Genomic DNA, 72,089 nt, shown 5'->3' on the forward strand with positions numbered 1-72,089 from the left:
TTAAACAGCGGAAAATCACTATATATACAAGTATTAGGGCTCAAGTAACTTAACTCAACGAAACCCCCTTGATTCCCTCTTCAAATCTCTCCCAGAAGCTCCAAAAACCGAATAGAAATGGTGAAGAATGCACCAAAATCGCGAAGGGTTCTATTTATGGTTTCTGCCCAGGTTTTTCGCACCTGCGGCCATTTTCTCGCACCCGCGCAACCGCACCTGTGGTCCAAGGAGCCGCACCTGCACAACTCACTTAATCCCCCAGCTTCCGCACCTGCGGACACCTTTCTTGCACCTGCGGTCCCTGGTGCGCATCTGTGAAACCAACCCAAAATTATCATCTCCGCATCTGCGCTCAAGGCCTCGCACTTGCGGGCTCACAGATGCGGCCAATTCTTTGCACCTGCGTTCCCAGCATTGGCCCAGCGTCGCCCGCACCTGTGAGGCTTTCTTCCAAAGGTTCGAAAATAGCATTAGCAGCAGCTCCAGCTGCAATTCTAACTTCGACAAATCCGTTAACCACCCGGAATCACCCCGAGGCCCTCGGGACCTCAACCAAAAATGCTAACAAGTCATATATCAACATACAAACTTAGTCGAACCTTCTAATCACTCAAAACAACATCCAAACACCAAATTACCCTCGGATTCAAGCCTAAGAACTTCTAAATTTCCAAATTCGGCAACCGATGCCGAAACCAACCAAACCACGTCCGAATGACCTCAAATTTTGCACACACATCACAAATGGCACTACGAACCTACTCCAACTTCCGGAATTCCATTCCGACCCCGATATCAAATTTTCCACTGCCAACGTAAATAACCAAATTTCCAATTTCGCCAATTCAAGCCTAATTCCAAATCACATTCCGGACGCACTCCTAAGTCCAGAATCACCTAACGGAGCTAACAGAACCATCAGAATTCCAATCCGAGATCAAATGCTAAAGAGTCAAATTTTGGTGAACTCTCCCAATTTAAAGCTTCAACAATGAAATTCTTTCTTCCAATTCAATTCCGAAATACCTGCGACCCAAAACCGACGATTCACACAAGTCAAAGTACATCATACGGAGCTACTCATGCCCTCAAACAACTGAGCGAAGTGCAAATGTTCAAAATGGCCGGTCGGGTCGTTACATCCTCCCTCACTTAAACATACATTCGTCCACAAACGTACCCGGAGTTGTTCCAAAAGCCATCAAATCGCTGTGTAGCTTTCACATGCACATACACGGGGATGATCCCACATCACCCTATCCAATACAGGTTCAATAGCACAGTATAACTGAAATTTCTCAATTCAACCTAGCCCACAAGAATTCGAATCAAATTTCCAACATCCGAAATTTCCTATAAGATGAGAAGTTTGCATCTACATACCGTATAAGTCTGAACAATCCATACCAAAAGCCGTAACCATAACTCAAATACTCAAATTCAAATACCGCATAGCTCGAATGCTCGAAGCAATGATTTCAAATCACAGTATCGACTCAAATCAACCCGGTGCTTGTAATAAACCTCATATCAGACAAAACCTCGTTCTAAAACCTTCGTACACTGCCGATGATGAAAGAAACATACCGAATTCATAACCATTCATTAGACCAACAGGTCATGGAGCTCCCGTTCCTTCTACAAGAACTAAAGCCAATTTTAAAGCCGACTTCCGATATTATCCTCCCAATTATACCACAATCAAATCTGATAGCATCCATTCTAGGACCAATGACCTCGTCTCATCCAACACGACCACTCTAGTAACATGACACATCAATACAATCTAAAGCCTCAACCCGTGCAATCCGTGTACCAGATAGCAATATTCTAAATGTACCCAATCGTAACAATGACCCAAACAGGAGAACCGTTCCGCAAGCTCGAGGAGTACCACCCCTACGCAATGCTAAGAATCCATCACACACCGCAGAACCATAACACACGAATCTTACACGAGGGATCATATTTCCACATAACTCTGCTGCAATACGCGACCGTATCCAAATATTGGTCCATATGAAACACATCAAGCCACCTTGCTAAAATCAATAACCATGCGCAATTTGACATCAAGTACCCAAAGTGCATTACCATAACCACGGAGAAGCAAACGAAACCATGCCACATAAAACCCAAAAGAACATAACCAAAACGTCATCAACCAAGCAATATCCAATACTATTCTCGCTCAAATTCCGTTATAAGGCCACAATAGAACCGCACCATATGTGCATATAACCAACGAATCACAACTCCTTATAGCATAGAAGAGTAACTCACAAATCATTTCAGAACACGAATAAGCTTCACATCAAGCGAATGGCACATCCTTCAACAATAGCAGTATGCAGCCAATCAATCCAGCTCGGTGTAGAATACGTATCCTAATTGGGCCTACCAATAGGCCCCAAATCAACTATGGTCAGCCACCAATAGATAAACAACCTCCGAAAGTCCACAATGATGGAATCATAATACCTTCTATCATCTGGCTAGCTCCGGCCACAACTTCACAGTCCACAGCCATGAAACAATCTGCTCCTGAGAACTCCCAATCTCCAATTCCATAGAACACATGAATCACTATATTTGATTCCACCTCCACCGCCCGAATGCCTAACACCTCTCTCATACATAATCATCCCACGAGAAATACTAAAAAAAAAAAATCTTCAGTGCCACATCGCAAAAAATTGAATATCCACAGTCGATCAACCAGGAGAGTGTTGTAATACCAGCGAAGTACCCATAAATCAAAACACACTGCCCCTTCTGAAATGTACACTCTCATCAAGCTATACCAGATAGTAATATCATTTACCTAGTCATCGGAAACCGTTCATGCTGCCCAAGAATTTATATCCTTCCCTTCAAAACTGAACTGTGACCTTGTACATGTAAATCCTATTCCCGCACAACACACCACATCTATTGTGCCATCGTATGACAAGCATAAGAATTCCATTATCAACTCTGAGTCACTAGCAAATTACATACCTTATTAGTGAAAAACCTCTTTCTTGCTTCTTTTTAGGAGGAAATCATAACACACAACACGCTCCGTACATCGGTAGAAAATATCCGGTTCACACCATGGTAGAACCCATCATGAACACTTTGAAATCCATTTGCACATAACCAAGCTATCTGAATTGAATTCCTCTAACTCCACCAAGCCACAAAGGTTGCCAAATTCAAGAGCATTGCCACGAAACACCTGTAGATACTAGCCACATCATAAGTACTTAAAGAACCGATCATACCCATTACTGTTCTAACCCAACCTACTACCAAGCCATCCTATTTCTCCAAGTTCTTTCTAAATTGCCTTCAAATTGTTACTTTTTCATTGTTAGAACACTACTATCCTTAACTAAAACTTACCCCACGAACTCTAGCATAGAATCACGCCGCCCTAGGGCTTATAAGCCGCTGAATTCCCTTTTTTATGTATCCCAAAGGTTCCACAACCAAAAATGCTTACTCCGAAGAGACTTTATGTGAACCTAAAATTGTTTCCTTCACCTTCTTGATACTGAAATGCATAATTCTCAATGATATAAAATGCCACGAGTCTCGACACCGCTCAATGCAACTCCCAGTTTTCTAGCCATATTTATAAATCTTGAATCCATTAGAACCATTCTCGAGAGTCATCCACTCTACTCAATTTTTGAATTAACCGACCAAACGGACTAAAACGACATGTGCCCCGTTAATACACCAACACCGAAGGGAATAAAGAGTAACCCACACTCCTACGCAACCGAGAAAAATCCCGCTCCATGTACACTACATTCTCTGTGAATAACCACTCAATTATTTTATGGTCCTCCTATAACCATAGAGTGTAATACAACTTGTGTCCAGAAATTCCTTTACCCGAGTCATCCTCGATCTCGACCTCTGCAAGTCATAACTGATTCACCGGTATACCCAGAACTGAAACTAATATGACCCATAACCGTGCAATCAACTCGTCGATAACAGACTCCCCCACTTAGCCTTAAGCTGCAATTATATAAAATTAGAACCCATAAGGATTTCTCCTTCTCAATTACCAAGGTCTCGCACCATTAACCTGCCAGACTTCTCGAAGTGTTTTATTAAGCCTTTCATGAACATTCTGAATCTCCAGCCAAAATCACATACGCAACCTCCTACCGGGTAGAAAGTAATATTCCTCGCAAAAGCTTCACCAACATCATGCCACCAGTAGCTGCACACAGGAGATAACCCACATGTGGAATTCCTTACCGACATCTTCCAATGACACTGCACTGAGTTCAACGACCACTAAATCCGTAAATTCTCCTGAGTTCATGCTCACCCACCATTTGTATAAGTCTGCACTTTCCTTATTGACATCAACTGTACGTCAACAATACCTTACGAACTCAAGTCATATTGCACCTGGCACGATAATCAGATCTTCACGCCTCTATTCATTTCAAACACACTCCTTTCTGCCATATTCAATTTTTCCTTTGTACACTAACAATCACTCCAAATAGAGTCTGCAGGCCCGATTCACATACTAACATGATTCCAAACCATTCTACACTTTCTCAAGGCACACGACTACCCTTCTAGTGAATTTATATGCTAATCTGTCAGTCTTACTTCGGTTAAATCATCTCCTTTAAGAAACTTCTCAACATCTACTTCTCCTACTTGACCTGCTAGTACTTCAACCACCGCGAAACACTTCCCGTCATGTCTTACCTCATGCTTTGCTACCCAAACTGCTGCGTCAAATCGAAATGTATCTCTGTCGCACCTGAACCAATAAAATGTTACTGACTCTAAGTCTCTTCGAAGATTATCTTTCTCAAGCCATCAACATCAAAAATACCCATTCGCAACCACAATCACTTACTCTTCTTGAGTCCAAACTCATTGAGAAGACATGAGAATTTAATTTGCCCCAAAATTTTAACAACGTGAAAGATCCTTCAAAACATTCACACTCGAGACCGTACGTCACATCAAAACGAAAATCAAGCGCCCAATGGCCTTCCTTTATATTTCAAGGAAATACTTCTCGTCACATTCAAATCGTCTTAACACATCCCGCAATTACATCATACTCGTCACAAAGCCATTCCACCGCTCATCGAGCCACGAATTCCACTCGTAGGGGCATTACCGGACATATGAGTCCAAATGTACAAGTTACAACTGAAGCTACTGAACCAAAACTACGGTTTAAACCTAGCCTCAAGTCCTCCAAACTAGCCCATCACCAAAACACATAATACACATCTTGAACCTCGTTCCTAGAATCACAAGACGGCGATGCACAAGCGCATACGAGATGCGTGGAAGGAATTCAAAAAGTTATGTCTCAAGCTGAATCAATTTCGCACGATAGAATACAAGAAAGTGATATTTTCCTAAGGGTACTGCAGCCTCTCGAAGATAAGTACAGACGTCTTCGTACAAATCCGCAAGACTCTACTAAACCCGCTCATGACTCGTGAGACCTATGTAACCTAGGCTATGATACCAATCTATCACGACACAAAAACCTAATATGTCGTGATGGCACCTATCGTGTAACTAGGCAAGCCGACTCATTTCCAAAACAATCCGATATTTTTATTTCAAAGATAATTTCAATGTTATTTAACATAAAACCTTCATTTAACAAATCAGGGTGTCACTAGTCATGAGCATCTACTACAATCTGGCTAATATCAAGGCTAACTGAGCCTGGAAATAGCTAAATACAGCTAGAGGAAGATAAGAGGAAGAAGAGCAGGTGCTATGATTGCCAAACAGCTACTTTGCTATCTCCAAGAAAATCTACAACCAGAACAATCAATAACTGCTACCGTGTCCAGCTACACCTGAATCTGCACACAAGGTGTATGGAGTAACGTGAGTACGCCACCTCAGTAAGTAACAACAATAAATAAAGACTAAGCAGTAGTGACGAGCAATAAAGCATATAACGTTCATATCATGAAATCTCAGTAAAGTACAACATGCTTTAAAAATCAGTGTTTGAATCAAATCATCTCGTTTAAACCCGGTTCCAGTAAAAATCATTTAAAGATATTTTTCCAACAGTTTTTCAAGGCTCAATGAAAAGGTGAGAAAAAATGATGAAATCATAAACAGCCCCTCGGGCAAAACATCACTCATATATAGCCTCTCGGGCAAACCTCACGGTCACTCGTGCTAATCGGGCATACCTCACAATTACTCTTGCCACTCGGGCATACCTCATAATCACTCATGCCTCCCAGTCACTCAGTACTCGCACTCAGTAGGTACCTGCACTCATTGGGAGTGTGTACAGACTCCGGAGGGGCTCCTTCAGTGCAAGCGCTAGTAATCTGCACGGACAACTCATGTGATGCACGGACAACTCACGTGCTATAATAATAAAGTATGCTGCAGTCGCGCAGCCTCGATCCACACTCATCCTCACAATCAAGCCCTCGGCCGGTATCAAATATGTTGCGGTGTGCAGCCCGGTCCCATAAATATCCTCACAAATCAGGCCCTCGGCCTCACTAAGTCATAAACCTCTCAAGCCACTCGTGCATTTCAGTAAAACAGAGCATTCGACCCAAAATATTTATATGCATCAAAATAGAGTCATAAAACTGAGTTATATAGTAAACAAGTATAAACATGACTGAGTATAGATTTTCAATCGAAAACAATAAGAGGATAGTAAGAAAAAGCCGCTAAGGGTCCAAACAGCATTGGCGCAAGGCCCAACCATGGCATTCAGCCCAATTTACAAAAATTCGTTCAAAAACATATAAGTATCATATAATTTCAATAAAATATGCAACTTTACAATTGCTACGGGATGGACCAAGTCACAATCCCCAACAGTGCACGCCCATACGCCTGTCACCTAGCATGTCCGTCACTTCAAAATAGTAGGATGATACGAAATTCGGGGTTTCATACCCTCAGGACTAGATTTACAATCGTTACTTACCTCAAACCGATCAAATCTCTACCCCGCAATGCTCTTGCTTCTCGACTCGGCCTCCAAATGCTCCAAATCTATTCACAATCAATACAATACCATCGATATATGCTAATGGAATGAATTCCACAAGAAAAGCTTCAAAAATTAGACCAAAACCCGAAATTGGCTCAAACCCGGCCCCCGAGCCCACGTCTCGAAATCCAACAAAATTCACAAATATAGAAAGCTCATTCACTCACGAGTCCAACCATACCAAATTAATCACAATCCGACATAGTTTGGTCCTTCAAATCCTTAAATTACTCTCCAAAAATTCCAAACCCTAACCCCTCATTTTTACTAATTACAATGATTAAACAACGAAAAATCACCATATATACAAGTATTAGGGCACAAATAACTTACCTCAACGAAACCCCCTTGATTCCCTCTTCAAATCTCTCCTAAAAGCTCCAAAAACCGAATAGAAATGGTGAAGAATGCACCAAAATCGCGAAGGGTTCTATTTATGGTTTCTGCCCATGTTTTTTGCACTTGCGGCCATTTTCTCGCACCCGCGCGACTGCACTTGCGCAACTCACTTAATCCCCCAGCTTCCGCACCTGCGGACACCTTTCTCGCACCTGCGGACTTGCATCTGCGGTCCCTGGTGCGCATCTACGAAACCAGCCTAAAATTATCATCTCTGCATCTGCGCTCAAGGCCTCGCACTTGCGGGCTCGCAGATGCGGCCAATTCTTCGCATCTGCGCTCCCACCCTTGGCCCACCGTCGCCCGCACTTGCGCACTACCCACTCGCACATGTGAGGCTTTCTTCCGCAGGTGCGAAAATAGCCGTAGCAGCAGCTCCAGCTGCAAATTTCAACTTCGACAAATCCGTTAACCACCCGGAATCACCCTGAGACCCTCGAGACCTCAACCAAAAATGCCAACAAGTCATATATCAACATACAAACTTAATCGAATCTTCGAATCACTCAAAACAGCATCTAAACACCAAATTACCCTCGGATTCAAGCCTAAGAACTTCTAAATTTTCAAATTCGGCAACCGATGCCGAAACCAACCAAACCACGTCCGAATGACTTCAAATTTTGCACACACATCACAAATGGTACTACGAACCTACTCCAACTTCCGGAATTCCATTCCGACCCCGATATCAAATTTTTCACTGCCGACCGAAATCGCCAAATTTTCAATTTCGCCAATTCAAGCCTAATTCTACCACGGACTTTCAAATCACATTTCGGACGCACTCCTAAGTCCAAAATCACCTAACGGAGCTTACAGAACCATCGGAATTTCAATCCGAGGTGAAATTCTAAAGAGTCAAATTTTGGTCAACTCTTCCAATTTAAAACTTCAACAATGAAATTCTTTCTTCCAATTCGATTCCGAAATACCTGCGACCCAAAACCGATGATTCACACAAGTCAAAGTACATTATACGGAGCTACTTGTACCCTCAAACAACCGAGCGAAGTGCAAATGTTCAAAACGACCGATCGGGTCGTTACAGATACACCAGCTAATCTACTACTATCTCAAAAAATACAGCACGCAGAACTAATGCAACTACAACAAGGCAAGGAATACATTAACATCTGGACAAGTGGAATGACACGAGGAGTTTTGAATGTGTTTCTGGGAAGCAATGTTTGGGATGGAGTTTCTTGTCAAGGGAAATGCATGGTCGGGGTACATTCATATGCTTTATACAGGTAATTGCAAAGCTAATGAATAAGGCAATAGAGGAAAGAAGTAGCAGCCTCGAGCTAATCTGGAAACAGGCATACGCTATTTGTGCAAGTCAATCGTCGACGCATGAAGCATTGAGTCATTTATGTGGCTCATACTCTAAGGAAAAAGTGGATCAAAAGCTACAGGAACAACATGATACAATGACAGCGACATTAATACCACAGGTGCAACACAAATATGGGAAAATTCGCAATACACGCATATCACACATAACCTCCAAGTGTGACAGAACTTTCTGCCTGGTTTTTATAATTCTTAGACATATTTATCTTAGATTACATCATGTACTATCACTATTGGGTATTTTACTCAACTTTGACAGTAAGATTTATGCTGCTTTCAAATTTTACTTCCTACTCTGTGTAAGACTTCGAGACATTTTATTTATTATGTTATTTATATATAAAAACTAGCCTTAGGCATACTGCCTAGTGGATTTACTTAAAAAAAAAAGGAAAGTATTACTCCCTCCGTTTCAGTTTATATGAACCTATTTCCTTTTTGGTCCGTTCCAAAAAGAATGACCCATTTCTAAATTTGGAAACAATTTAGCTTAAACTTACAATTCTACTCTTAATGAGAAGTTTTTATAACCACGCAAATACTCTGAGCCCCTTTTTGACTTGTTTAGGACTACAAATTCTAAAAGTCTTCATTTCTTCTTAAACTCCGTGCACAGTCAAACAGGTTCACATAAATTGGAACGTAGGGAGTACTATTTTTATGGGTCAAATAAAAATTGATTCACTTGAAACAAAAGAATTAAGAGAATGATGTTGTTAACAAATATATGTGAATAATATTGTTAATCTTACATGGGTTGTGTCGGCGCGCATCTCGACCCAAGTCATTTTTGTTCCATCCTTCAACTTCTTCATGTGGGTTTCCTCAAACACCTCATCATGAGTAACTGGTCTTCCTTTAGCCTTTTCCTGCAAAATAAAATATGTTAAAAAAATGATAACTAAAGTAGTTATAAATCAAGAACATTATAATAAACACATTACCAATCTTCTTCGATGAGCCGTCATACTAATTGAACCCCCGTGTGCACAGAGCCACCCTTGTCGGACATAGTGGCTTTCCTTCCCTGGCGGCTCATCCTCTAAAATTCCGGAGATTTTCAATATTCAAGAAGTTTAACCCATATATCATCAAGAATCCAAGTTGGCCTCCCATTAGTTTCTCGAGCAGTCCGAAGCATATCAGACAACCTATTAGAATAATTCTCAAAGAATGTACCACTCTCACAACCAGTAAGATTCTGAAAGTCAACATCAGCTAAATTACTATAGTTCTCTCCATGAACCGTCCACACATAATAATTTTCTCTAAACCCTTTTCTGTAAAGATGAACTTTAACATCCTCCGGTATCAATAACTTTATACAATTGCACTTAGCACAAGGACATCTAATCGTTCCTTCATTACAGAATTCAGAAAGTGTTTTTGCATAAGCAATAAATCCTTTAACACCTTCTACAAATTCTTCCTTCAATCCCCCACGATTAGGATGATTTCTATTGTACATCCCTCTACGATCTCGTTCCATCTATTTCACAATAACAAGATAAAATATTAAATAAAGAAGTACATAATTTATTTTATTCAATATATACTAATCATATACTTTGTTGTCTTATATTTAGTTGATTAATGGTCCTTGTTAAAAGATAACTACACAAGTCGACAACCAAATAAATTAAACGGTGTATTTTAAAATTGTCAACTTTCTATCTCCATTTCTGGAAGAGCTCTACACATTTATATCAAGAAAAGGAAAGCTTTATCACAATAGTGTAATATTTATACTCTTAGGAGACAATGCATGTAACCCTAGAACACCTAGTGTCTTTTTCTATCAAAATATCTAACAAACAAAAGAAATTAAAAAGAGAAAACTGATAAAGAATTTATTAAGAAAAAATTCATTTTGAAAAACGAGTGTTGGATTAATGAAGAGGGAACCGAGAAGCTTCAAGTTATGAATAATTATGGTCAATGAACCTAAACAAGAATGCTTCATATTTCAATAACATAAGACACCTAAAGCACAGGAAAATAACTTTTCAAAAAAGATAAGACTAATTTCATTTTTTATCCAAATATTATACACATCAAGTACCTTAATATTTGCCTCTTTTGGTAAAAGAAAATGACCCATTCGATCAAAATCAGATTCTCTCTCCTTCAACCGCTAAAGAATCAAACACCTATAAACAATAAAAATCAAATGAAAATGTTAAGCTAAGACAAGAACTCAAATGTCTTTAGCTATCAAAATTTGTCCTGGTGATATTGCGCCCACCTCTATTGCGCTAGGAACTAGCTACCTACAGCTAGTACCGGGTAACTCTGCCCACAAGGTTAAAGAAAAATTTATATGTAATAGTAACTTGTCAAACACAAATTTAGACACAAATTTATATGTAATAGTAATTTGTGCATATTGTCACGAGCAATTTGGTTACTTGTAAATGTACTTCGCCTTAAATTTTGATACTTGTTGTAACTAACTTCTTGTTTTTTTCCCTCAATAATTAACTATCACTTGTATTTGCTGGAAGCAATTAAAGTGAAAAACAATTCCTAGAACATCTTTTATACAATTCAAAGTTACTCTGGAAGGCATCCTTGTGTTTCCCCAATCAACTAGATGCTTATATGAACACTACAGTTTGTTTCAATATAATCTTCTATTTTACTATTAGTGAGGATTGGCAAAAGAAAGTTGTATAAGTTGTTTTATTTGTTGTTTGCTGGGGATGAGTTTGGTGTAATAGTTATAATGTGGGAAAAATAAGAAGAGTAGTGGAATTACTTGTGTAGTTTAGTTAGTGTCTATATTTCTGTGTGAATAACATGAATCAATCCCATGTCTAATATGCATATTTTTCTATACATGGCTCAAGAAGATGTAGAATTTTATGTGCAAACACTTAATATCGTATCCCTCCTTTTTGGGTTATTCAACATCTATGCGCGGTAAAGCTGGTTCAAGTCCCCTATTTTTTCATGGGTTGGGAGGGGATGGTAGACATTGTAGCTTTTTGATATCTGTGTACTGATCACTACAGTAAGCTCATTGATGCACTCCTACAGAAAGGTCAGTTCTGCTTCTCTTGCTAACAGTTTCATGCTTTAGATAATCCAAAATGTAGGAAAGAAGTAAAATTTTGGGCTCATACGAGTTCGTTATTTGACTATGACTTCAGGGATCCAACCTTTTGTAACATTAACACATTATGACATACCACAAGAACCATCAATTAACGCTACAATCCAAATACACATTTAAAAAAACAGATCTGAAAAATAGACCGAACAAACAGGAATAAACCAGCCCAATATTATCTTTCAACAAATTAATTGTTTCTAAGATCATATATGCACAAGAGAACAACATTAATTTTTTAAACCTAGGGTTTGAAACAGTATAAAATCCATAAAATTCAAAGTTTTTTAGGGGAAAGCAAAAACGAAAAAGGAGACTAGGTGAGTGAGTTGGAGGGAGAGAGAGGCCGACTTACCTGGGAATGGAGTGAAGACTCGTCTGTGCGTGGAGTGAGAGAGACAGAGGGGGAAAACACTAAAAGAAAACTTATAAAACGTTATGTGAATGAATAGACTAAGAGAAAACTTATAAAATGTTAATAATAAAAGCTTTCCCTTGGGAAAGCTCTATGGGAAATTTTTTTCATTATTATAAAAAAAAATTAAAAATTCAAAAAATTTCGTATACACTGAGTCTGTGGTAATATTTAAAAACATTTTTTTATTTATTGTTTAAGTTCCCACTGTCTTCTCTAGAATTTTTTTTAGTTTTATATAATTATTTTTTAATGAATTTTCCCACAGAATCAGAGAGAACTAAACTACCCGCATTTTTTGCGCCAAAACGTTCCCACGGATAGTCAATGGGAAATATTTTTTTTTCTTTTTTCTGGAAAGAAAATTTTAATTTTCTCATTGAATTTCGGTGGGAATTGCCACTGATAATTTTTTCGTGGGAAATTTCCGTTGAAAAATGCTATGTTTCTAGTAGTGGTCTATATGTGGATTGGGATGCACACCGCATCAAGCCTTATAGGCTTTATTACTATTGATGGGATCGGTCTGCACACCGCAGCAGGCACCGTACAATGCTGGGTGACTGAGTATGCTGAGGGATTGAGTATGATGAGTGGGAGTGCGAGACAGTGAGATTGAGTACTCTGAGAGCGTGAGTACATGAGTTCATCACTGTGATGCATTGCATTGACATGTGTACTTGACATACATGCATAGAGATGCATTTCCTCATGCTACACGGTATTGTGACATTCATGACTTCGCATGCACATTAACATGTAGGCATAGAGATGTACTTTCTACATGCAAATATGATATTTTAATATTTTATGTATTGTTGAAAGTTTTTTGGAAAAATCATAGTTTTCTGATAAATTCAAATTTTGGTGAATTCGGTGAAAGATTTGGGTTTTACAGTTATACTTGAGAAGAATGCCTATTTTTTTATAAACGTGGACGAGCTGAGCATCATATCTTTGAGTTGTTTCTTGTCCTACTTTTATTATATTGTTATGAGTTGTTGTTGGCCATTGGTGTTGGACTCTGACCATTTGTCCAAGCTCGTCACTGCTTTCAACCTAAGGTTAGGTCTGTTACTTATTGGGTATATGGAGTCGGTTGTTCTCATACTATACTTCTGAACCTTGCATGCAGATTTTGGATGCTGATGTTACTGTGAATGGTGGGAGCTGACACTAAAGACGTATATGCGTTCCGGTCATAGCTGCCTCTTATTCTTGGTAGCTTTAGAATTATTAATCTATTCATGTATATTTCAAACAGATGATGTATTTATTTCACACCAGCTTTGTAAACTCTATATCATAGAAGCTCATGATTTGTACAACCAATCCTTGAAATTTTGTATAAAAGCTCAGTTATTACATCATGTATTTTTCTCAGTTAAATATCACTTGAATAGGATTGTTGCTATTTGGCTTACCTAGCGGGTTGGGTTAGGTACCATCACGACTGGTTGGATTTGGGGTCGTGACAGAAATTCTCTCAAGTACCATTCATGGTTTTCGCGATGTCCCGACCTATCGAACAACTGATCTAGGCTCACCCATCCGTCCTTGATGTTTCCCTAACTTCGACTGCTAGCCAGACCCAGAGCAGTTAGGTACCTATAACCGGGCATGGTGACTGGTAGTATTGGTCTCCTCCCTGTAAATGGAAGCTCCGTGAAACTGGTAACTTCTTCCAATGTCGGCACTAACTCACAATCAGTAAACTTGAACACCACCTTAGCCGGATCCCAGAACTCTATCAGCAGGCGAGTGGGCACCCTGTCTGCTCAGATGTTTAACAAAGTGGTCAGTGCACCCACGTGTGTTCGAATCTCATCTTTATGCTCTTAGCGGATGTTCTTCCACCACTTCTTCAGCTTGTGCGGTACTCCCATCACCATATTGATTTCGGGGATGTTTTGGCTGATTTCCATTTCTGAAGTGGGTAAAGAAAAGTTTTGGTAAGTGTTTGCTTCGGGTCTGTAAATGTCTCGTCAGGTTTGTTCGTCTTTCCACAGAAGTCATGTCGTTGGGAGCATGACCCATTGACATTAGGGTGGCTTTCCTAATTGTGTGTCGATGCCAAGGGCCGACTCACCTAAGGTTTATGCAATATGACCTATGTTTACTAGAGTAGAGTGTTTCCTACTTTTGAATTGGAATGAGCACTGCGAGAAGTTATGTCAGTTGACCTGACAAAGCCATTCTCTAAAACTAAAGAGTTTTGCAAAGAAGATTCGGAGTAGTGTAAAAGACAACCCTCGCTTGCCATCGTGTGTGATAGTGTACGGCCAAGACTCGATAGGAAGAAGTGTGATGACGGTATATATAAAGCAGTAACAGATAAGTATGTAACAATAACATGCATGATAATAAGCAAGAATAAGAAGCAAGTAAGGTAGATAAGCACGTAATTGCAAATTAAATACAGTTAAAGCAATATACAAATAAATCTAAGGGCCAAATTCACTCTAAGTCTGCTATGGTTAGAACCTAAGTGTGAATCCTCAGTAGAGTCGTCATATTGTTGCACCCTATTTTGCACTAGTCAAAACAAGATTCAACTTGTGGTTCCTCTGTTGTTGATGAAAGAGAGTCACCACCTAATATTTAAAGGTATACTAGGGTACCTATTTAATTACTAAAGGTCATATTCTTTATTATTCTGCTAATCAGTGAGATTATGGGTAAGGGTTCTTGTTCTTCTAAGGCGAAGGTGTTAGGCACCCCTTAAAATCTACCTAAGATAGCTCTAGGACTTAGACTAGATTTAGGACTAATTATTTGTATTATGCTTAACTAGTATTTAAGTGGTACGACTTACTATATATTAGAGCATAATACTTACAAAAGAAGTGTGTAGTTTAAAAAGGTATGAATTTATATAGGAGTCTTGGAAAAATAAAGTTAGTGTATGTATGCTTGAAAGAGCTTGTGATATTTGTATGAAAATATGTGGAAAGAAAAGCTAAGTTATAAAACACTTTGTCTTTTAAGAATCATAGATGTTCATGTTTCTCCGGTGAGATAAAGATGTTATGAAAGTAAGCCTAAGATATACCTTGGCTTTTAAATATTTGACTTGAAAGAACCGTTTGAAAATTTTTGTTTGGGCAACAACACCTTGGTTTTTCGAAAAGAGTTGATTTCCTTTTAGAAGGTCAAACTTGCAATTCAATTCTGATTTTTCTTTTAAAAGAGGGGCCGCCGCCTCTTGCTAAGCTTTTTGGGCTTCAAAATCATTAAGAAGAATTAGCAAAAACATAGCAGCTAAATGGTATAAACAATTTATGACTAGCGAATAGGAATTAGTTACTAACTAATACTTCTTTTAATCGTATGTTTTTTAAAGCTTGCCTAAGTTGGTTTATATGATTTAAGACATAAAGTAAAACATTCAATCCAATGTATAATTGTTGTATACATGTGAGATAAAATAAGAAGAACGCAGCAAAATGCAATTAGCCAGTAAGGCTAAGTCAATGAGGCAGTAAACAATAAAGGAATCAAGAGGAGAGTATTGGACTCTCGTGTTTGGGCCTCAAAGAGACAGGACCAACATTAACAAGGACGGGCAACAACTGACTTTGGACTTTCGAGATATAGCAATGCTGGATTTGGGCCTGAGTTCCTTAAGAATTCAGCAGGCCCAACCAAATGTATATGTTAAAAAAAGGAGAAGAAAAAGTCATTAGAAGAATAATACTCTATGCATGTTCATACATGAAACATTCAAGCAAAAATAAAAGAAAGTGACTAACAGTATTTAAACACTAGGAGGGTCATACTAATGAGGTGTTTATGTATAGAAAGTGATCCACATTGAACACCTTTCGTTGTCATTAAACACTAAACCCAAAGAGAATAAGTGTCAATGAATTAAGGGCTAAGGAAAGAGTTCCACTCAAGGTCGAAGCCCCATTTGAATCCCCCGACACTTCAAAATTCTCAAGGGTCTCAAGGCCCAGGGCAATGCTTGTGTCGGAGAGAGTAGCCCAACCAAGGGTTAAACTCTACTCGCAAATACCCTTAACCACTAATGACTCATTCTTCCCTATAGATTTAAATGTCAATGAGGCGACTTTCAATGTGAACCAATCACCAAATACCATACCACAGAAGTATACCCTTCTTAATAGAATAATATAAGGAACACAAAAAAATAGTTTTATTTACATAACTATCCAATACTAAGGGAGTGATTAACATATTAAACAGGTCTGAAGATCAAGTTCCAAACACACATAGAGGCAGGAACACTATAATGTTGCTGCTAACAATCAAACACTTGGGATCACACATCTTACGGATAGATTAAGAGTACACAGTTCAGATATGCAACAACCCAGATATTCAGATGCCTTTGCCCTAGCAGACTAATCATAGATTGGTTTAACTCCGGTCTCGCCACTAGCACAAACATAGATTAACAATACAACTTGGAACTTTTGAAAGCATCAGCAAAGATTCAGAAAAAAAGTCATAGTTAGAAACCTCTACAATTATATTAGAGATACCAAAATATGATCAGAACTTTTAACATGACTACAGGTTTGCAGATTCAAATAGAATATCTAAGAGTACTTAACAGGATCACAGACTATCAGTCTTACTTAACCTTGAAATTGATGATAGAACCACCCCTTTTAAAGAGTATTAAGCTCATTATGAAATAGGCAAACCATTATGTCCAAGTAGTAGCAATAAGAAGTTTCCCTTAGGGTTCATAGACTAGGTTCAATTCAAATTAAAAGGAAAGGGAGAACTGGGTACAGTTTCAAGACAGTGCAAAGAAATAGGAAATCATGAAACCAAAATATAGATACATACAACACTTTAATTCAATTTCACATAGATATTTCAACTAAGGTTATGATCTTACAAAAACAGGATGAGTTTCACTTATTATAAGATCAAGTCAACAATGTCATTAAGGAGGTTTGAGACATGGGAGATACTACACTAAGCAGGTTTAACTCAACTGTACAGGCTAAAGATTAACATCTAATCCAAGTTATAAAATAGTTAACAATCAACTATAACATACATGACTATAACCTTTTTTATGAGAGAACACATGCAGAATGGTTACTGATGTTCATAAAAGTTCACCTTAATGAGACTGTTTTATACGAAGAGACTTAGAGATGTAACTAACAGTTAAACATGGATATAAGGCTTTCATAGTAATGGCTCAAAGGCTGCTTAATGGATAAAAAATACTTAAGTAAAGAAAGAAAGCATTTTGAACACTTATACTTCACATGCCTCAACTAACTGATGAAGGATTGAACTATGTGCATTCATGTATGTTCTAGTTAGAGTCATCAAATATCAACCTCAAACACAGAATAACAAAATACATAAAATATGGAGATCAAAACAAAACATTAAAGAAAATCTGGGGTCTAGAAAATATGAGAAGTCATTAAGGCATATTAAGTAGCTTAATCATATAAGCTGCTTGATACAGAATATAAATCATCAAGGTTACATAATAACTTAGTCAATAATTATTAAGGATACTCAAAAGAATAACAGATGATCATAGATTAACAACACCTCATTATGAACTAAAATAAATAATTATGGACTAACGACAAATATCATAAACGAAAATAGTTAATTGAAAGATAGCACATTATTCATGATATTTGAATAAAACAGTCATAAGAGAAAGGGCGGAGGTGTACTGACCTTTTCTAGGGAAGCAAACCAAACAAGTATTTAAGATTAGCCGTTTAGGAAGACAAAGCTCAAGCTTTCAATCAGCGACAAACTCAGAACCAAAAAGAAAGAGAAAAGCAGAGATTGAGTAAGAATTCAAACTTCCATCAAAATTTCCTAATAACACTATATTATGTATTAATTTCTCGGATGTTAGGTGTAGTTGGTGATGATAGGTGAGAGCAATCAAGGCTCTATTTATCGTGCCATTTAATGGCTTAGGGTTTCATATTCAAGCATGGGTAGCGGAAGATGACAAATGAGTGATGATGCAAGCAAGATCAGGGAAAAGCTAAGGAGATAAAGGAAAAATGATGAAGAAGTTTTTATCTGAGTGAAGATTGACCGTTTGAAGGCAAAGAACCGTCGGGAAAGACCTCAATGTCTAGAGGTCACTGTGTTTGACTTCTGGATACACTACAAGAAACTGGACTTATTGTGGCTACGTATTGTGACGACCCATTTGATTGCAGTAAAAGTTATATTTTTAGCCGCTACTTTAAATGTTGCTAAAAAATGACAATATTTAGTAGCGACTTTATTAGGTCGCCCATGATATGTGCAAATAAAGGCTGAAATGTTTCATTCCCGCGAGAACAAAATTTTGGCTCCACGGATTTTGTGGCGACTTTAAAATGTCGCTGCTAATTATATTTTGGAGCGACAGTGTCGCCTCTATTACTTAGTTATTTTAATTTTAAAAGAAAAAAAGAAAAGATGTGCATAACAATTTCAAGAACAGAAGGCCTTAAATGACAAAAATTATTATTTTCCCCTCCATTTATCAATTTTATTGTCCCTCTCACTAGAAACCCTCTCTCTTCTAAAGATCATTGCTTTCCCCTGCTCTGCTCAAAATCCCTCTCTGCTCAAAATCCCTAAAATCAAAAAATGTGAATCTCATATAGATGCTCAAATTTCACAACTCCTAATTAAAGGAAGAACTATGTTGGTTGCTCCGTTTCTCTGCTTCTAGTTGCTAACCTAAAAGCTCAAATCATATATGTCTTCAAATCCCTAATACTTTCATTTTTCTTTTGGGTTATACGAAAGTATCTTGCGTTTTCTTAGGATTTTCCAAATACAACAAGTATGAAGGGAAAATTTTACATTTGGGGTTCTTTATAATAATTCTAGAAGGAAAAATATTTAACATGCAGCTAGCAATAATTATTATTTTAATATTTTTACATTTATATTCTCATATTTCATCTCAAATTTCTTTGACCCATTTGAATATTTACAGGAATTCGTCCAGATTGTGTCATCTAAGTGTTGTTATTTGCTGATTCTAAGTCTTGGACTGAACTCTCAGCTATATATTTTTCTAGGTAAGTGAAAGTTTCTTCTTGAAAGACCCTTTGGTGTTATTATTGTAATTGCATGTTTGGTATTTCATTCTTTTTCTGTTCTTATATGGTTATGTGCATTTTCAGATTATTTCTTTTTGACAATTTTTATCTGGGTTTGTTCGAACCTTCAATATGAGGTTTTTTATTTTTCTATATTTCTCTTTTTTGGGGTCGTCCCTCTTTGTATTTGTATACAGCAATATTGATTTGAATATTATGAAATTATAGCTTTCAGAATAAATTATGAATACTGTATTGAGTTACTTGTTGAATGTGTAATTTTGGGTATGGAAGATTTAGGTCTAACAAAAAAACAAAAGCTCTTATCTTTTTTAGACTATGTGTTAGTTTCAACATCAAAATACTTTCTAAAAATTAGTGAATGAATCTTTTTCCATATGATTTGATATTTAAACAGAAGGTATAGTTAAAACATTGCAAGAAGATTAGTGGCAATATATGCTCTTGAAAAAATTAGATACTTTGTTGAATATGGGAACATGGTAAGAAATGAGTTGCTGTAATGTGTATCCTAGTCGTAATAGCTAATGTTATTCAAGTTTTTATCATAAGCAATCATTCTTAATCTTCTCGTAATGAAGTACAGTGTAATTCAGACTAACAGCTGAAATTTGTTCATCTTTGCTCTTAATTTGTTCATTTTTGTTCATCTTTTTTTGGTAATTTGTTCATCTTTAATTAATTCAATTATTTGTTTTTTAAAAATAAATAGGATGGATAAAAGTTGGTTGAATATTAGGAATAGAGTCAACCAAAAGTATAGAGATGGAGTAGACAACTTTCTTAATTGGGCATTCAGTCAACCAACAATGAACACTATGATTCGGTGTCCTTGTAAAGGGTGTATGAACACTGTGTTCAAGCTAAAAATTGGTCTAAGAAAATACTTATTGAGGAAGGGTTTCTGGGATTCTTATAAAGTGTGGGACTTGCATGGGGAAGTGTTATTTAGAGTTGAAACTTCTAATGCTGTAGTTAGTGATGAAGTAGAAGATGATAGCATTGAAGAGGATAATATTGCCGAAATAATTTACGATGCTTATGGATATACGAATATGGAGGATAATAATAATAATTTAGAGGATAATGAAGAGCCAAATGTACATGCAACAAAGTTCTACAAATTGTTAGAAGATGTTGAGACAAATTTTATCCTGGTTGTAAAAAAGTCTCGAAGTTGTCTTTTGTTGTTAAGCTACTTCACTCGAAGTGCCTTAACCATTGGAGTAACAAATCGATGGGTGCACTGTTGAGCTTCTTTAAAGAAGTTCTTCCCGAGGGGTCATTTGTGCCAAATTTTTTCTATGAAGCAAAGAAAGTTCTTTGTGACCTAGGCTTGTGGTACACCAAAATAGATGCATGTCGGAATGATTGTATTTTATACTAGCATGATTATGCCAATGTCCAATCATATCCTAAGTGTGGTAAGTCTAGATGGAAGTCCGAAGAACATAAAGGCAATAAAGTAGCTTATAATAGCTTGCGACATTGTCCAATCAAACCAAGACTGCAAAGATTGTACATGGCAAGAGAGACAGCTAAAAAGATGAGGTGGAATAAGGAGGAAAATATCGATGATGGTGTCTTGCGACATCCGTCTGACTCAATGGCATGGAAATCCTTCGATGCATGACATCCCACCTTTTCAGCTGAGTTAAGAAATGTTCGATTAGGTTTAGCAAGTGGCGGGTTCCAACTTTATGGGAACATGAGTTTTAATCATAATATTTGACCAGTCGTACTAGCTACGTATAATTTGCCACCATGGGATTGCATGAAAAATCCATATTTCATGAAGACACTTTTTATTCTAGGACCTAAGTGTCCAGACAATGATGTAGATGTATACTTACAACCAATGATTGAAGAGTTGAAGGAATTATGGGACGGGGTGGAGACTTATGATACGCACTCAAAATCCAATTTTTTTATGTGTGTGGCTATTATGTGGACGATTAATGACTTCCTTGCATATGGTAATCATTAAGGATGGTCAACCAAAGGCAAGATTGCATGCCTAGATACACAATCGACTTCCTTACGTAGTAAGATGTGTTACATGGGTCATCGTCGCTTCCTTCCCATGGACCATCCATGGCACAAAAGTAGGGCATTATTTGATGGGAAAGTTGAAATGGGAGTTGCATCTAACCCTTTAACAGGTGATGCACTTATGCAATTACAAGCTTTGAGTAATGTGAAATTTGGTAAAAGGGAAAAAGAGAAAGCGTGATGTTCCTGGCAATGCTTACAATTGGAAAAAGAAAAGTATCTTTTTCCAATAGCCTTATTGGATGAGTCTTCTGTTAAGACATAACCTTGATGTGATGCACATAGAAAGAAATGTGTCTTACAATATTATATCAATTGTTATGAATATGGTTGGAAACATAAAGGACACATTAAAAAGTAGATATGATTTGATGGATCTTGGAATCAGACAACGGTTGCATCCAGTTGGGGATAGGAACAATATTTTGTTACCGGCAGCATGTTATGCATTGTTCCCAGAAGAGAAGTTGAAGGTATGCAATTTATTAGCTGATCTGAAGATTCCTGATACATTTTCCTCAAATATTTCAAGGTGTGTCAACGTATAGGAGAAAAGGTTACATGGATTGAAATATCACGATCATCATGTATTATTGCAAGATATTTTTCCGGTAGCTATACGTGATTTTCTGCCCAAGGAAGTGTGTGATCCAATTATAGCCTTGGGAAAATATTTCAAGAATATATACTCTAAGTTCTTGATGATTGAAGATCTTGATATCCTAGAGGCATAAATTCCTACCATTTTGTGCAAACTACAACTTGTCTTTCCTCCTGTGTTCTTAGATGTCATGGTTCATTTACCAACTCACTTGGCAAGTGAGGCAAAACTTGGTGAACCAGCTCAATACCAAAATATGTACCCTATAGAGAGGTAATTCGTTGTTCAATTATTTCGATGCCATAATTTTAGAATGACACATTATATTAATGAGTCATTTTATATAGGTATCTGCGAACACTTAAGTCATATGTTCACAACAAAAATCGTCCAGAAGGTTCAATTGCAGAAGGTTATTTGGCATAGGAAAACATCACATTTTGCTCACGATACTTGAAGAATATCTTAACCAAGTTCAATAAACCAGTTAGGAATGACGATGAATCTGTGGCAAATGGTGAGATGTCTATCTTTAAAAAGAGTGAACAAACAAAAGGTGCTTCAGAAGGCATCACACTATCTCATGATGAGTTCAAACAAGCATGTGTATATGTGCTTCAACATTGTGAAGAGCTTTCACAATTCATGGAGTAAGTCTCTTTTTAATTCCAAGATAGTTTCACATGAGATAATCCGATTAGTCTTAACTATCTTACAATGTAAGGAATATACGAGAGAGATTGAAAGTCAAAGTTCAACGAGAGCTCCCACCTATGAGTTTCTTGATTGGTTTCGTGCACGTGTAAGTGTCTACTTAAATGACAATATTAATATTAGTTTAATCATCACATCATATTCGCAAGTCAAAATATTGATATTCGTCTTTGTAGATATTTGTACTATCTACACAAGGACGCGCAAATGATGAGCTCATAAGCTTAGCCATCAGTCCTATACCGTTGGTACATCAATATTCAACATTTGTGGTAAATGGATTTAGATTCTATACAAAAGAGCTTACGTTGAGAAGAAAAACGCAGAACAACGGAGTTCTTGTGAGGAGATGATTCAGACTCTAATAAGGAGTATTATGGCGTATTAGAGGACATTTATGAGTTATCTTATGTGGGAAACAGAAAATTTTACCTATTCAAATATCATTGGTGGGATGTGGCTCGCTTAGGAAGAGGATATAAGATTGACAAATATGGCTTTACATGTGTGAATACTCGCTGTGTCTTGAATACAAATGAGCCATTTGTGTTGGCATCTCAGTCTGAACAAGTCTTCTACTTGGATGACATGGTCGATAAAGATTGGCTTGTCGTTGTGAAGACAAATCCTCGCGACCTTTTCAAAATGCCTGATAAAGATGATAATTGTGTAGAAGTTGAAGAGGAAGCATCCATGAATGAAGAAGTTTATCAACAAGAGGAAGCTAAATTTAATACTTTGTGCACCAATGACCCAAAAAATAATTTTGAGGTGTCTTTACATAGGGATAATATAGAACCACAAAGTATTAACTACGATCATGCAACTATGCAAGCTCAAAACAATATGCATAATGAGGAAGATGATTTCATTAATGACAATCATATAGATGTATCCGAGAGTGAAGATAGCGAAGAAGAGCTATTTGATGATGATGATGATGGGGAGGACACTGATACATCCCCTTGAAGACGAAGAAGCAAAAGACTGATGATATATGTTTACATATTGTTTTGAAAATTCTCTGTAATGTTTTCCTTATTAGACTAACAATGAAGTTAGTTTGTGATACTTATAGCTTTATGTCTACATATATATTATTTTGAAAACGATTCAGTATTGTTGTACTTATTAGACTAACAATGGAATTATTTGTGATGCCTGAAGCTTTAATTTCATAATAGAATCAGTGGTGAACTAAAATCAATGCTTTACTCCAATATTTTCATCAATTTATTGATTCAATTCTCTGCTATATTAATTAATGTTTTCTCTAGTCTGATCAGTCCCTTCCTTTTTATTTGATGTTGCAGGAAATGAAAGGAACTGGACTAGGTAAAAGTTGGAGATGCGGCACAGGCTATAGTCATGGCAATATTCAAGGACGTGGCAATTCTGTAGCGGCATCTCAGCCACGCATACATCCAATAGGGACTACTGAGGCATCTCTAGAGACGGGACAATCATGTAACCCGAGTCAAGGACCTGTACAGACATGACAGATATTTGGTAATCCTCTCCAAAGGCCTTCTGTAAAAACAGAATGATCATGGAATGTAGCAGACAGTGTATATCGCTCTCCGAAAGCTGAAAATTGTGCAAGTTAGTTTTTTGGTTTTTGGTGTTTTTTGAAAATTCTCTTTACTGATTGTGCATAAATACTAAAATTAGTGGTGATGGTATATGTTTTTTTACTTTGCAGTTTCTTGCAACAATAAAAAGAGAGGAAGAGGAAAATATAAATCTAAAAGAATAGATGTAAAAGCCAAGTGTGGTGGAAAAATTAAAATTATGATTCAAGATGATATTGATAGAGCAGTACGTTCTGGGGCTAGAGATATTGTTAATTATTGTGCTTTGATCATGAGGAGCACTATAACGTTCCGAGATGGGAATTTGGAAAAAAGATTGTTTTGAAACATGGAGAAGAAATGTGGTTGAAGGTCAAGGTAATAAATTAATTTTACAATTGTATTGACTTTAGATTGCAAGATCTATTATAGAGAAATCCTATTTCTGGATAGGAATCGACGGTGAAAATACATTTATTTTTCAATGATCACATATGCTTCTTTGTTATTTATATATTTATATATTTTCTTATATATGTTTTCTCTGAAACTATATTACAGAGAAATCCTATTTCTGGAGAAATAGACACACCAGATAAAGTTTGGGAGATCCAACATACACGTAAAAATGCAACAGGAGAACGGGTGTGGTTGGATCCACAATCACAATAAATCCATGTAATTCTCTAAAATAATAGACTTATTATCTTTTTGTATTCTGTAAGTTACTTTTAATATGTTGTATTATGTTTGGTGTAAATGATTATGCATAATTACAGGGTCAACTCCAAGAACCTGTCACTCAGCAACAATCTGAAGAGATCGAGCATCCCATGACTAGAGATGAAATTTTATCCTCCGTTCTTGGTGAGAGAACAGGCTATGTTCGTGAAAAAGGGTATGGAAAGAAGCCTCCCAAAAAGAGTCGCATGCAGCAGGCAAACATAGAGGCCAGCGTCTCTTCTGCAATGGAAATTATGCGTCAAGAGATGCAAGCCGATATGGACCGGAAGTTGCAAGAAGAACATGAACAAATGGCTGCTGAGTTGCAAAGTAATATGGAAGATGAGTTGCAAAGGAAGTTGGAAGAGGAGCGTGAACACGCGAATGTAGAAGTGGGCAAGATAATTAGTCTAGAAGTGGGCAAGAGGATGCAAGAACAATTTGGTGTTTTCATGACCACAATGCAAAAGGTACTTGCTCTGCTCCTTCTGGACAATTCTTCCTTCCTTCTTGATAATTCTTCTAAGACTTCTTATTCTTCTTCTTTAACTTTCGTCTTTTTGACAAGACTGTTGGGCTGTTGTGTGTTTATGTAAAATCTGAATTTTTTGATGAGGCATATGAGAGAAAGAACTATCTTTTGCTTTGTTCCTACTGAATTCTTTGCTGGGAAATCTAAAAGAAAAAAAGGATCTAATGGCCCCATTTATTCCAGTGCAACAAAGATGGATGATATGATTACTTGAAGTCAAAATTGCATGAAGAATGATTATTTCAAGTATTCTTAAACCTTTACTCAGTTGTGTCTTATATTCATTATATCAGTCACAAAGAACGTTTTTTTAAGTATGTGTATTATTTGTAATTTAGCACTACCTTAGTATTACATTACCTTTCTCTAAGAACTGTACATCTCGTGTCTCTTATACCACTACCTTAGCGTTACATTGTTGAACTTTAACTTTTTTTTAAATGCTTATATGTTTTCTTCCTCTTTTAGATACTTTTGAACAGGAAGACGTTAAGATCATAAACCCTTTTAGATACTTTGGTTTTTTTTGCGGCTCATGGGAATTGTATGAACTGTCATTTAGATTCTATTCTCTTGGGTTCTCTTTTTCTTTTTCCCCCTTTCAGATTTCTCGGAAAGTTTAGTCAAATTTGAATGTCCGCGAGGAGGCTTTCCTAAAATTTGCCTAATCCTGATAGGGATGTGTATTGGAATGGTAGAACTAGTCAAAATAGTAGTAGACTTGCCTATTTGGATAAAATGGGTAGATTTTCTCAAGTCACCTGCTATAGTTCACCTTACTGACATGGTTTGTTATTTCCTATAAATCCTTGTCTTAAACTGCTATCTCATACAGAAAGTACTCCTACATTAAGTCCTTGAATTGGTTTATCAAGTTCCAAATGCCATCTAGTTTGCTTCAACCGTAGTTAATTAGTGAAGATTTCTAATGCAACTGGATATTAGCTTAATCTTCTGGAACCACCTAGTGTTTCGATTTCTTCTTGTGGCTATAATTGTATATGAAAAACTTCCAGTGAAATGAATGTTTTTAGAGCGTATATGTCAGCACATTTAGTCACAGTTTTTTCTTGAATCTTTAAAAGACATGTATATAGCCTATAACTCTTATTTCTTAAGATTTTATTCCTTGCTTTGTCAAGATCCTTTCCTATGCAACATGAAACATATGTTGCAGTAGACTCTCACTCTCTAGGACTACATTTATATCATTTCCCACTCAAAGCTTGTACTTTATTTGTCTATGCATATTTGGATATATATGATTTCATTATGTTCCTTTCATTGCTTTCTTCTAGCAGGGATATGGTACTTTTTAACCAGTAGTGCCGATCAAGGATGTCGACCACCAAGGAGCAATTACAAGTGCATAATGAAGTGTCATGTAGTATATATGTAATTACTATTTTAGTAATCGATCAAGGATGTCGTCCACCAAGGAGCAATTACAAGGCACTTAATATTTTATCTTATTTTTTGGGTTATATGTATATGCATACAATGTCAGTGCACAATGAAGTGTCATGTAGTATATATGTAATTTCTATTTTAGTGATTGAAATATTTATAATATTCGGTTTGAGAAATTCTCTTGATGTTTGTTGCATATTATTGAATACTTTTAATATTGGTTAGAAATTGATATGAATATCCCTATATTAAATTTAGAGTAACGTGTTGCTACTGAAAATGTATATAATTATGGTCATTATAGTTGTTGAGAATATAGGTATTAGTGGCTACATAATTTTGTTACAAAAAATTAATATTTGTTGCGATATGAAAGTTGACAGTGTTGGTTTCTTTGTTTTGTAGCGACTGAGGTCGCTACAAAAAGACATTAATCTTTTCATGGATTTACCACTTTGTGGCGACAAAAGGTTGCCACTAAACATATATTGTTTTGTAGTCGCACCTAAGGCTCATATACAGTAGTGACTAAACTTGTCACTACATATGTAATATTTTGTAGCGATAGTAGTCGCAACTAACGGTGAATACACAGTGGCGATCCAATTAAAATGTATTCTTGTGAAATTATTTTTTGTAGCGTATTTATATACTTTTTGTGGCGACCATGTCGTTACAAATGGGGTGCTTTTTGTGGCGAATTGTAATATCGCCTCAAATGACATTTAGTTACGGTTGTACTTGCAGCAACACGAAAGTCGCCACTAATAAGTTTTAGCAGTGACTTTCATAGATTTTGCAGCGACTTTGTGCGCCACAAGAAGGCTGAATTCTTGCAGTGAAAAAGAAAAAAAGTGGTGATGATGAAGAAATGCCATACATGCCATGGATTTAATAGCACTGTCACGACCCCAGATTCCCTCGGTAGAATATCGTGACAACACCTACTCTCTAAGATTATGTAAGCCTAACAACATACGGAAACATTAAATACAACGAAAATTTCAAAACTCCAACAATTTCATAAATAGAAACTATAAACTCAATGCATACAACTCCCTTAACCCTAGTAAGATATAAGTCACAAGCTCTAGATACAGTGCTAAACAATCCTATACATCATTGTCTATAAAAGTGTAAAGAAATAAGGAAGAACATGATAGAAGGGGACTCCAAGGCCTGCAGACGTGGGGATGTGTACCTTAAAGTCTCCAAACGCAAGCTCAGTACGCTAGTACCGGGACTGATAAGATGTACCTGGATCTACACAAAATATGTGCAGAAGAGTAGTATGAGTACACCACAACGGTACTCAATAAGTGCCAAGCCTAACTTCGGTAGAGTAGTGACGAGATCAGGTCAAGGCCCTACTGGAGATAAAAAAAACAAAACAAAAGATATAATGATACAATGATAACGACAAGGAAGTGAAACAATAAAACATTTATGGAAAGTTAACAACACGGAATCAAGGCAGTTAATACAACAAGAAAGGAAAACATAGATTTACATGTTAAGGAAACTACAACCAAACAAACACAGCAAATAGAGAAGATCAACAGGGGGCCTTACCGAGGTACCGCCTCGTAGTCCCAAATCATAAAAGTAACTAACTGACTTTCCTTATATCACCGCCGGAGCCTTTACATTTAGTTTTAAAAATTATTTTCTTGAAATAGCACCCCCCGTTTTAGCCCACCTTATCACACCGCACGACTTCTAGTAGTTCCCCTACTAGCCACGCATATCAAGCCCACCTTATCTCACCGCATGTGTTTCAACACCCAAACCTTATACCACTGCATGCGTATCAATAGTAACAACGGCACGGCAGAAACCTCATGCAAATAGTAACAACAGCACGGCAAAAACCTCTTGCAAATAACCAAACAATCCTCTCAACAATAACACGAATGCCAAAACATAACGACTCAATAAAATGATATTTCACAACTTACACTTTACCTCAATAGAAATCACGGTATTTGCAACTCAATACCAAACTCAACAGCAAAATACTCCAAGAATAGTAATTTCAAGTAAGGGTTCAACAGTTAAATAATGAATATGGAATAAATGAAAATAAGAAATTCAACTAAACATGTAGGAAAATTTACAAATAAGAGATACAACAAGTAGACATGTATAATTAGACCATAAATATGATGTCTATAACATATTAAAGTAACTCAATTAAATAATGGAACGAAATTACATGGCAAAAATCCGAAAATTTCACATTTAGCCTGTGTACGCACTCGTCACCTTGCGCACACGACTTTTACATTTTCACAATCATCACAACAATACAAATCCTAAGGGAAATTTTACCCACACAAGATTAGACAAGTCACTTACCTCAAACCACGCTAAATCAATCAACTAGAAGGCCTTTCCCTCGATTTTCCGACTTTGAACGGCTCGAATCTAGCCAAAACAATTTCATACTATAAATATAACTATAGGATACTAATTTAAATAATGAAATTATGATCTTAGAAAAGAATTAAAAAATACCCTAAAAAGTCGACCCGGGCTTGCATCTCGGAACTCGACCAAAATTATAAAATTTGAACACCCATTCAATGTCAAGTCCATCCATACAAGAATTATCGAAATCCGATCTTATTTTTCCTTTCAAAACCCAATTTCAAACTCCAAAACACTAATTAGAAGATGTAATTAATAGTAGATTCCTGGGAATTAATCCAAAATGAGTCAAGAATCCTTACCCCAACAATTCCTTTGAACAAGCCTTGAAATTTCGCCTCAAGCCGAGCTCCCAGAGTCCCAGAATGAAAAATGAAGCAAAACCCTCGAAAATCCCCTTTTCTGCCCAATTAAACCGCATATGCGGGCCCTTTATCGCATCTGCGATGCCGCACCTGTGGAAAAAATATCGCAGGTGCGGTCCAAACATAAGTCCAGGGGTTTCGCTTCTGTGGATAATAGCTCGCATCTGCGAGCCCGCTTCTACAGAGAAACGACCGCATCTGCAATCAAGCCCAAGGCTGTTTCCCCAAGTTCCGCTTCTGCGAAGGTAGCCCCCGCATCCGTGAGTCCTCTTCCGCGGACAAATAATCGCACTTATGATCCCAGCCGGGCTAGACGGATCTACTCGAGGCCAAAAATAACATCACACAACATAAATTCTATGAATCACAACCCAAATTCAAGCCTCTAAACTTCAAAATTCCGAAACCAACGCCGATTCAAACCAAAACAATTCTGATTGACACCAAATTTTACACACAAGTAATAATTGATATTACGAACCTATTCCAACTTCTGAAATCGGGATCCGGCCCCGATATCAATAAATTCCACTCCCGGTCACACTTCCCAAATTCCTCCAACTTCCCAACTTTCGCCAATTAACGCTGAAACAACCTACGAACCTCCAAATCAATATCCGGACATGCTCCTAAGACCAAAATCATCCTACGGAGCTATTAGAACCATTAAAACTCTATTCCTAAGTCATCTTCACACAAGTCCATCTATAGTTAACCTCTACGACTTAAACTTTCAACTTAGGGACTATGTGTCCCATTTCACTGCGAAACTCACCCGAAACCAAAACCAAACACCCCAGCGAATCATGTAACCACAATATAACATAAAGGAAGCATAAATTAGGGGATAAGGGCTAAAATACTCAAAAATATCAGTCGGTTCATTACATCCTCCCCCTCTTGAAACAAATGTTCCTCCTTGAACGAGAATAGAGACATACCTGAAGTGGTAAAAAGATGAGGATAACGGCTACGCATATCATGCTCGGTTTCCCAAGTCACATTCTCGACTGGCTAACCCCTCCTCTGAACCTTTACCGAAGCAATACTCTTTGACCTTAACTTTTGAACCTGCCTGTCCAAAATGGCCACAGGCTCCTCAACATAAGATAAGTCCTTGTCCAACTGGACTGAGCTGAAATCCAACACATGAGACGAATCGTTGTGATACTTCTGGAGCATAGAAACATGGAGCACTGGATGAACCGCAGCTAGACTAGGTGGTAGTCCATGTTTGTAGGCCACCTCTGCAGCCCTCTCAAGAATCTTAAAAGCTCTGATATACCTAAGGCTCAGCTTTCCCTTCTTCACGAACTTCATAACACCCTTCATGGATGAAACCTGGAGCAAGACCCGCTTCCCAACCATGAATGCAACGTCGCAAACCTTCTGATCTGCATAACTCTTCTGTCTGGAATGGGCTATACGAAGTCGATCCTGAATCAATTTAACTTTTTTCAAAGCATCATTTAATTTGACATACATACATATGCTTAGGGAGGATGAGATAAATACACGAAGGATGTTGCCGCATTATTTGGTTTGATATCTTGAACACATTCCTCTTATTGTAATTTGTGGGTTAACTATGTTGTTAGTGGTTATTTCCTTAACTTCTCGACTTGAACTATTAAGAAAAGGTTGGTTGTATTGAGAAATCTAAATGTTATTCCTTTTAGTTAGTCATTTCACTATTTCTCGTATTTGTTCTTGCTATCATTGTTATTTTTAATTATTGTCTCTAATGCAATTTTACTGCAAGGTTATATTAGTGAGTATCTTTTGACTTAAAAACCCTGCCACTACTTCACTGAGGTTAGACAATATATACTTACTAAGTACGTGAGGTCGGTTATACTCATACTACACTTCTGTACCTTGTGTGCAGATATTTGGAGAAGAGTGGTTGCGGAGTTCGAGCCTTTAGCATTGAAGATGTACCAGCATTCCCGATACAAGCTACCTTTTGTTCGTGGTAGTTTAGAAGTTATAATTTTGTTAAATTTCAAACTGATGATATATTTTTCCTCAAACTGAAGTTTTACTCTTATTTATAGTCTGCTCCTGACTTGTACTACCAGTTCTTGGGATAGTTGTATTAAAATTCTTTTGGCTATTGTATTCATTATCTCTTTTGATTTCTTATCGTAGTAGTGACTTATACTATTGAGCTTACCCAAAATATTGGGTTAGGTGTCATCACGACTTAGTGAAATTTTAGATCATGACACCTTGGTTTGACTGATTAATAAAAAGTTACATAAGTTAATTGTCATGACCCAAAATCCAACTAGTCGTGATGGCTACTAACCCAAACCATTAGGTAAGCCAATTAACAATAAACCAGTTCAAATGATATTTATTAGGAGAAGAAATGATAATACAACTCAACTATTACACAAGGAATCCTCAAAGACTGGTAGTACAAATCATGAGCATCTAAGATTTAGAATTTATAAAGTTGGTATGAAATAAAGTACATCATATGTTTGGAATGTACATAAACAGATTTTCATAAGTCTAGAGCTACCATGAACAAGAGGCAAATGTAACTGGAACGCAGGTACATCTTTAAATCCAGCTCCCTTCGTGCATAGCAACATTAGCATCCAACATTTGCACGTAAGGTACAGAAGTGTAGTATGAGTACAATTGACTCCATGTACTCAATAAGTAACAAACCTAATCTAAGGTTGAAAGTAGTGATGATCTAGGACAAAGGACAGAGTCCAACACCAATAGCCAACAAAAGTTCATAACAATATAATAAAAGTGGTACAGGAAAACACTCAGAGATATAATGTTTAGCTCGTTCACAGTTACGGAAAATAGGCATACTTTTCAAGTATCACAGTGAAAAACCCAAATCTCGTACCGAAAGCACCAAAATATGAGTAAGTTTGTAAAATCATGATTTTCTTTCCAAAACCTTTCAACAGGTAAATGTTTCATCATCAAATGGAATGAGGAAAATACATCTTTATGCCTACATGTCAATATATATGAGAAGTCATGAATGACGTGATACCATACAGCATGAGAAAAAATGCATCTCTATGTCTGTATGTCAAGTGTACGTATCGAATGAAATAAAACATAGTGGATAACCATATGCATACTCTCAGAGTATCAATCCACTCAGTCCTCCCAGTCACTTAGTCCTTACAGTCACTCAATCCTCCCAATCGATCGACACTCGCACTCGCTCTCAATAGGTACCTGCACTCACTGTGGGTGTGCATACTCCGGATGGGCTCCTTCAGCCCAAGCGCTATAATAATCCAATCATGGCATAAATCAATAAAACATGTTGCATCGTCCAGCCTGATCCCATCATAAATTAATAATACATGTTGCGACGTGCAGCCCAATCCCATCAATATCCTCACCATCAGGCCCTCGGCCTCACTCAGTCATCAATCTCTCCAGTCTCTCAAGCTCACCATGTCATGAAACTCAGTCCCAAATGATGTTGTGATGTATCAATAAATGGTAACAGAGACTGAGATATGATATGCAAACGAATGCGTATGACTCAGTATATAATTGCAATGTAAGCAAATAATTCAATAGCAGAAATGACCTCAGTGGGTCCCAACATGATAAGCATATAACCTAGACATGGTCTCTAACATGGATCACAGCTCAATTACTCTAGCATGTAGAGATTCATATATACAAATAAGATTAGGTAACTACACAGTACCACAGAAATAATTGAGTCATAATTCACACGGTGCACGCCCACACGTCCGTCACCTAGCATGTGCGTTTACCTCAACACCAAACATATATCACGTATATTCAGGGGTTCATACCCTCAGCACCAAGTTTAGAAGTGTTACTTATCTCGAACAAGCCAAATCCAATACTGAGCAAATCAAACGATTCTCTAACAATGCCATCCCGTGCGTACCGACCTCTGAACAGCTCAAAACTAGCCAAAAGTAACTCAAATACATCAAATAATACCAAAGGAAACAACCCAATCGATAAAGGTCGAATATTTAATCAAAATCCCAAAATCAATTCAAAAGTCCAACCCGGGCCTACACCTTGGAATTTGATGAAACTTATAAAATCTGATAACCCATTAAATTACGAGTCCAAATATACTAGTTTCACCCAAATCCGACTCCGAATCGATGTTCAAAACGCAAAAACTCACTCTATAAAACTTTAGGCTAAAACCCCTTGTTTCTCTTTAAAATGCATAATCCAATTACCAAAAACGAAGATAGATTCGCGAAATATAATTAAAACTGAGTGTAGAACACTTATCCCAATCCTTATGATGAAATTTGCCTCCAAAATCACCCCATTCCGAAGTCTATAGCACAATATGTGATAAAAATGGCCAACCCTCAAACTTAAAGCATTCTACCCAGCGCATCATCGCATCTGCGACGTCGCTTGTGAGACAAATGTTCCGCTTTTGCGGAGAGGAACTGGAAAATTGGCCCTCGCGCCTGCGAAAAAGCATACGCTCCTTCGACATCGCAAGTGCGACACAAGGACTCGCATCTACGCCAACTCCCGCTCATGCGCTCAAAATCTTGTATCTGCGAGCACGCAGGTGCGCTACAAAAATCCACTTTTGCGGTCTTCTTCACCCAGCTCTCACCTCACTTCTGCGATGGACAACCTGCATTTTCAAAGTCGCTTCTTTGGCCAAGACTCCGTAGATGCGGCTACACCAGTACCAGCAACTCTTCAACAAGGCAACAAGAGGAAAAACGATCTGAATCACGTCCAAAACTCATCCGAGCCACTCGGGACCTCGTCTGAATATACCAACAAGACCCATAACATAACACAAACCAACTCGAGGACTCAAATCACACATAAAAATATCAAAACAACGAATCTTACTTCAAATCAAACTTAAATAAACTTTAAACTTTCAACTTCTAAAACTCGCGCCGAAACATATGAAATCAACTCTGAATGAACTCAAATTTTGCACACAAGTACCAAATGACATAACAAAGCTATTCTAATTCCTGGAACCACAAATCGAACCCAGTTTCATCAAAGTCAACTCCCTATCAAACTTATGAATTTTTCAAATCTTCAAATTTCTAACTTTCGCCAATTAGCACTGAATCTTTCTAAAAATATCCAAATACAAATCCGGGCACACGCCCAAGTCCAAAAATCTTTTATAACGGTTCACTTTTGTTATTGGTAATAACTTTGTGTTAAACAAAGTAGTATAAACATGATCTTATAAGTGGGTCCATCACTGTCGGCTCAGAACACGATAGAAGTGTTTAATTATAGCTCGACGTGCTGCTTTAATGACTCGATGTGAAAGACAATATTCAAGTATACAACTATTAGTGTCATATTTTCTAAACTCAAAGTTGTGTATTATCCAATTTGTTACCCCTAGGTACTACATCTGTATTTTGTGTGTTTCGGATATAACACATCCTTTTTTTTCTTTCTTATGAAATTCACGCTTTGACACCTGAGATTAGTCATTAATGGAAATGTAACACAGTGTAAAACGTTACCTTCCCATCCATATTCTTCTTATGTATTGACTTGGCGGGAATGTTTATAGTCCAGATTCGGTGAACATATTTCCTTTTGAGATTCTTAATAATAAGTTGCCATATTAATTGCTTCACATACATTGTACTCTACCCTTGTATACCCATTTTAACTCTTCTGAGTGCATGTGCTTTTCTATTGTCCTAAAGACCCATAGAGAACTTTCATGCCGAAGTTGTCCCTTGTGTTTTCATTATAAGTTAATCCCATCGGAAATGGAGTAATAAATACAAATTGTTGACCCTTATTAAATCATTTAAGTAATATTTTACTCCATAGAATTCTCATTTTTATGAACATGTGTTTCCATTATAACTTCCTTCTTGTTCCAGTCTATTTCCTTCATGATAGCATTGCTTTCAAAACAATGTAAATTAAAATGCTCTGTCACAATTGTGTGTTTCAGTAAATACAAAATATAGGCAAAAGACTTCATGTTGGCCTAAGTAAGTTTGTTTTGATGATTGACAAAGGAACACATGCATGAATCAGGTTCATATACAGTGTACACAGACATGGGCAGATTCAAGCACAAAGCATCCACGTGAAGGAGATAAGCTTAAGTAATTATATTTGATATCTCCTGAATGAAAATGATACATAATTGATAAGGAGCAGGACTCCTTACTTGAAGAGAACTCTATCCTAGATAAGGGAGGAGTTAGAAGTTGAAGATAACTCGAACTCTTCCACCAAAGAAGAGTATAGCATTAAAACTCTAGTTATTTCTTATTTTACTAACTCTATATATTTCAGCATGTTCTCATTTTATAGATACACACAAACACTGAAGTTAAACGAGAGTTGAGAGCAAAATAGCAAGGCATTTTGCAAGCAATTCCTGTGTGATTCAAGTATGCGAATCTGAAGCTACATGAACCAGATAGAAGAACCAGTTCCAAGTGTCTGTCTTTTATTCTAGTTCGATTGTAGTAGGGCTTGAGTTGTACCTTTTAGCTTTCTCTAGAAGCATTTGTACTAGGTACTTTGAGTGTATTGTCCAAGTTAGAGTTAACTTGAAATTATCGCAACAGCCCGAGGCTGGTTGCCACAAAGGGTTATAGGTAATCCTTAGGTTTAGAAGCGATTTGTAAAGGCTGTTTTTGTCTTAGTGATTTAGTGAAGTGTTGGAAAAATTTCTACTGGGTAGTAGGTCGTGGTTTTTCACCTTTTGAGCCAGGTATTTTTCACGTAAAAATACTTGTATTCTTTACTTTTTGCATTTATTATTCTGTAACTGTAGTATAAGAAACACATAGAAGAACCAGGTCCATCTATAATCTGTACATGCAAAATATTGGACACCACACAAATCCCCCATCCCTTTTGTATGGCATTGAAGTACAAAACATTAATTGGTATCAGAGCAGGTTATCCTTGAAGAGGCTAACATATTAGGAGAAAATCAAGATGTGTGCACCACATGAAAATTGGGAAGGGCAATATACTGTTAGGCCATCACTCTTTAATGGCTAGTACAACTCTTGGTGGAAGTCAAGAATGAGAGATCACATACATGGAGAGGACTATGAGCTATAGGACATTGTCATTAATGATCCACTGGACACTTTGAAGAAAAATGCTGAAGGAGTAGATGTGCCAAATACAAGAGCTGATTGCAATGCTGAAGATCTAAAGAAGTGGGAAAAGAATGCCAAAGTCAAGATGTGGCTTATTTGTGGACTTGGTCCAGATGAGTACAGCAGAATCCAAGGTTGTTTTACCGCTAAGCAAATTTGGGACATACTGCAAGTGGACCATGAAGGAACAACTCAGGTGAAGAGATCTAGAGGAACTCTATTGTACTCTCAGTATGAGAACTTTGTTATGAAGGATGGAGAAACCATTCAGGAGATGTACACAAGGTTCACTACATTGACAAATGAACTAAAATCTCTTGGAAGGATTATCCCTGAAGAAGAAAGAGTTGAGAAGATACACACTAGGGTCTTGCCAATTACTGGGGAAAGCAAGATCACTGCCATCCAAGAATCAAAGAATATTGCCACTCTTCCACTAGATGAATTGATTAGAAAATAGATGTACCTAAGAAGGAAAGGAGTTTGGAACTCAGAATCACTGAAATTTTTGATCTGGAAGATGATAAAATGGCAATGATCACCAAAGACTTCAAGAACTACCTAAGGAGAGGAAATGGTTCTTCAAGAAGTGGAAGCTACAGCAAGGCAAGATCTCCGGAGAAGCAAACAAATGATGGCTTCTACAAGTGTGGAAAGACTAATCACATGATCAAAAACGGTCCTTTGTAGGAAATTGAATGGAAGAAGGAAAGAGCTGAATGAAGGAATAGGTTCAACCCAACAAAGTATCAACCAAGGCTATGGCCGCTGCTTGGGGAGAAAGCTCAGATGATGATGATGATGATGATGAAAGAGCACTAATGGCCAGTGGAGAATCTGATGAAGAAACTGAGGTAAGTGTCCTTCATCTCAAAGACAAGATTAAATTTTTGTCTAAAGAAAGATTATTTGAGTTATTACTAGAACTAATTAATGATTATGAGGATGTGAATAATGAAAAGGAACAACTGCCAAAAGAATGTGTGATTTTGAAAGCTAAGTGCAAAAACCTAAAACTTAGGGCTTGTGAAAATGAAAGTGAAAATACTGTGTTGAAGAACCAGGTTCATGCACTTGATACAACTGTCCTAGAACTTAGATCTGAAATCTAAAATTAAAATTAGGAACATGCAAAAAGACAGCTGATCACACACAACTCACTTTATAAGAAAATGAAGGAAAAATGAAAGATGAGTTGTATAAGAGGGATGAACTGGTAAGAGTCTTAAAGGAGGATCTGAACAAGGTCAAGCAAGAGCTAGACATAACTTATAAATGGAATAGGTCCTCTGATGCACTTTCATGGCTACAAGAACATCATAATAGCAACAGAAGAGGACTTAGCTTTGGGAACTCTACACCTAAGTGGGATCCCAAAAGTAAGTACCCTACACTCCTCGAGAACAAGATTTACACACAATGTGGTAACAGTGGCACTGTAAGAGTGAATGCACTACAAAAGAGAAGGCAAGTCAAAAGAACAAAAAATTTATTCTAGGGAAAAATAGGCTGTCAAGTTGGGCTAAAAATAATTTGATTTATCCTTTTGCCTATAGAAAGGGACCCAAACTAGGTTGGGTTCCTAAGACTGACCCCTAATTTTTTTTTCAGGTACAAGTGAAGGGGAGCAGCCAAATATGGTACATGGATAGTGGTTGTTCAAAGCACATGATAGGAAGTAAGAACCAATTCCTTTCACTTGAGGGCCATAAATGAGGTAATGTCTCCTTTGAAAATGGAAAGAAAGGTGAAATCATTGGGGCTGGAAAGGTAGTTTTGTAGGGTAAAAGAGTGAATAACATATATGTGGTAGATCTGCCCATACTTTCAGATAATGAACTCACTTTCTTAAGTGTGTTGGATAATGATCCCCTCCTTTGGCACAAGAGACATAGACATGCCAGTCTAAGACAACTCAACAAACTAGTCTCCAGGGACTTGGTGATAGGGTTGCCTAACATTAAGTTCAAGGAAGATAAAGTTTGTGAGACTTGTGCAAGGAGGAAGCAGGTAAGATCCTCTTTCAAAAGCAAGAAAATGGTAAGTACTACCAGGACGATGGAACTGGTCCATATGGATCTTTGTGACTAATGAGAACATTGAGAAGAAGTGGTATGAGATATGTTATGGTGCTTGTTGATGATTACTGTAGGTTTACTATGACACTTTTTTTAACATCTAAATATGAAGCATTTGAAATGTTCACTTTATTTGTTAGAAAAACTCTGAAACAAGTAGGTAATCAACTTGCATCAATTAGGTCTGATCATGGTACTGAATTTGAGAATCCTAAATTTGCTGATTTTTGTGATGATCATGGCATAGATCATAACGTTTATGCTCATAGGACTCCACAACAAAATGGAGTAGTTGAAAGAAAAGAATAGGACATTGGAAGAAATGGCTAGGACTATGCTACTTGCTAGTAAATTGCCCCATAGTTACTAGGCAGAAGCTATGAACACTGTATGCTACATCATAAATAGGTGCATGAATAGACCTCTTGTTGAGAAGACTCCCTACGAGTTACTGAAAGGGAAAACACCAAATATATCCCATCTTAAGGCATTTGGATGCAAGTGCTTTGTGCATAATAATGGAAAAGACTCCCTAGGTAAATTTGATCCCAGAAGTGATGAGGGAGTATTCTTCACATAGTAAAGCTTATAAGATTTATAACAAAAGAACTATGTGTGTAAAAGAACGTGTGCATGTGGGTTTTGATGAAACTAACATTCTTTCTGAGAGGCATGAACATGATGATGAAGCAATTGGGCTGGTAAGAAACTCAAATGAAACCACAGCCCAGGCTGAAGCTGCTCCAGAGGAAGGAAGAGGTGATAGAACAGGTCCTTCCACCTAAGGCAACCTGACAAGGGGAACGGAACAGAGAGGAATTGATTCTCAAACCTCGAGGGAACTTGTCCATGAACCTGTTTCTCAGCAACAAAATATTGAAGGAACATCTAAGGGAACCCAACTAGTTGTGAAACCTTACAAGTATCAAAGTTCGCATCCTATTGGGAACATAATCACTAATCCAATCTCTAAAATCAAAACCAGATCTTCTTTGAATAACCTTTGTGCTTTTGATTCTTTTTTTTAATCTCTTATTGAATCGAAAAATATTACTGAGGCTTTGAAGGACGTAGATTGTGTGAATTCAATGCAGGATGAACTCAACCAATTTGAGAGAAGTCAAGTTTGGCATCTGGTACCAAGACCCAAGGACAAATTAGTAATTGGCACAAAACGGGTCTTCAGAAACAAACTTGATAAAGATGGAACAGTTACAAGGAACAAGACAAGATTGGTGGTTCAAGGATATAGTCAAGAGGAGCGCATAGACTATGATGAGACTTTTGCTCTAGTTGCAATATTGGAAGCAATTAGACTCCTTATAGCTTTTGCTACTTCCATGGAATTCATTCTCCATCAGATGGATACCAAGAGTGCCTTCCTCAATGGCTATCTAAAGGAAGAAGAGTTTGTCAAGCAACCTCCTGACTTTGAAAGAAAGGAATGTTTTGATCATGTGTACAATCTTGACAAGGCACTTTATGGGCTCAAGTAGGCTCCAAGAGCATGGTATGAAATATTGTATAAATTCTTGCTTGAGTATGGCTACAAGAGAGGTAAAATTGACAATGCTTTGTTCTTAAAAGAAAAAGGTAAAGATCTCGTAGTAGTTCAAATATATATTGATGATATAATCTTTGGAGCAACTATAGATAGGTTAAGTAAAATATTCGCTAAGCTAATGGGTGTGAATTTGAAATGAGTATGATGGGTGAGCTTAATTTCTTCTTAGACTTACAAATTAAATAAAATTCAAATGGAACTATGATCCATCAGCAGAAGTATGTGAAAGAGTTGCTTAAAAGATTTAAAATGGAAGATTCCAAAGAAATTTACACTCCTATAGCAACAACCACAAAATTGGATATAGATGAACCTGGTTCATTTGTTGATCAGAAGATGTATAGAGGGAGATTGTCTCTTTGCTATATCTTACTGCTAGTAGACCTGACATTGTTTTCAGTGTAGGTCTTTGTGCTAGATTTCAGACAAATCTACAGGTGTCTCACTTGACTGTTGGCAAGAGGATCTTGAGATACCTAAAAGGCACCACTGATCTTTGCCTATGATATCCAAAAGGTAGTAATTTCAACTTAGTGGGATATGCTTATGATGATTATGTAGGTTTTCTTATGGATAGAAAGAGTACTACAGGTATGGCACACTTTATTGGCTCATTTTTTGTGTCTTGGGCCACCAAAAAACATTTGTTGCCTTGTCTACTGCTGAAGCTGAGTATGTGGTTGCTGCCTCATGTTATGCTCAATTGTTGTGGATCAAACAATAATTAATGGACTTTGAAATTGATGTAAGTTGTATCCCCATCTTTTGTGATAACACTAGTGCAAATTAGTATGACCAAGAACCCGGTTAATCGCAAAAGAACTAAGCACATATATGTTAGGCATCACTTTTTGGGGGACAACTATGAGAAAGGTTTGATCACTAGGAAATTTTGTGATACTCACAAGCAAATAGATGACATCTTCATAAAAGCTCTAAGTAGAGATCACTTTGAAAGGAACATGTTAGAATTAGGGATGATTAAGATCATCTAAAAGGAACAAGTTCTAACTCAATATTTGGTTAATAATTTGTGAATTTTGTAAATAATTAGATTAGATTTTTCTCAATTTCATACATTCATTATTATACTCTTGTGCCATGTGCTAAAATGTCTCATTAATCTCTAATGATATTATCTTTATTTTCTTCAAAATATTTAGACTTACACAAGAGAATTCTCAGTGAAGAACCTGGTTCATCAGGATTACATGGTATGTACTCTTCACTCTGCATATTTTGAAATAATTGTATTTGGATCATGATAAAAAATAGAGTCCCATTTAATCCCAGTCTCCCTCAAAGTTTATCCTTTAAAAATGAACCGGTTTCACCAAAAAAGAGTCCCATGCACCATAATTGCCGAGATTCTAGGGAAGAGTCCAACGTCTTTTCAAACTGACTTTCCTAGTTTGATTAGACTTCTGAACTTCTAAAACAAACCATTACACACTTAAACTCTCCCTCTATAAAATTGATTAGGCCTTACCCAGTTCTTCACTTCTAATTTTCCAGCCGCCAAATATTCTCTCTATCTTCTCAACTCTTCTGCACACATATCTCCTCTACACGCATCAATGGAAAACCCATCTTAAATCCTTCTTCACCGCAAAGAATCATCACCTACACCTTCAACCACACTCACCTCTAATAAAGGAAGGTTCAAAATGCTTGCTCGTAAGACAGTCACTGGCAGTAAACAAATCAAGAAAATAAATGAGCAATTGAAAGCAAGCCAAGTAGAAGAACCCCAAAAATCAGAAATTTTTTTTAAGTCTGCAACCGAGGGGAAGAAACTGTTTCATCTGAAATGAAACAGGTAATATCTGGTCTAAATATTGCTTCTGATGTCATTTCTGAAGTGGTATAAAATTTAAAGAACAAGTTTGTTCTGGTTGGTACTATTGCTAGGGTAGAGACCACTGAGTTTGAAATTATTAGTGGTATAAATAAAAAGAAAACAGAAAAAGAGAGTGTTCAAGGAGATGTAAGGGGAAAGGGTAAAGAAAGAGTGGTTGAAGCTTTACCTACTCCTGTTGGGTTGACTGAGGAAATAGGGACTATGGTGTTATGGAGTGTAGAAGCTGTTGCGGAGGAAGAAAGTTGGAGAGAAAAAGGAGGTAGTGGATCTGGTGATGCTAGTGTAGCTGAAGGGCTGGTTAGGTTGAGGAAGAGGTTCCAAGAACCTATTCCATCTATGTAGGAACCCCTCGAAGATTTACTGAAATAAGTGTCTGACAACTACAATCCGAAGAAGAAGAAACGTTAAGGAGTTAAAATCCCTGGAACTGATAGGGCACACAAAGAGAAAGGCTACCTCTTCTATCCCTATAGAGACTCCTCCTGCAAGAGGAAGAGCTACAAAGAGTCAAAAGAAGCAGAGTGAGGCTGAACTTGAAAGAGCCGCAGAATAAAGTAAAAGAAAAGCTGCTGCAAAGGGGAAAAAAAAGTGAGTGAACCTGTTGCGGCAATTGAGATTGAGGAGAAGGACCTGGTCCTTCATGATGAAGACGAGGCAGAAAAGGTGGAGGTTGTGACTCCAAAAGAAAAGAAAAGAAAAGAAAGACTTCCAAAAAGAAGTCTCCTTCAAAGCATGTTGATGCTGAGCCTTCTGCCTTGGAAAAATGAACTAGGTCTGCTAGGAAATCTAGGAAAGTGCAAGTAATGGAATAAGAAAAAAGTGAAGAAGAAGAGGAAACTGATGAGGAATAGGACAAAATGGTGAAGTTTGTCAAGAGAACAATCTTGAAGGGTAAACTCCTCATGGACTTGGAGGAGGAAGGAATGGTGATGCTGCTGGAGAAGCTAGAACTTCAGGGATAAAAGGACATGGTCCTTCAGATGGAAGGAAGACTAGTCAGATTTGAGATTGTGGAGTTTATGGCTAACTGTGAAATCAAGAATGGCAAGGTCACTAGTGTAGTGAAAGGGGTGACTGTGAGCTTTGATGACAAGGAACTGGGAGATATTCTAGGGGTACCTGCTGAATGGTACAATGACTACAAGAAACTGAAATGGCCAAGCCTAGAAAACCTTCCCACCTCCCTTGCCATTACAAGAAAATTTGCTGACAATGAGTTAGAGCTACATCCCAAGACTGTGTACAAAAGTGAGATGAAACATGCCCATAAGTTTCTATTTTAATTTGTAAACAAAATTGTGATGCCCAGGCATGAAAGAAAGCACATTGCCACCTTCATGGACCTGTTCCTTATGGAGTGCCGGGATAGTGGGAGGCAGATCAATTGGCCGGGGTATATCATCTAGCTCCTTTATAGGGTAGTAACAGACACCAAAACTCATACCATACCCTATGGATTCATTCTCATTGTTGTGCTTGCTCACCTCAATGTTCCCCTCAAGAAATGGGATGTTATCACAAGCAAAGATCACTTTGGGGCCAACACCTTGATTCCATGTGACTATGAAGTCCATACTGCTCCCAAAAAATCTGGTTCATCCAAGATGGTGTTTGTGAACAGCAAAGTGAGAGACTTAGTGCAGGAAAATAGGGCTAAGATGCTTAGATTGAGAGGTTGAAGAAAAGGCTGGCTGAAGTAGAAACTGAGAGGGATGCTCTCATAACTGAGCTTGCAAAGAAAAAGGAGAAGAATGAAGGCATTCTTCATGACATGTTAAAGCTGTTTCATGCCAGAAACCAAGAATCTGGTCTTTCCCAGCCTTAAACCCTTCCTAGCCTAGTTAGAAAACTTGTGACCTGAATGGGACGTTTTTGTATCTTTTTGCTCATGGTGCAGTACTTTTATTTCCTTTTATGCTTTTTGGATGACTCTTATCAATGATAATCAATTGATTTTTCTCTAATTGTTTGTTGCTGTTTCTTAAATGGCTTATATCCTTAGATTGATAAGTGATACTTGACTCTTTGATTGCATTTGAAGTAGCCTAAATGGCCATGAGTAAGATCTAATAAGATCTGATAATCTAACATAATTATGCAACTTTCGATGATTCCAAAAGGGGGAAGATAGGTTGGACTTTTTACTTTGGACTGTGATGTTTATAACTTAATGAACCTGGTCCTTGATGATTTGTGACTTTAAAATGAAAAGTGTTATAACATTGTGTTGTTGTTGAGCTGAGTTGAAACATGTTTCATGCTTATGAAAAGCACAGAGTTTTTCATCATCAAAAAGGGGGAATTTATTGGCCTAAGTAAGTTTGTTTTGATGATTGACAAAGGAACACACACATGAACCAGGTCCATACACAATGTACACAAATACAGACAGATTCAAGCACAAGACATGTACGTATAAGAGATAATCTTAAGTGATTATATTTGATATCTCTAGAACGAAAATGTTGCATAATTGATAAGGAGCAGGACTCCTTACTTGAATAGAACTCTATCCTAAATAAGAGAGGAGTTAGAAGTTGAAGATAACTAGAACTCTTCTACCAAGAAAAAGTATAGCATTAGAACTCTAGTTATTTCTTATTCTACTAACTCTATATATTTCAGGATGTTCTCATTTTACAGGTACGCACAAACACTGAAGTAAAACGAGAGTTGAGAGCAAAATAGCATGGCATTTTTCAAGCAATTCCTGTGTGATTCAAGTGTGCAAACCTGAAACTACATGAACCAGATCGAAGTGTCCGTCTTTTATTTTAGTTCAATTGTAGTAGGGCTTTTGAGTTGTACCTTTCAGCTTTCTCTAGAAGCATTTGTACTAGATACTTTGAGTGTATTGTTCAAGTTAGAGTTAACTTGAAATTGTCGCAACAGCCTGAGACTGGTTGCCACAAAGGGTTAGAGATGATCCTTAGGTTTACAAGAGTTTTGTAAACGTTGTTTTTGGCTCAGTGATTTAGTGAAGTATTGGAAAAAATCTCACTGGATAGTAGGTCGTGGTTTTTTCACCTTTTGAGCAAGGTATTTTCCACGTAAAAGTACTTGTGTTCTTTACTTTCTGCATTTATTATTCCGCAAGTGTAGTATAAGGAACACATAGAAGAACCATGTCCATCTATAATTTGTGCACGCGAAAAATTGAACATCACACAAATCACCCCTCTTGTGTGTGGTATTGAAGTACAAAACATCACTTGAGATACTTAACAATGATTTTCTAGATAAATTAAAGAGAATCCTAATAAAACCCTAGAATAAATGCTGTCAGGAAAAACAACGAGTGGCAATTTTCTTTTTTAAGAGAAATAAGAAACTAGTGGAGTCTATTGCATAAGTAGGGGTCTAAGCAGTGCTGCTTGCGTGGTGTCTGAAGTTCCTAAAAGTTGAGACAACTGCTCGCTTAGATCATCAACCTCTCCGAGCAAGTTTCTAATGTTGTTGCTCGTCTCTTGCAATACTCTAGCAGCTGAAACCTGCCATACATGCATTAACCAAAACAAATGTAGAACATTAATTGAGATGGGAACTGTGATAGATATTTGTAAACAAAATACAGTCTGAGATATAGTAAAACGGACAAGTTCAGTAACTGTAATGTTTTAAGAGGAGGTCACAAAAAGTTGAGATTATGATAGTTTTCTAGGATTGTTTATTTCTTTTTCCATATACGTTGTACCTCTAAATCTAACTGAAAGAAACTTAAAATTTTGATTTTCTTTTCAGTTTGTTTTCCCTTCGCGATGGTAGTGAAGGAGGAGCTCTTCGGATTCTTTTTTCTTTTGGTTCGAAAGAGTTATTATATTATATATTAAGCATGTAGATGTCATAGAAGTTTTATAATGCATACTATAGTTCCTAAACAAAATATAAGATATCTCAATTTATGTACCATGTTTTCCTTTTTTGTCTAATATGCATAATACTTCCTTATAGAAATAATTTAATTTTAAAATTTTTACTTTACTTTTAATGAGATAATTAATAATCACACAAATATCTATGACTTGTTTTAGATCACAAATTTAAAAAGTCATCTTCTTTTTTGACTTTAAACTTTGTGCCGGGTCAAAAACTGCCACATAAATTGGGACGAAGGGAGTATATATTACTATATCAGTTATATTTTATGTCTTAGTTTGACAAGAGTATGAAGTTTTAGAAGGTAAAAAAGATATTTGAATCTTATGATCTTAAACTAAAGATATTGTGGGACTAAACCAGCTCACAGATACTCTTAACATGGTATGATATTGTTCACTTTGGGCTAATCCCGCATGATTTTTCCCAAAAAGTCTCGCACTATTAAGAGATCCATACACCTTAAATGTAGCATCCCAATCTTTTTAGCTACCAATGTGAGACTTTATTCGCACACCCAACAATCTCTCCCTCGAACTAAGTTTCACATGACTACTACCATGATCCAAGGGTCTCTTTTTCGAACTAAGTTCTACGTCGTCTATTATCACGATCCACGAGTTAATTTTCGAATTCACCGTGTACCACCCTCATTGTGAGAATAATTATGAAAATCGAAGTCTGCAACTAGTTTTTTCGTGTATGCTCATCTCCAAGCTCGTAAGGTAAGCAAATTGATCCACGAAGCATCGCTCTACCATCTTCATACTCGTCCCGTCGAAATTAGGATCTGATACCAATTATTGGGCTAAACCAGTCCACAGATACTCTTAACATGATATAATATTATCCGCTTTGGACTAAGCCAATGTGGTTTTTCCCACAACGTCTCACACCATTAAGAGATTCTTATACCTTATATGTAGTATCCCAATCTTTTTAGCTACTAATGTGAAACTTTATTTGTACATCCAACAAGTGTGTATAATATATCAAAAACTACCTTTTGAATCTTGTGTTATCAAACATGCCATGTCATTCCAAAAAAAGAAAATATCATTAATTGTAAAATATGAATGTTGGAATAAAAATTAAACTTATTAAGAGTCCGTTTGGACATAAGAATTTTTTTTTTTTTTTCCAAAAAAATTTTACTTTTTTCTGAAATCAGCGTTTGTTCATAAAATTTTCAATTTTCACTTGAAGACGCATATTTTGAAAATTTTCGAAAATTTGAAAAACTCCAAAAAGCTGGTTTTCAAAATTTTCACTCAAATCACTCACAAAACTTCAAAAACAACTCAAAATTATTTTCATGTCCAAACATAACTCTAAATTTCAGATACCATTTTCACTTTAAAAATTTTCCCCCTTATTTTAAAATTTTACAATTCTTATGTCCAAACGCCCACTAAATATATAAAAATGTATTATTCTATTTTAACCAAATTAAACAGAAAAGTGAGACACATAAATTGAAACAAAGAGAGTAAAAATCTTTTGGATCATCTCCAAATTAAGAAGCGCAAAGTACCTTGTCATAGGACCTATTTCGAAGCTCAGGAAGAAGCTGTTGCAACTTGGAAACAAGATCATTGATTTGGTCCTCAGTTATCCTTGAAACCCCAGAATGCCTTGAGCGAGCCCTGCTGTTAGACATCTTTCAGATTACTGAATATTGTTTTCTTTGAAGTGAAGCAGCTTAGCAGTGGAGAAACAAATTTTATAATGGATCAAGCAATAGTGGTTGAGAAATATTCGTCTTGAGTATGCAATGTGGGGAAAATATAATGTGGGAGACAAGTTATGGAGAGTTTGTAAAAAGGGGTGCTTTGAAGAAGATAAAAGAGGAAAGAGAAAAACACTAATGCACAAGACAATTGCATTGGGACTATGGGAGAAAGAAGATGGGGATATATAGCTTGTGTTGGAATAGGGTTTTGGGAGATAGAAGAAACAAAGTTTCAAAAATTGTGCCTTCTATATGATATCTTCCTTCTAAAGTTGCAAAACTGGACTTATAGCGTGGTTAACCTTAAAAATCAGTTTATTTTGAGAATTTTTTTTTAAAAAATATTTTTTTTAAAAATACTTTTAAAGAGAAACAGTTTATGTTTGATCAAACTTTTAAAAAGTGTTTGAAATTGTATTTTTCTCGAAAGTGCTTTTCAAAAATATATTTTTAGAAAGAAACTATTTTTGTTTGATTCTCAAAAATTGTCTGGTCAAACACTTCAAATTTAAAAAAAAATTGTTTTTGGCTTTGGACAATCTTGGTCTAACACGCTATTAAATCTCTTTTGGATTTTATGAATTTAATTTACATATATATACCTAACAAATTAATTGACAGTGTAAATAATTTTATACCATGATCGTAATTTAATTTTTTGAAGCAAGTTGTTTTTATTTTCGGGGTATTAGTTTCAACTATTACAGATAGTTACTCATGATTAGTTTTCTACATAATAGTTTAAAATGTTCTGACTAGTTTGCGGTGTTCTACTGTTCTCTTTGTCTCTCTGTGTATATGTGAGACTGTCAGAAATACACTCAATACCATGTTATTTTATTGCATTCTATGTTCTAATAAAATGAGCATTTGTCTAGAAAGTGAAACTAATTCACGATATCAGATCAGTAACCATCTTCTTGAAATAAATCAACAAATAAAATATATACATGAAAGATCTACAAGCTCACCACTAAAATCACACACATGAAATTTCAAGAAGGAATGGAGTAGGGTGGCAGAGGACCGGTTGACTGGTCAATGATATCATTTACTAAAATGGAAACCAAATCAAATGACACGTGGACCCCACATGAATGCAAAATAAACGTTATCGTTCTTAATTGGATTTTTTTTTTCTTCCTCCCTTAGGTTAATATTTTGCATGTTTTTAATATTACAACAGTGAGTCACTCATAAGCTGTTATGGTAAAAGATGAATCCTTATCTGATCCTCATCAGTCTCTGTTCCTTATCTATTTCGGACAGATCGACCTTCGCTTTCATAGAGCTCTTTTTTCAAATTAACTAATCAGATGCAAATTTCGGATTCTTCTAAGTCATAATTCTGTTAGTACAAGTTAGGTGAATTTCTTGCCTTTCGGTACAAACTAGAAGCTTAAGCGGAGTGGCATGAACGTTGAAAATTCATACAACCGTCCTACCTTGATTGAGGTTGAGGCATGTATAATTGCGAATTGTTGGTGTTACGTTGTTATTGTTGTTATGAACTATCCGGTAACTTAATTACTACTTTGCGTTGATTAGTTCTATAATAGTAATGTACTTTAAGCTGGAAAAAATAAATTTTACATTATAGCTCAATCCGAGCATGCGAAGAGATCGACGGAAGTTAATTTTATTTGTTGTTTTATAGATATAACCTCCAATTTCTTGTAATTTCATGCTTCCTCTAGCACATTCAAAAGTGAAGACTAAAAGAATTTTATAGTAAACAATTAAAGTTTTCATATGTCTCAAGCACATAATTTTATTGCCATCGTGTCTTGTGTACTTGAATTCTATGTTGATTCATTTCTTATGCAAACACACAGGAAATATCGCATTGGAGCACTAACATGGTCCATCGGTTCGTTAATTGAAATTTCTGATGGCTCGATTTTTTCTTCTGGTTACATCTGCCATATTTTATCTGGTGAGATACTATGACAAGGCATAAATAGATGGCAGCTTAAAATCGTCATCAAATTTCATTTTGACATTTTAACTGAGTGTGGTGATCCGACCGGTCGTTTTGTGTATTATTGCCGTGTTCTCCTATTTTTTGCTTCTTCTATATTCATTTGTGGTTATGTGACTTACCGAGGTGGCTGGTTTGGTTTCAGGGGTGTTTTGGAGTGAATTGGAGCACTTAGTATCAAAGTTGGAAGAGTTGACCAGACTTTGATTATTGTGTAAACAACTCTGGAATGGAGTTCTGATGGTTCCGATAGTTTCGTATGTTGATTCTGGACTTAGGCGTGTGTCCGAATTTTGATTAGGAGGTCCGTAGGTTGATTTAGTGCATTTTGACAAAAGTTTAAAAGTTTAGGGGTTTGACCGACAGTTGAATTTTTTGATATCGGGTTTGGATATAGGTTCCGGGAGTTGGAGTAGGTCCATTGTATCATTTATGACTGGTGTGAAAAATTTGAGGTCAATCGGAATTGGTTTGATATGATTCGGCATTAATTTTAGCAGTTTGAAGTTTATTAGTTCCTTAGGCTTGAATCGATGTGTGATTTGTGGTTATTATGTTGTTCGATGTAATTTGAGGCTTCGAGCTAGTTCGTATTGTATTTTAGAACTTGTTGGTATGTTTGGATGGGGTCCCGAGGGCCTCGGGGGTGTTTCAAATGGTTAATGGGTCATTTGGACTCGGGGATGAAGGCTAAAGGCTGGTGATTTATGGCGTAATCGCATCTGCGATGGGCTTGGCCGTAAATGCAGAGTCGCACGTGCGGCTGAAGACTCGCAGAAGCGAAGTTGGGACCTCCAGGGAAAACTCCGCAGATGCGGACAATGGATTGCATTTGCGGAGGATGAGCTGGGCAGGGAAATCCGCAAAACCGGACGTTGGTGCGCAGAAGCGCATCCGTAGATGCGAGGGAAGGTCCGCGGATGCGGAAGGCGACTAGGTGAGCATGAGCCGCAGATGCAGAAGTTTTCCGCAAGTGCGGTCCCGCAGGTGCGGGCATTTGACCGCAGATGCGACGGGGCGGAGTTTAAGTGAATAGCGCAGGTGCGAAACTTTGACCGCAGAAGCGAAAATATGCGGCGCAGGTGCGAGAATGCTGGGCATGTTAATAAAAATTGAGGGCTTTCATTGTTTTCTCATTTTTAAAATTGTGGGACACGGTCTAAGGCAATATTTGGAGCATTTCTCATTCCAATTGAAGAGGTAAGTGTTGTTTATTCGGTTTTGGTATAGATATTGAATACCCATTGATTATTGCACCTAATTTTCATGAATCTAAGATAGAATTTGGGGATTTTTGGACTATGTTATTGGATAGTAAAAATTGAGGATTTGGGGGTCGATTTGTAGTCGGAATTGGATGATTTTGGTATGGTTGGACTCAAAATTTAATGGGTGTTTGAAATTAATGAATTTTTTCTGGTTCTGAGGTGCGGGCTCAGAGGTTGACTTTTTGACTTGAGTTATAGATCTTAGCTTTATCGTTTGGAATCACTTCCTATAACTTTTATTGATGGTATTGCATTACTTTGACTAGGTTCGGATCATCCAGAGGTTGATACACACGGGAAGGGTATGTTAGAGGAGTGATTTAGCTTGCTTGATATAAATATCCTACCTAAACTTGGTTGAGGAACTAGTTGCCGGAATTATTTGTGATAGTTACGTGCTATGAGTGGCGCATATGTGTGGGGTTGATCCTATATGCGTGCACCGGGGATGCTATTTCCTTGCTCGGGGTAGTGCTTAGGCTATGACTTGCTTGGAATTGATTGCTAAACTTCAAGTTGAAATGTTTCTCCTATTTATAGTTCTTTGTGAGCTATTTGCACCACACTTGAGATTTCATTGAGATTATTCTTTCGGTTGAACCTGATAAACTGCAAGTTCATGATGAAATTGTCTGTTCTAGCTGTAATAACACACATTGCACATGCTATAGCATGTTATTTATACCAGTACAAGTGTATGAAACTTGATATTCATTGATTACTGTGATGACCCAAAAGGTCATCTTATGTTTTAGAACTCGAATCTGCGCTCTTACATCTTAAAAATCTTATTTTTACCCTCCTCGATTTGTGTGCGCAGTCCGGGCAGGTTTTCCGAAAGCTTTTATGTTGAAAACTAATAAAAATAAGAATTTTTACCTTAAAAGTTGATTTTAGTTGACTTCGGTCAACATTTTTGGTAAACAGGCCCGGATCTGTGCGTTGATGGTCCCGGTAGGTCTGTATCAAATTATGGGACCTGAGCGTATGCCCAAAAATGAATTCGGAGGTCCCTAGTTTGGGTTATGAATTTTTGATAAAAATTAAAAGTTTAAAAATTAATTATTTTTAAGAATTGATTGATGTTTGGCATTGTTAGTACCGGGTCCATATTTTGGTTCGGGAGCCCGGTACAGGTTTATTATGATATTTAAGACCTGTCTGAGAAATTTGGTGAGAAACGGAGTTGATTTGACGTGATTCGAACATTCGGTTGAGAAAATAGTAATTTTAAAGTGTTCTTAGAATTTCATTCGATTTGGTGCTAATATCGGAGTTCTAGGTATTATTTTGGCGATTTGATCTTGCGAGTAGGTCCGTATGATATTTTTAGACTTGTGTGCAAGTTTGGTTTAGAGCCCCGAGGGTCCGGGTGAGTTTCGGATAGGCTACGGGGTGATTTACACTTAGAAAATCTGAGATTTTTGCTGCAGCAGCTATTTTGGTGTGCCCTTCTTTGTGTTCGCGTAGGTAGTGTCACGAACGCGAAAGGTAAAATGGGGGAAGGGGAAATTTCTTCTTCGCGAACGCGAAGGACTGGTCGCGAACGTGAAGTCTTGGGGGGAGTTGCCTTATGCGAACACGTAGAAAGACTCGCGAACGAGAAGGCCTTAGGCCGTTGTGCATCGCGATCGCGACAGGCCTCTCGCGAATGCGATGAAGGCTTGTCTAGTGACTTAAAACAGACTCCAAACATTGGTTTAAGCCATTTCTTCAACATATTTCAAGAACCAAATGGGTAGAGGTAATTTTAAAGAGTCATTTTCTTCCCCAAAGTATTGGTAAGTGATTCTAAACCATTTTCTTTCAATTACCCATTACATTTCTTGAATTATCAACCTAAAATCTAGAGTTTCATGGTAGAATTAGGGGTTAGGGTAGAAACTAGGGATTTCAAAAATTTGAGAATTTAGACCCCAATTTGAAGTCGGATTCCAAAACTAATTACATATTCGGGCTCGGGGGTGAATGGGTAAAAGGATTTTGGTCCGAACCTCGGGTTTTGACCAAGCGGGCCCGGGGTCAAATTTTTGACTTTTTGGAGGAAAATTTGGGAAATTTAATTCATCTAATATAATTGATTCCTTTAGCAATATTTGATATTATTGAGTCATTTGTGAATAGATACGAGTGGTTTGGAGGTGAATTCCAAAGGAAAAACTATGATTAAGAATTAAGTGGCCTTCGGAGCGAGGTAAGTGTTGTGTCTAACCCTGACTTGAGGGAATTAGGATCCTTAGATTACTTGCTAAGTGAAATTCATATGAGCGGCGTATATGTGAGGTGACGAGTACTTATGCGCCGCCAATTTATCTGTTTTTCATGTTTCTCTGTTTTTCTTATATTGTCTCATTCATATGCCAAATTGCTACGTGTTATACTAGTGTTGTTCAATTTATCATTCTTATCATGTTTACGGATTTTCTAGTGATAGTTGAGTTTTTATTTCAAAGTTGAGATTGATATTATTGAACCCAATGTTGAAGTAAGGTTTGTACTTGTTATTATATCTCCCTTTGTTAGTTATGCATTGGATTATGATAAGGGAGAGTGTTAATGCACGAAGGGTGATGCCGTGCCATATTGTGAGTGTTAATGCACGAAGGGTGATGCCGTGCGATATTGTGAGTGTTAATGCACGAAGGGTAATGTCGTGCCATATTATGAGTGTTAATGTACGAAGGGTGATGCCGTGCCATATTGTGAGTGTTAATGCACGAAGGGTGATGTTGTGCCATGATATGAGAGTTAATGCACGAAGGGTGATGCCGAGCCATTTCTATTAATTTTATGGTGATATTGAGAGTAAAAGCACGGAGGGTGATGCCGTGCATTTTTTCTTACTGTATTCACTATTCCTATTGATTCATGGTATATTGACTGCTCCGGTGATCATTCTGTAGTAGTTCTTTATCTTGTATTCCCCTCAGTATGTTCCCCTCCCGACATTTCTTGTTTAGTTCTTCATTTCTGTTATTTGCATATACACTGTTAAATTGCACAAGTTGATTTGTAGGTGTCTTGCCTTAGCCTTGTCACTACTTCGTCGAGGTTAGGCTCGACACTTACCAGTACATGGGGTCGGTTGTACTGATACTGCACTATGCACTTTCTGTGCAGATTTTGATACTGGCTCGGGTTGATCGAGATTTTGCTATTGGTCCGCTGTCCGGAGATTCAAGGTAGATCTGTCGGCATTCACAGACCTTGAAGTCCCCGTCTATCTTTTCTGTTCTACTGTTTCTTTCATTCAGACAGTTGTATTTCTTTCTTACTATTACTTGTAGCAAATTCTAGAATGCTCGTGAATTGTGACTCCAGATTCGGGTGGTAGTAATTAATACAGTTTTATGATATTCCGCACTTATTATATTTTATCTTACTTAATTATAGTTATTTACTGAATGGAAATAAGGAATTGGTTTAATGATTCTCTAACGTTGGCTTGCCTGGCAAGTGAAATGTTAGGCGTCATCATGGTCCCGTCGGTGGAAAATTTCGGGTCATGACAGTTGGTATCAGAGCACTAGGTTACATAGGTATCACGAGTCATGAGCAAGCTTAGTAGAGTCTGAAGGATCGGTACGGAGACGTCTGTACTTATCTCTCAGAGGCTATGAAGTTTAAGAACAATATCACCTCTTTCATTCCTTATCATGCGACATTGATTTTTCTTGAAACCTATATCTCACATTCCTTTGTATCTACTCGTGTATGACATTGCGCACTCGGTATCAGTTGTGCGTCGACGGTTCGTGATGCCGTAGATGAACTATGTGGGAGCCAGAGATGCGCAAACATTGCCTCAACATGTGATTCTGACTGAAGATGCAGACGTATAAAGAGATCACTCAGTGAATAATGTGGGGGAGGGGGGGTGCATGGCATCTGGTTGATTTATACGAGTTGTGAAGGTTAATATTGTGGACCATCGGACGTGGTGAACTATGACTTCGCGCCGAGTGGGGGAGTCCACTATCAATGAATGGATTGCGAGTCATGTGTTATATCAGTTTTGGCCTGAAATGTATCCCAAAATTTACATGTGTTTAAGGCCTGATATTTTGTAGAGGATAAGGTTGGGACTTGTGGTATGTCCGCCTCCGTAATAATCCTATACTTCAGTACCAAAGGAGTTAGAGAAACAACTTTAAATTTACAGAAGATCTACTCAGCGTGGACGTCATGGTTGCAGATTTTGGGATGCTTCGGAGGAAGTACAGTGGTTGACGAGATTCTGGACTATGTGGTTTGTGCCAAGATTTGTTTGTATGGAGCTTTAATTTTGTGATCGTTGTGTATAATTAGGGGTAAGAGTTACCTTTGAGAAGAATCGAAGAGTATGTTAAGAAATGGGTCGGCTCAACAGTGTCGAGACAACATAACAAAAGAATAAATTAGCCTTGGGAGAGATAATTCATAATTCTACACAGGTGTATGTGGCAAGCCTATGAAGAGGGCAGACCAGCCAATACAACACCGCCCACTTGGCTCGGTTCTCAGAAATGCTTTTGAAAGAGTTTGTTTCCCGGACTCTCCGTAATGCATGGTGCATAGGGTTTGAACGATTGCGTCAGGTCACCATGACAATGTCATAATATGCCATCAGGTTCAATAAGTTAGCCCGTCATATTCCTACTTTGCTTCCTACAGCCAAAGAGCGAGTCCGCAGACTCATTAAGGGACTTATTATGATCGTAAAATTTTGTATGACTCGGGAGCTACAGGCTGATACTTCATTTCCACTAGTGGTAGAAATTTCCAAGATATTAGAATATGTTCGGGGTAAGGAAAAAGGAAACTAAGGAGACCAAGACGTCTCGAGGTTCTTGGAGATTCAGTGGATTCTACTCTGTGAGTATAAATCATTATGGCGGGGGCTCGGGTAGTCGGCCAACCCAGTTCACACATCGGATTAATCGAGGTGCTCCAATAAGTTCTTTTAATGCACCACTGACATAAGTGTCCTATAATGATTATTCTAGTTATCTGGCACAGACTCAGTATGAGTAGCCAAACCCGCAAATGGGTTGTTATGAATACGGCGATACGAGGCACATTATGAGAAAATTGTCCCAAACTTGGGAGAGGCATATTTCATCAAAGCACTCAGGCTACGTGCCCCATTGCAGTTACTACACCACCCACACGATCAGTTAAGGGTGGAGGACAGACGGGTAGAAGGCGTCCTAGAAGTGGAGACCCAGCCGTTGTTATATTTGTTTTATGGTATGGTGGAGGTCGTTACATCAGATGGTGTCGTTATAGGTACGACCTTGATTTAAAATAAAGGAGTAATTTCCTTAACTTGATTCGGTTCTGACTATCAAGACGAGTCCTCCTATTGTGCTCCACTTATGAGTGCGCTTCATAATTCTATAATCTACTTATGTGTTTACTTCTGTTGGGAGGTTTTATGGAGATAACTATACCTATCATTCCATGATGGACTCTAATAAGATCAATGAGGCTAAAGGTACCTTTCTGGTACTTATTTCGGTATGTTTTGATGTATTTCCGGATAATTTATTTACAAATTATGAATTATATGCCCTACCGATGTGGGGTTCATTATGTGTTGTGATTTTGTTTAACGAAATTTATTTAAAAGGAGAAAATGGAAAGTTTCGATTGGCAAGATGTGCATATTACTTGTGATTCAAAACGGAGGCCGAGGTCCTCGTATTTTAAAATAAATTGTTATGTTTAAATAGGGCTATGAGCTGCGGTGGAAGTTATATAAGGTCGAGATCCTTGTGATAAAAACTATTCTTGTGTTTAAATTCTCCCTTATGAAATTTAATTTGTACGGTAGTACTAATAGGGAGTCATGCCTGCTAGGCTTATTTAAAAATATTTGTATGAAATGCTCTGTGCATACTTGCCAAATTCATGTTGTAATATTGAGTTGTAACCTACGAGGCAGGTGCCCGCCCAGGTGGCGTTAAATGCGACTCGTTAATTCGGGTAAATAATTCTGAGGTTTTCATGCCTCGCATCTCGTTATTAGTATTGTGAATGTTTGAAATGATATTTTTGTTAACATAAAGTTAATTGACGATTATGTAATTGATTATGAACAATTATTAATACCAGATTGACCTAGAAGGGTGCCCCATTTAGATGGTCAGACGAGTATGGGTTGAGCCTTCAGAAGCTCAAGACCGCTTTGACTACAACGCTAGTGTTGGTATTACCCACAGGTTCAGGATCGTATACGGTATATTGTGACGCCTCTCACATTGGGCTTGGTGCAGTATTAATGCAAGATGGCAAGGTAATTGCATATGCGTCGCGGCAATTGAAAGTTCACGAGAAGAATTATCCTATTCATGACTTAGAACTGGCAGCCATTGTTTATGCGCTGAAGATTTGGAGGCATTACCTCTACGGTGTCTCGTGTGAGGTATTTACTGATCATCGTTGCCTTCAGTACCTGTTCAAACAAAAAGATCTTAATTTGAGTCAAAGAAGATGGTTGGAGTTGTTGAAAGACTATGATACCACCATTTTGTATCACCCCGGAAAGGCCAATGTGGTGGCCGATGCTTTGAGTAGAAAGGTTATGAGTATGGGCAGTCTTGTGTCTATTCTGGTTGGTGAGAGGCCATTAGCTGCATATGTTCAAGTTCTGGCTAACCAATTCGTGAGGTTAGATGTTTCAGAACCCAATCGAGATCTAGCTTGCATAGTGGCTCGGTCTTCTTTATATGAGCGCATCAGAGAAAGGCAGTATGATGATCCTCGTTTACTTGTCCTTAAGGGCACGATGCGTCACGATGATGCCAAACAGGTTGCTGTGGGGGAAGATAGAGTTCTGCGAATGCAGGATCGTATTTGTGTGCCTAATATGGATGGGCTTTGTGAATTAATTCTTGAAGAGGCATACAGTTCCAGGTATTCTATTCATCCAGGTATCGCCAAAATGTATCAAGATTTGCGGTAACATTATTGGTGGAGGAGAATGAAAAAAGTTATAGTTGTATATGTAGCTCAGTGTCTGAATTGTCAGTAAGTTAAGTATGAGCATCAGAGACCTGGTAAGTTGCTTCAGAAGTTAGAAATTCCTGAATGGAAATGGGAGCGTATCACTATGGATTTTGTTGTTGGAGTCCCAGGGACTCAGAGAAAATTTGATGCAGTTTGGGGTCATTGTGGATAGGTTGACCAAGTCAGCACATTTCATTCCAGTGGAAGCTACCTATTCTTCAAAAAGGTTAGCTGAAATTTTCATTTGTGAGATTGTCCGCCTTCACGGGGTGCCCATGTCTATTATTTCCGATCGAGGTACGCAGTTTACCTCGCATTTTGGAGGGCAGTACAGCGTGAGTTGGGTACGCGGGTTGAGTTGAGCACAACATTCCATCCTCAGACGGACGAGCAGTTTGAGCGTACTATTTAGATCTTGGAGTATATGCTGTGTTATTAACTTTGAAGGTTCTTGGGATCAGTTCTTGCCATTAGAGGAGTTTGCCTACAATAACAACTACCAGTCGAGTATTTAAATGGCTCCATATGAGGCATTATACGGAAGGCGATGTCGTTCGCCAGTTGCCTGGTTTGAACTGGGAGAGGCTCGGTTATTGGGTATCGATTTGGTACAAGATGCCTTGGATAAGGTCAAGATTATTTAGGATCCACTTCGCACAGCTCAGTCTAGGCAAAAGAGTTATGCCGACCATAAAGTTCGTGATATTGCATTCATGGCTGGAGAAAGAATATTGCTTCGGGTATTGCCCATGAAGGGTGTTATCAGATTTGGGAAGAAGGGCAAGTTGAGACCTAGGTATATCGAGCCATTTGAGATCCTCGAGAGAGTGAGGGAGGTAGCTTATAGACTTGCGTTGCCTCCAGGTTTATCCTCAGTTCATCCGGTATTTCATGTGTCTATGCTCCAGAAATATCATGGTGACCCGTCCCACGTGTTAGATTTCAGCTTTGTCTAGTTGGACAAGGATTTGACATACGAGGAGGATCTGGTGGCAATTCTAGCCCGGCAAGTTCGCCAGTTGAGATCAAAGAGTTACCCTTCAATTCGAGTGCAGTGGAGAGGTCAGCCTATTGAGGCAGCTACTTGGGAGTCTGAGTCCGATATGCGGAGTAGATATCTCCACCTTTTCACAGCCCAGGTACTTTTCTATGTCCAATCGAGGATGAATGGTTGTTTTAGAGGTGGAGAATGTGATGATCTAAAAGCTTATCTTAAGTTTTAGAACTCGAATCTACGCTCTTAAGCCTTAAAAATCTCATTTTTACCCTTCTCGATTTGCGTGCGCAGTCCAAGCAGGTTTCCGGAAAGCTTTTATGTTGTAAACTAATGAAAATAAGAATTTTTGCCTTAAAAGTTGATTTTAGTTGACTTCGGTCAACATTTTTGGTAAATGGGCCTGGATCCATGCGTTAACGGTCCCGGTAGGTCCGTATCGAATTATGGGACCTAGGCGTATGCACGGAATTGAATTCGGAGGTCCCTATCTTGAGTTATGAATATTTGATGAAAATTAAAAGTTTGAAAATTAATTATTTTTAAGAATTGATTGATGTTTGGCATTGTTAGTACCGGGTCCGTATTTTAGATCCGGAGCCCGGTACAGGTTCATTATGATATTTAAGACCTCTTTGAGAATTTTGGTGAGAAAATAGTAATTTTACGTGATTCGGACCTTCGGTTGAGAAAATAGTAATTTTAAAGTGTTATTGAGAATTTCATTCGATTTGGTGCTAAATTCGGAGTTCTAGGTATTATTTTGGCGATTTGATCAAGCGAGAAGGTCCGTATGATATTTTTAGACTTGTGTGCATGTTTGGTTTGGAGACCCGAGGGCTCGGGTGAGTTTCGGATAGGCTACGGGGTGATTTGCACTTAAAGAAATTTGAGATTTTTGCTGCAGCAGCTTTTCTGGTGTGCCCTTCTTCGCATTCGCATAGGTAGTGTCACGAACGCGAAAGGTAAAATGGGGGAAGGGGAAATTTCTTCTTCGCGAATGCGAAGGACTGGTCGTGAATGTGAAGACTTGGGGGGAGTTGCCTTATGCGAACGCGTAGAAAGACTCGCGAACACGAAGGCTTTAGGTCGTTGTGCATCGCGATTGTGACAGGCCTCTCGCGAACGCCTGTCCAGTGACTTAAAACAGACTCCAAACACGGGTTTAAGCCATTTCTTCAACATTTTTCAAGAACCAAACGGGTTGAGGCGATTTTCAAGAGTCATTTTCTTCCCCAAAGTGATGGTAAGTGATTCTAAACCATTTTCTTTCAATTACCCATTACATTTCTTGAATTATCAACCTAAAATCTAGAGTTTCATGGTAGAATTAGGGGTTAGGGTAGAAACTAGAGATTTCGAAAATTTGAGAATTTAGACCCCAATTTGAGGTCGAATTCCAAAACTAATTACATATTCGGGCTCGGGGGTAAATGGGTAAAAGGATTTTGGTCCGAACCTCGGGTTTTGACCAAGCGGGCCCGGGGTCAATTTTTTTAATTTTTGGAGGAAAATTTGGGAAATTCAATTTATGCAATATAATTGATTCCTTTAGCAATATTTGATATTATTGAGTCATTTTTGAATAGATACGAGTGGTTTGGAGGTGAATTCCAAAGGAAAATCTGTGATTGAGAATTAAGTGGCCTTCAGAGCGAGGTAAGTGTTGTGTCTAACCCTGACTTGAGGGAATTAGGAACCTTAGATTACTTGCTAAGTGAAATTCATGTGAGCGGCGTACATGTGAGGTGACAAGTACTTATGCGCCGCCAATTTACCTGTTTTCCATGTTTCTCTGCTTTTCTTATATTGTCTCATTCCTATGCCAAATTGCTATGTGTTATACTAGTGTTGTTCAATTTATCGTTCTTATCATGTTTACGGATTTTCTGGTGATAGTTGAGTTTTTATTTTAAAGTTGAGATTGATATTATGGAACCAAATGTTGAAGTAAGGTTTGTACTTGTTATTCTATCTCCCTGTTGTTATTTATGCATTGCACTATGGTAAGGGAGAGTGTTAATGCACGAAGGGTGATGTCGTGCCATATTGTGAGTGTTAATGTACGAAGGGTGATGTCGTGCCATATTGTGAGTGTTAATGCATGAAGGGTGATGTCGTGCCATGATATGAGAGTTAATGCACAAAGGGTGATGTCGTGCCGTTTCTATTAATTTTATGGTGAGATTGAGAGTAAAAGCACGAAGGGTGATACCGTGCTTTTTTCCTTTCTGTATTCACTATTCCTGTTGATTCATGGTATATTGACTGCTCCAGTGATCATTCTATTGTAGTTCTTTATCTTGTATTCCCCTCAGTATGTTCCCCTCCCGACATTTCTTATTTAGTTCTTCATTTCTATTATTTGCATATACATTGTTAAATTGTACAGGTTGATTTGTAGGTGCCTTGCCTTAGCCTCGTCACTAATTCATCGAGGTTAGGCACGACACTTACCAGTACATGAGGTCAGTTGTACTGATACTGCACTCTACACTTTCTGTGCAAATTTTGATACCGGCTCGGGTTGATCGACATTTTGCTATTGGTCCGCTATCCGGAGACTCAAGGTAGATCTGTCGGCATTCACAGACCTTGAAGTCCCCGTCTATCTTTTTTGTTCTACTATTTCTTTCATTAAGACAGTTGTATTTCTTTCTGACTATTACTTGTAGCAAATTCTAGAATGCTCGTGAATTGTGACTCCAAATCCGGGTGGTAGTAATTAATACAGTTTTATGATATTTCGCACTTATTATATTTCATTTTACTTAATTATAGTTATTTACTGAATGGAAATAAGGAATTGGTTTAATGATTCTCTAACGTTTGCTTGCCTAGCAAGTGAAATGTTAGGCGCCATCACGGTCCTGTCGGTGGAAAATTTCGGGTCGTGATAATTACGTACATATATTCCCGTATATTTGTTTCCTCTATGCTATGAGCTGGACTGGTAGCATGCGACAACGTCGAGAGAAATTTGGTTGTTAGCACGTGAGTTGTTCGTGCGGTTGATATTATTAGCACGTGAGTTGTCCAAATATTGATTATTTAGAACGTGAGTTGTTCGTGCGGTTGTTATTGTAGCACTAGAGTTGTCCGTGCAGTACTTGAGTTGCCCGTGCAATGTGTGGATATAGATCTATCCCCCTAGGGTCACCCTCTCATGTTTCTCTCTTGATGGTGTACCTGCAGATATTGAGTAAAACTGATCAGTGGTTTGGTACGGATATGTAAAGATTGAGGAAAGTATGGCTAGTGTTGTTTTGATTTAAATTTCATCTCTACTTGCAATTTCCATGGTTTATTATCTGACTTATTTGCATATTATCTTATATGCTGTACAAATGACTGAACAGAGATTGTGAGTAATTCTACACACACACACACACACACAAATAGTCCTTTCTGTAGCTTATACTTGATCATATTACTATTCTATATTTGTTGATTTATGAAATTGCATAGGTTATAACAAGTATCATTTATAATTCTTGCTTATTTTACCTCACCAAGGTTAGTTACAATGCGTATTAGTACATTGGGTCGGTTGTACTCATACTACACTCTGCACTTAATTGTGCAGATGTAGGTATTGGTACCAATTATCAGTAGCAGCATTGCTTGTTCAGCTAAGTATTGAGCGATGAGGTAGAGCTGCATTTTCCGCCCGCAGTCTTGACTTGTCTTTTTGTAATAATCCGACTGGTCATTTTGAGCTTTTGTATTCCGTTCAGCTATTTGAAGTCATGGGCAACTTTGTATGATGTTATTATGACTTGTGTGAATCGTCGGTTTTGGTTTTCATGCGATTCATGATTGATTTGGAAGAATGATTATCAACTAGGAAGCTTTAAGTTGAAAAAGTTGACTAAGTTTGACTTTTGTGTATTTGACTCCGGATCGGATTTTTGAAGTTTCATCAGGTCCTGATAGTAATTTTGGACTTGGGTGTATGCCCAAATTTGCATTTGGATATTCCTAGAAGGTTTTGACACTAATTGGCAAAAGTTGGCAATTTGATGGCTGAGAATATTCGTAAGTTTGACCGAGGGTTGACTTTGATGATATCGGGTTTGAATTATTGTTCCGGGAGTTGGAATAACTTTGTTATGTCATTTGGGACTTGAGTGCAAAATTTGAGGTCATTCCGGATTGATTTGATATGGTTCGGCACGCGTTTTAGAAGTTAAAAGTTTAAAAGTTCATTGAGTTTGATATGAGGTGCGATTCATCGTTTCGATATTGTTATGCATGATTTGAGGTCTCGAGTAAAGCCGTGTTATATTATGGAACTTATTGGTATAATCGGACGGGGTCCCGAGGGGCTCAGATGAGTTTCAGATGAGGTTCGAATCATTTTGGCTATGCTGGTTTGGCAGGGATACAGGTGTGACCGCGCATGCGGAGCCTTGGGCGCATTGTGCGGTGATAAAGAAGCGGTATTTGAAGCGCAAGAGAGGAAAGTGAAGCTGGGAGCAGGAGTCCGCAAATGAGGAGGTTTCTTCACATTTGCAAAGGCACAGATGCGGTAGCTTTGGGGCAGAAGCAGGAAGGGCGTATATGCGGCTTTTTCATCGCACCTGTGATGTCACAGAAGCGGAGTTTGTTCCATAGGTGCGAGAGCTTTGGGATCAGTCATTGTTCACAGAAGCGATGGTTGGGGCCGTACATGCGGTTCCGCAGAAGCGGTGTTTTGGTCGCAGGTGCGACTTACCTGAGCAGACTCACTATATATCGAGGTTTGGTTCTTTTTATCACATTTTGAGATTTGGAGCTTGATTGTGGGTGACTTTGGAGAGGAATTTAACAATATAGATTGGGGTAAGTATTCTTGACTCGATTTTGATTATATTTCATGAATATGTGTTCGATTTTGGCATTTAAATTATGAATTTTTAAGAGAAATTAAAGGTTTTTGTCTAAATTTCCCTAAAGTAGATTTTTGAGTTTTGAACATTGATTTGGAGTCGGATGTGAGTGAAACTAGTATTGATGGACTCGTAATTGAATGAGTTGTCAGATTTTGTGAGTTTTACCAGGTTCCGAGGTGTAGGCTCGGGTTTGGCCGAGAGTTCACTTTGGGCTTTTGATTAAAGATTCAACCTTTATCGATTGAGTTTGTTTCCTTTGGCATTATTTGATGTTCTTGAGTTGCTTTTGGCTAGTTTAGAGCCTTTCGCAGGTCGATACGTGCGGGATGGCATTTCTAGAGTATGGTTTGGCTTGCCCGGTATTGAATTAGGCTTGTTCAAGGTAAGTAACATATCTAAAATTGGATTTGAGGGTATTTAACCCTGGGAACTGTGTTATAAAAGATATATTGAGATGGTGCACATGCTAGGTGACAAGAGTGTAGGAGTACACTGAGGAAATCATGATTTTAGTCAACTATTAGACTATGACCGGACTTGTTTTGATGTTATATCTTGTTACATCCATGTTCTCCCTACTTGTTTGATTGTATGAGCTGTGAATAATGTTAGAAACCATGTTTAGGATATATGCTTATTCTGTTTGGAACCACTAAGGTCATCTTTGCTGTTGAGTTATTTGCTTAAACTGCAATTGCATACTCAGCCATATTCATTCATTTGCATATCATATCTCAGCCTCCGTTATCATTTGTTGTCACATCATGTTATCATTATTTGGGCTAATTGGCATGAGATTTGTGAACCCGAGAGATTGGAGTGATTGATAACTGAGTTGGGTCCTGAGGGCCAGATTGCGAATAATGTTTATTGGTTCATGATAGGATCGGGCTGCACGCCACAACGGATTTTATTGATTCATGATGGGATCGGGCTGCACGCTGCATCAGGTTTTATTAATTCATGATGGGATCGGACTGCACGCCGCAGCAGGCCATGTTGGCTTATATTAGCGCTTGGGGCAGGATCCGTCCCTACAGAGTCTGACATACCAGCAGTGAGCAGAGGTACCGTACAAGGCTGAGTGAATGAGTGTGCTGAGTGATTGAGCGTGATGACTGGGAGTGCGTAACAGTGAGATTGAGTACTCCGAGTGTGCGAGTACATGAGTTCATCACTATGATGCATTGCATTTGACATGCGTACTTTACCTATAGGCATAGAGACTCATTTCCTCATGCTATACAGTTTTGTGACATTCATGACTTCACATGCACATTGACATGTAGGCATAGAGATTTATTTTACTCATGCTATCTGAGAATGAAATATCTTACCTCTTATTGGAAGATTTTGTAAAAAATCACAGTTTTTCTGATATACTCATATTTTGGTGATTTTGGTCAAAGAGTTGGATTTTACTGTTATACCTAAAAAGCATGCCTATTTTCCGTAACCGTGAATGAGTTGCGTATCATATATTTGAGTTATTACCTGTCATGTTTTTATTATATTGTTACGAATTATTCTTGTCTATTGGTGTTGGACTCTAACCTTTGTCCAAGCTCGTTGCTGCTTTCAACCTAAGGTTAGGTTGGTTACTTGTTAAGTACAAGGGGTCAGTTGTACTCATACTGCACTTCTCCACCTTGTGTGTAGATTTTGGAGCTTATGTTGCTGTGTATGGTGTTAGCTGGCATTGAAGATGAAAATGTGTTCTGGTTGCTGCTGTCTCTTATTCATGGTAGCTATAGATTTATATCTGTTTATGTACATTTCGAATAGATGATATATTTATTTCATACTAGCTTTGTAAACTCGAAATCTTAGAAGCTCATGATTTGTATTACCAGTCACTCTATAAAAGTTCAGTTATATTATCATTATTTCTCTCAGTAAATCTCATTTGAATTGGATTATTGTTAATTGGCTTACCTAGCGGGTTGGGTTAGGTGCCATCACGACTAGTTGGATTTTAGGTCGTGACAAGTTGGTATCAGAGCTCTAGGTTCATAGGTTCTGCGAGTAATGAGCAAGTGTCTAGTAGAGTCTTACAAATCAGTATGATGACGTCCATACCTATCTTCGAGAGGCTACATGGCATTTAGGATAAACATCCCATCTTTCATTTCTTATCATGCGACATTGATTCAGCATGAAGCGTATCTCTTTGAATTCCTTCCACTTACTCGTATGCGTATGTGAGAGCTAGGTATCAGCTGCGCATCAACGTCTTACGTTTCTATGGATGAGGTATGAGATGCATTTTCTTTGTTTTGGTGATGGGCCATTCTAGAGGATTTGAGGCTAGGTTTAGACTGCAACTTAGGATCGGTAGTTTCAGTTACGTGAGCTTGTTCTTTTGGACTTATATGCCTGGTAGTGTCCCTATGAGTGGAAATTATGGCTCGATGATTGGTTGGATGACTATGTGGTAAGTATGACATGATTGCGGTATACGTTCCGATGGTTTGGATGTGGGGAGAAGAGTTTGCTTGGGATGTGGAAAGGACTATTGGATGCTTGAATTCTGTCATGGTGTGTTGTACAGTCTCAAGTTATGATCGTGTTGAGGGAACTTTCATGTCATTTATTTGTGGAATGAAGTAGATTCACATATCTTATGGATGAGTTCAGACTTAAGAAGATTAAGTGATTGCGTAGTAATTGTGGCTATGAAAGGGTATAAGGAAATGCCACTTTGAGGCTAAGCAGGTGGGTTATCACCTACTGGGTAATCTACGGATGTGTGATCCTTATGATGTTCTGTGTTGAGTTTCTTTCTACCTGTGGGTTATATGTGTTGTGATTTGAGTTTGGATTGGTAGTGAAAGTTGACCTGACTATTACTAGGATGAATCCAATCTTAGTAGATGATTTAGGGCATTTTATGGGTTGTGTTGCAGGAGCTTGTGAAGGATTTAGTTGAATCTCGTAGCGAGATTATGGTAGTAATAGAGTATGGGTATTGTGAGTCATCGAATGTTTTATTCTATGACTTTGAGCCAAGTGGGGGAGTCTACCATCGGCGATTTGATTGCATGGTTATGTGTTGCATTGGTTTCGGTCTGAGGCATACTTGTGGATCGGTTATGACTTGTAGATGTTGGTTTTGAGGATGCGTTGAGTAAGGAATTTCTGGATGCATGATGTATTACACCTTATGGATATATGAAATTCTTTGAATGGTTTAGGTTTGATGTTCGTGATGGATGTAATGTACTAAGAAAAAAAGGATTCTCTTAGTTGCTTAGAGGTATAGATTACTTCTTTGGGTGTTATCGTGCTAATGGGCAGAGGTCGTTCGGCCTGTTTGGGCGGTGCAATTGAGATTTGAGTAGAGTGGATAACTCTCGAGAAATTTCTAATGGATTCAAGATTTATATGTGGTAATTCAGAATTCTTCCGAATTTGTATATGGCTAAGATATGAGATTTACGTTGGATGGTGCCGGGACTTACAATATTTCTATATCACAATGGATTCTACATTTCAGTATCCAAAAAGTAAAAGGAATAATTTTATTCACAGAAGGTCTCCTCAGAGTAAGTGCCTCGGTTGTGGTACTTTTGGGGTGCTTAAGCGGAAATACAACGAATTATGGGCTTTAGGACAACGTGATTTTATGCTATGATCTCTTGTGGTGAGCTTTGGGTAAGGATCATGGTGTTATGGTAAGGAGGAGTGTTAACTGGAAGGCAATTCGGAAGGAACTCGAAGAAATAGGACAGCTTAGTAGTAGGTTGGATCAACACGGTAATGGATATGATCGGTTCCTTGGGTACTTATGATGTGTTGAGTCTCTACAAGTGTTTCATGTCAATACTCTTGGGGTTGAAAACCTGCGTGGCTTGATTGAGTTAGAGAGATTCAGTTATGATGGCTTGGTTATGTGCAAATGGGTTTTGAAGAGTTCTCAATGATTGCTACCACGACTTGAGTTGGATATTTTCTTCCGGCATGAGGAGTATGTTGCATATTATGATTTTCTCCCAGATAGGATCGAGAGGAAAGTTTCTAACTAAGTGAGTATGTATTTTATTGATGACTCAGAGTTGATTATGAGATTCTCGTGCTTCTCATATGATGGCATGATAGATGCGGTGCGTCCTGTGGGATTGAGATTTGCATGCACAAGGTGGCGATACAATTTTGAAGGGATGGTTGTGAATTCTTATACAACATGGACGATTTCAGGTGATTAGATGAATGCTATTACTACTTGGTATTGCATGAGAATGGTGTGCATTTCAGAAGGCGCACTGTATTTTGACTAACAGACGCTTCATTTGTTTTGCGGTACTCGCCTGGTTGATCGACTGATAATGTTCAGATATTTGCTATGTGGCATGGAAGAATTATGGAAGTATTCCTCGTGGGGTGATCATGTATAAGAGATGCGTTAGACATTCAGGTGGTGGAGTTGGGATCAACTATGGTGATTCGTGTATTCTATGGATTTAGAGACTGGAGTTCTGAGAAGTAGATTATTTCGTGGTTGTGGGCTGTGAAGATTTGGCCAACGTTATCCAGATGGTAGTAAGTGTTATAGTTAGATCATTGTGGACCTTTGGAGGGATATTTATCCATTTGGGGATGATCAGAGTTGATTTGGGGGCCCATTGGTAGGCCCAATAAGGATGTGTATTCTATACCGGGTCGACTTTGCTAACTCAGAACTGTTAGTGTTGTGGGTGTGGCATTCAGTTAGAGTTGAGCTTGTTCATGTTCTGATATGTTCTATGTGTTACTCTTCAATGCTTTAAGAGGCTGTGAATTGTTGGTCATATGCACACACGATACGATTCTGTTTGCGCCTTATAGCGGAATTCAAGCGAGATGGTGGTTATGGTGTGTAATGGTTAATTGCGACTTGGTTATGGCCTTTCCGAGCTATGGTATACTATGTCATTTGTTTCTCCATGGTTATGGTCATGCACTTCTTGAACTTGAGGTCGAATTGCATGTTGTTGTTGATTTTGAGCATTGTGTCTTGAGGTATTTCATATGGACAGGTGTTTGGATGGGTCACGCATTGCAGCTGGGTTATGTTGGGATATGATCCTTTGTGTTAGATCCATGTGTCTTAGTTCTACTGTGTGTTTCCTTTGTGTTAGATCCGTGTGTATTGGTTTTACTATGTGTGATGGGTTCGTAGCATTGCGTTTGTTGTGGTACTGGTTGAGCTTGAGAGATGGTTCTCTCATTTGAATCATTTTCCATGTATGAGTACATTTGAATTGTTGCTTATTGGTGCACGGATTGCACGGCTTGTGGCTTTAGGTTTTATTGGTGTGGCATGTTAATAGAATGGCTGTGTTGGATGAGATAAGGTCATTGAACCAAGAATTGGTACTATCAGATTTGATTACGGTATGCTTCAAAAAACAATATTGGAGGTCGTCTTAGAATTTGACTTTGATTTTGTCAAACGAGAGAGAGCTCCATGACTTGTTGATCTGATGAGTGATTATGAGTTTCAATATATTTCATTTACCATTGGTAGTGTACGAAGGGTTGGAACAAGGTTTTAGTTGATATGAGGTCTGTTACCGGTATCGGGTTTGTTTTGAACAGCTATTGTGATCGGAATTATTGCTACGAGTATGCGATATATGTGGTATATCATGTGATTACATCTTGGGTTATGGTTATGGCTTGAACATCTTGTTCATACTTATACAGTGTGTAGATGCAAGATTCAGGGCTTGTAAGGAATTCCGGATGTTAGAAATTGGGTTCTAATGTTTATGGACGAAGGTTGAAGTAATGATCTTTAGTTATGTTATGATGTCAGGCTTATATGGAATGCAGTGACGTGGGATCCCCCTGGATATGTGCATGGTAAGGTTACACAATGATTTGATGGCTTTGGAATGACTCTTGGCACATTCAAGGACAAACGTATATTTAAGTGGGGGAGAATGTAACGACCCGACCTGTCGTTTTGAGCATTTGCATTTCGTTCAGCTATTTGAAGTCTTGATTAGCTTCGTATGATGTATTATGACTTGTGTGAATTGTCGGTTTTGGTTTTTAGGTGATTCAAGATTGATTTGGAAGAATGATTCTCAACTAGAAAGCTTTAAGTTGGAGGAGTTGACCAAGTTTGACTTTTGTGTATTTGACCCCGGATCGGAGTTTCGATGGTTGCCTCAGGTCCAAATAGTGATTTTGGACTTGCGCGTATGCCCGGATTAGCAATTGAATGTTCCTATAAGGTGTCAGCACTAATTGGCGAAAGTTAGCAATTTGTAGATTGGGAATATTTGTAAGTTTGACCAAGGGTTGAATTTGATTATATCGGGTTCAAATTATTGTTCCGGGAGTTGGAATAGCTTCGTTATGTCATTTGGGACTTATGTGCTAAATTTGAGGTCATTCAGGATTGATTTGTTATAGTTCGGCACGAGTTTTGGAAGTTGAAAGTTCAAAAGTTTATTGAGTTTGATTTGAGGTGCGATTCATCATTTCGATATTGTTATGCCTAATTTGAGGCCTCGAGTAAGTCCGTGTTATGTTATGGAACTTGTTGGTATAAAAGGACGGGTTCCGAGGGGATCCGATGAATTTCAGACAGGGTTCAGATCATTTTGGATCATTTTGGCTATACTGATTAGGCAGGGATTCTTGTGTGACCGCACCTGCGGAGCCATCGACGCAGGTGCGGCGCTGCAGAAGCGTTATTTGAAGCGCAGGAGCAGAAAGTGCAGCTGGAAGCAGTAGTCCGCAAATGCAGAGGTTTCTTCGCATCTGCGAAGGTTTGGCGCAAAAGCGGGAAGGGTGAAATGCGGAGTTTTTCATCGCACCTGTGATGTTCCAGAAGCGGAGTTTGTTCTGTAGGTGAGAGAGGTCTGGGATCAGCCATTGTTCGCAGAAGCGATGGTTGGGGCCGCACATGCGGTTCCTCAGAAGCGGTGTTTTGGTCGCAGGTGCGACTTATCTGGGCAGACTCACTATATATCAAGGTTCGATTCTTTTTATCACATTTTTGAGATTTGGAGCTCGTATTTGTGCGACTTTGGAGAGTAATTTCACCACATGGATTGGGGTAATCATTCTTGACTCGCTTTTGATTATATTTCATGAACCTATCTTAGATTTTGGCATTTGGATTATGAATTTTAAAGAGTAACTAAGGGTTTTTGTGTAAAAAAATTTTAAGTGAATTTTTAAGTTTTGAACATCGATACGGAGCCATAATTGAGTGAAATTAGTATGGTTGGACTCGTAATTGAATGGGTTATCGAATTTTGTGAGTTTTTCCAAGTTCCGAGGTGCGGGCCAGGTTTGGATTTTTGGTTGACTTTGGGTTTTTGATTAAAGATTTAACCTTTATCAATTGGGTTTGTTTCCTTTGACTATTTGTTGTTCTTGAGTTGCTTTTGGCTAGTTTAGAGCCATTCACAGGTCGGTACGCATTGGATGGAATTTCTAGAGTATGGTTTGTCTTTCTCGGTATTGGATTAGACTTGTTCGAGGTAAGTAACATATCTAAACTTGAATTTAAGGGTATTTAACCCTGGGAACTGTGTTATAAAAGATGTATTGAGTTGACGCACATGCTAGGTGACGAGCGTGTGGGCCTACACTGAGGAAATCATGATTTTAGTCAACTATTAGACTACGACCGGGCTTGTTATGCTGTTATATCTTATTGCATCCATGTTCTCCCTACTTGTTTTAATGTAGGTGCTGTGAATAATGTTAGAAACCATATTTAGGCTAGATGCTTATTCTGTTTGGACCCACTGTGGTCATCTCTACTGTTGAGTTATTTGCTTAAATTGCATTAACATACTTAGTCATATTCATTCATTTGCATATTATTTGTTGTCACATCATGTTATAATTGTTTGGGCGGATTGGCATGAGATTTGTGAACCCGAGACACTGGAGAGATAGATGACTGAGTTGGGGCCTGAGGG

General features: G+C 37.9%; 3 protein-coding genes across 10 annotated transcripts; 1 reads left to right on the forward strand and 2 right to left on the reverse strand.

Annotated features, from left to right (window-relative positions):
- Positions 1 to 5,582: 5,582 nt before the first annotated feature.
- On the reverse strand, positions 5,583 to 12,337 carry LOC104087167 (uncharacterized). 2 transcript variants are annotated; one of them, XM_070187336.1, is made up of 5 exons: positions 12,256 to 12,337; positions 10,851 to 10,938; positions 9,733 to 10,277; positions 9,541 to 9,651; positions 5,583 to 5,861 (listed from the first exon to the last, which is right to left on the reverse strand). In XM_070187336.1, exons 2-3 carry the CDS (start codon positions 10,887 to 10,889, stop codon positions 9,849 to 9,851), a joined length of 468 nt encoding a protein of 155 aa, XP_070043437.1. In that variant the 5' UTR covers positions 10,890 to 10,938; positions 12,256 to 12,337; the 3' UTR covers positions 5,583 to 5,861; positions 9,541 to 9,651; positions 9,733 to 9,848. The 2 variants fall into 2 exon arrangements, with proteins under 2 accessions (XP_070043437.1, XP_070043436.1); XM_070187335.1 differs by having other exon boundaries at positions 9,541 to 9,657.
- Positions 12,338 to 18,806: 6,469 nt separating this feature from the next.
- On the forward strand, positions 18,807 to 27,185 carry LOC104087166 (uncharacterized). 7 transcript variants are annotated; one of them, XM_070187650.1, is made up of 7 exons: positions 18,807 to 19,123; positions 19,280 to 19,364; positions 24,087 to 24,375; positions 24,476 to 24,722; positions 24,906 to 25,022; positions 25,124 to 25,537; positions 26,898 to 27,185. In XM_070187650.1, the coding sequence occupies exons 6-7, from the start codon at positions 25,178 to 25,180 to the stop codon at positions 26,916 to 26,918; spliced, it is 381 nt and encodes a 126-aa protein (XP_070043751.1). In that variant the 5' UTR covers positions 18,807 to 19,123; positions 19,280 to 19,364; positions 24,087 to 24,375; positions 24,476 to 24,722; positions 24,906 to 25,022; positions 25,124 to 25,177; the 3' UTR covers positions 26,919 to 27,185. The 7 variants fall into 7 exon arrangements, with proteins under 7 accessions (XP_070043751.1, XP_070043752.1, XP_070043753.1 ...); XM_070187651.1 differs by having other exon boundaries at positions 18,807 to 18,985; XM_070187652.1 differs by having other exon boundaries at positions 18,807 to 18,981.
- An 18,602-nt stretch (positions 27,186 to 45,787) lies between these two features.
- Positions 45,788 to 47,982, reverse strand: LOC117274387 (transcription factor PRE3-like). The gene is made up of 2 exons (XM_033653654.2): positions 47,857 to 47,982; positions 45,788 to 45,937 (listed from the first exon to the last, which is right to left on the reverse strand). Exons 1-2 carry the CDS (start codon positions 47,980 to 47,982, stop codon positions 45,788 to 45,790), a joined length of 276 nt encoding a protein of 91 aa, XP_033509545.1.
- Positions 47,983 to 72,089: the final 24,107 nt, after the last annotated feature.

This window comes from Nicotiana tomentosiformis, chromosome 10, assembly GCF_000390325.3.
Source record: "Nicotiana tomentosiformis chromosome 10, ASM39032v3, whole genome shotgun sequence".
Classification (NCBI taxonomy): domain Eukaryota; kingdom Viridiplantae; phylum Streptophyta; class Magnoliopsida; order Solanales; family Solanaceae; genus Nicotiana; species Nicotiana tomentosiformis.

Excerpts from the sequence above, each read along its gene's own strand:
- LOC104087167 (XM_070187336.1), bottom strand. The coding sequence starts at position 10,889 with ATGGGTCATTTTCTTTTACCAAAAGAGGCAAATATTAAG. Across the intron at positions 10,278-10,850 it reads CAAAAGAGGCAAATATTAAG|ATGGAACGAGATCGTAGAGG; the intron begins GTACTTGATGTG and ends ATTGTGAAATAG.
- LOC104087166 (XM_070187649.1), top strand. The coding sequence starts at position 25,178 with ATGACTAGAGATGAAATTTTATCCTCCGTTCTTGGTGAGAGAACAGGC. Across the intron at positions 25,538-26,897 it reads TCATGACCACAATGCAAAAG|CAGGGATATGGTACTTTTTA; the intron begins GTACTTGCTCTG and ends GCTTTCTTCTAG.
- LOC117274387 (XM_033653654.2), bottom strand. The coding sequence starts at position 47,982 with ATGTCTAACAGCAGGGCTCGCTCAAGGCATTCTGGGGTTTCAAGGATA. Across the intron at positions 45,938-47,856 it reads GAAATAGGTCCTATGACAAG|GTTTCAGCTGCTAGAGTATT; the intron begins GTACTTTGCGCT and ends CATGTATGGCAG.